We start from the raw sequence: 72,089 nt of genomic DNA, 5'->3' as shown, positions 1-72,089 counted from the left end.
ATTATTTATATTCTCCTCACAACTTGCTTTCCTACTTTTCTTTGTATCATCACCAAATTTGGCTACAATACAGTTGGCTCCTTTATCCATGTCATTAATAGAGATCATAAATAGTTGAGTCCCCAAGACGGATCACTGCGACACTCCACTAGTTACACTTTGACAAGTTGGAGGTACTTCACCTATCTCAACTCTATTTCTGGTTGGTTAGCCAATCCTCTATCCTCGCTAGATGGCACCTACAAATCATGAGCTCTTGTCATATTTTATAAGGCACCTTATTAAATGCCATTGGTTAATCCAAATACACTATATCTACTAGTTTGCCTTTATGTATCCTGCTTGTTACATCCTTAAATAATACTAATGAATTTGTCAAACATAATTTCAATTTCACAAAACCCTGTTGACTCTGCCTAATTGCAATATGATCTTTTATATGTCCTGCTGCTACTTGCTTAATAATGGATTCCAGCAATTTCCCAAGGACAGATATTAGAAACATAGAAACTAGAAGCAGGAGTAGGCCATTCGGCCCCTCAAGCCCATTCTGCAATCCAACATTTAAAAAAAATCTTTTTATTGGCATTTCCCATATTTATAAACAGTTGTATATATATATATATACACATTACATTTTTCTTGCCCGCACACATTTCCTTTATTATACAGAGAGGTTTTGTTTGTCCTTCATTTAACTGACCCTGTGTGCATTTTGTTGCCCTCTGGATCGGTCTATGGTTGCTCCCCCTTCCCCGTTGTCCGCCCCCCCCCCCCCCCCCCCCCCGGCTTCGGCTGTGCTTTTCTTTTCTTTTCCGGAGAGAATGGAAAAAAACAAAAAAGGCCCCCCTCCCCCTCATCTCTCGTGGTTTCCCCACCCTCCTTCCGCATCCCCACGCCCCACCCCCCGAGTTGTGCAGTCTTTTGGTACCTCATCTATCTTGGTGTTTTAAAAAAATTCTTATTAGGTTACTCCTCGTTGCTGGCCTCAAACAGGTTTTGGAACAGACCAACAAACTGCCCCCAAGTATCCAGGAAGCCTTTCTCTGACCCTCGGGTGGCATACTTAATCTCCTCCAGGTGAAGAAATTCCGAAAGGTCAGCGAGCCAGTCTGCAGCTTTGGGCGGTACTGCCGATCGCCAGCCGAGCAGGATTCTCCGGCGTGCAATTAGGGAAGCGAAAGCAAGGGCGTAACTCTGGCTGCTCTCATACCCCGAAGATTGCCACTATTAGGCATGGCATCACCGTCGTCCCCACAACTCTAGACATTGCCTCGGAGAAGGCTGTCCAGAACCCAGCAAGCTTGGGGCAAGCCCAGAACATGTGGGTATGGTTGGCTGGGCCCCTCTGGCACCGTTCACATTTGTCCTCCACCTCTGGGAAGAACCTGTTCATTCGGGTTCTGGTCAGGTGCGCTCTGTGCACCACTTTGAGCTGCATTAGGTTCAGCCTTGCGAAGGAGGAGGTGGAGTTCACTCTGCTCAGTGCTTCGCTCCAGAGTCCCCATCCCACCTCTGTCCCCAGTTCGTCCTCCCATTTTTGTCTGGTCTCATCCAGTGGAGTCCGGGCTCTGTCCAGTGGCTGTCCATATATTTTTCCACATAGCCCCCCCCCTTCTCGTTGCTTGTGCCTATTAGGTCCTCTAGTAGTGTGGTTTCTGGGGCCCTGGGTACCCTACTGTCTCTTTGCAGAGTAAGAAGTCTTACAACACCAGGTTAAAGTCCAACAGGTTTGATTCAAACACGAGCTTTCGGAGCGCAGCTCCTTCCTCAGGTGAATGCAGAGTGAATGCCTCTTTGCAGAGGAAGTGTTTTATTTGGAGGTGTCTCATTTCCTGTCCTTTTGCTAGCCTCCACTCCCTCGTCAGTTCGTCTAATGTCGCTAGTCTGTGCCCTATGTAGAAGTCCCCGACCATCAATGTGCCCCCATCCCGCCTTCATCTTTTGAAGGTGGTAAACAGCATGGCTGGGAGGAATCTGCGATTGCCACATATGGGAGCCATCGGGAAATTTTGGCTAATCAAAAGTATTGTCTCAGCTGGGTCCACATTCTCAGCATGGCCGCTACCACTGGGCTCGTTGTGTATTTTGTTGAGGAGGATGGGAGTGCTGCTGAGGCCAGGGCCGGGAGGGTCGTTCCTTTACAGGATGCTTCCTCCATTTGTACCCTATCTTTGTCGGGTTCTTGTACCCATCCCCTCACTCTTTCTGCCATTTCTGCCCAGTGGTAGTATTGTAGGTTTGGTAAGGCCAAGCCCCCTTAGACCAAACCGTAATTTGATTTTCCTTCTTTGTGTCTGTTTGGGAATTCTCGGGTTCTTACCCCCCCTCACACAAACGCCATGATTAGACTGTCTACATTTTTGAAAGGGCCTTGGGGATGAAGATCGGAATGGATCTCAACAGGAAGAGGAACTTTGACAGTACGTTCATCGTGATCGTCTGCACTCTCCCCGCCTGGGAGAGTGGGAGTGAGCCCCACCAATGAAGGTCTCTTATTACTTCCTCCACCAGGCTGGTCAGGTTCCACTTGTGGATCTGTGTCCATTCTCTGGCTATCTGGATCCCCAGGTAGTGGAATCTGTTCTGGGCTGTTTTAAACGGGAGCCCCGACAGCTCTCTCCCTCCCCCGTTTGGGTTCACTGGGAATGCCTTGCTTTTGCCCAGGTTAAGTTTGTAGCCCGAGAAAGTTCCAAACTCTTTCAGTATTTGCGGCATTGCCTTCAGTCTCTCCTGTGGCTTCGAGACATAGAGGAGCAGGTCATCTGCATAGAGTGAGACTATGCGCTCTCTGTCTCTTCTCCGGATTCCCTTCCAGCTTTTCGCGTCCCGCAGAGCTATCGCCAGGGGTTCGATTGCTAGCGCAAACAAGAGTGGGGACAGGGGGCAGCCCTGACTTGTTCCTCTCTGCAGCTGGAAGTATTCAGTGCTGGTGGTGTTAGTTCGGACTCTCGTTTTGGGACCGTTGTACAGGAGTCTTACACAGGCGGTGAACTCCGCTCCTAGCCCAAACCATTCCAGTACCTAGAGGAGGTATTTCCATTCGACTCTGTCGAAGGCCTATTCTGCGTCCAGGGAGACAATCACTTCTGGTGTTTGTTTTGTTATGCTCTTGACGTAGCATAAGCTGCTTCCTTGATGTGCACTTTGACAAAGGAAGGTTCAGACTTGGAGATAGCTTTAACACATTTATTAAACTGTTAACGATTCTCCTACTTGGATTCGACTCTCCTGTTAATCCTGCTATAGCTACTCAGACTGACAAACCAGTCTGCTACAATCCACGTGGTAGGTGTGATGTGTTTCAAAGCAACCCTGTGTACTCACTGAGTGTCTCCACTGGAAAGAAGAAGATCATGTGTGCTGTGTCCTTATATACGGGGTGGTGTAATGCCCTCCTGTGGTAGTGTCACCTCTGTGTGTGTCGTGAATGCCCATTGGTCGAGTCCTATCTTACTGACCTATTGGTTGACTGTCTGTGTGTCATATCTCTGGTGCTCCCTCTAGTGTCTAGCTAGTCTACGTGCATTTATATTAACCCCTTGTGTATTTACAGTGATGCATATCACCGCATCCCCCTTTTTGCGTGTTACATATTTTCTGTACAGTGTTAGAGAAAATTGAACAAAAACAGATAGATAGGTGGTGCTATGTACAAGTTATGATAACAGTGATCATTAAACAATAAGTCCAAATCATATGCATGAGTCCAAAATCCATTAATTATTATGGTTGAGTGTCTTTCTTGTTTAGTTGGTGAGTTGGTGATGCTGATGGTGGCATGTCCTCGTGAACGCCATCAGTGTCCCTCCGCGTAAGGAACCAAAAAGTGGTCACATCACTTTGTTGTCTGATTTGGAGTCTTTTTTTCTTTCGATGCTTGTGGTAGCGATGTGTGCAATCTGCGTCGTCCTGCCATGGTATGTCATTGTACTGAGCTGAGCAGTAACAGTGTCCCGCATTGGCAGAGTTGCACCATGTCGTATCAGTCGTAGTTCCAGTGGCGTTGTGTTTGTCGTGCTTGTTGTCGACGCTGTTGCCTTTGGTACACTTCTTGTTATTGTCTATGATGTTGTTGTTGTGTATATTGGTTTTGCTGTCATGTTTGCTGCGCTCAAGGACCACACTCTGTGGATAATACGAGTCCTTCACATAGTTACTCGTGCCAGCGTGCTTTGTGGCATCTGCTGTTTCCTTGAGCGTGCTGTCACTGAGTTTGCGGCACTCCCCGTCTGGAGTCATGTCTGGCTTACTTGAATCAGCTTCGGCTTGACGATGCTCCCCGTCTGGAGTCATGTCTGGTTTACTTGAATCAGCTTCGGCTTGACGATGCTCCCCGTCTGGAGCCCGTTCTGGTTCACCTGAATCAGCTTTGGTTTCTTGCCGCTCCCCGTCCGGAGTCATTGCAGGTTCACTTGAGTCAGCTGAGGTTTCTTGATGCTCCACGTCCGGAGTCAAAACATTCAGGAATGCATTTGCTTGTGGAGAGGCTCGAGCGAATGAGGTTTGAAGTAACGTGGCATCACCGGAGTCACCAGTAGTCTCACTGTGATTGTTGAGTGCCTCTGTACACACTATCTGAGGTCTGTCACGTTGCACATCTTATATGGGAAGTTTGATACCGTCGTCATTTGTCTCACTTACAGTGGGTAGAGCCTCAGTGTCTTCTTGTCGTTCACTTGAGCTGGGTAGACTGTCAGAGTCTTCCTCTTGTTCACTGGAGCATGGTAGACTGTCATAGTCTTCTTGCTGTGCACTTGAGCATCGCAGACTGTCATAGTCTTTCTGTTGTTCACATGAGCGTGGCAGACTTGCATCGTCTGCTGCTAGTTGCTCAGAGCAGGTTGCTAGACCCTCATGGTCTTGTTCCTGCAAGGACTGCACGTTGGAGTCTTGCGTTGCTTCTATCATGGAAGCTGTCCACGAGCTCACTGTGGAGTCTTTCATTGCTTTCTGTGTGGAGGCTGGGACCCTTCGTGGTGTGTGAATCACTCTCTGTGTGGAGTCGGGGACTCTTTGCGGTGCGTGGACCACTCTCTGTGTGGCAGCAAGCCGCTCTCTGTGGGCTTGTACCGCTCTCTGTCTCTCGGTATCAGGCCGCAGCATAATCCTGCACTCACGAGTCGGGATGTCATATGCTGGGCTGAAGATTCCTCAATCCGAAGAACTCGTTGTCGGGGTCGTCAATGTACAACACGTCTAGTTGCGGTTCGGATTTGGTACTGGGGTAGCCACCTCCCAAGGCGAAATCTTCATCTGAGTCATAATCTTGTAGCACCATACCATCACGTTTTGTGTCGGAGCTGACATTGGACTCGCGATGTGGTGGTGGTGCTAACTGCTTATTGCAGTGTTCTGCAGAGGTTACTTTCAGCCACTGGTCGAATTTCAGGCATTATTCTGTCGTTCCAGGTGAAAGAATCTGGTTTTGAGGCTTTAATTTTTTTTGTGTGTTTTGGGACATTTCCCCTTTAAGTGGGCGTGGTCCGGGGCCTCTGATGTCATGAAGCATGTGACGTAGGTCGTAGGAAGCGATTGCGCATGCGTATTTCGCTGTTCATTTACTGGGGCCTTTTTCGCACTTGCGCATGCGCAATCGCTTCCTACGACCTACGTCACATGCTTCATGACGTGTTCTGTGTGCACTTTGCGTAACTGCGCATGTGCGGCACCTTTTCCAAGATGGCCGCCAATCAAAACTGCAGATTTCTTCACTGTAAAGCCTACCTTGGCCTCGTGGTGAGTTTTGGCGCCTCTTTTACTGTTTTTTCTTGTATGTGACTCGCAGAATTCTTGAAATTTGTCCAGGACTGCCTGGAAGTCGCTCTTGTTTCGCCCCTTTGAGTATTTGAAGGTCTGGAAGATTTCAGCTGCTTCTGGACCCACGATGGGAAGTAGATGCTTTGTTTTCTCTGCATCTGCCACGCCATCTCGGTCGGACGCTACCAGGTAGATCTCAAATCTCTGCCTGAATGCACGCCAGTTTTCACTGAGATTGCCTTGGTACCTGAGCTGCTGTGGAACCGGAATCTTGAACATCATCTTGCCTGGGTGCCGTCGCTGGTTGTCACTGTTTGCTGAGTTGTAACTATATGGATTTAAACAGGTCAATCCTGGATACCATGTTTTGTTATGCTCTTGACATAGCATAAGCTGCATCCTAGATGTGCACTCTGAAAAAGGAAGGTTCAGACTTGGAGATAGCTTTAAAACATTAATTAAACTGTTAACGATTCTCCCACTTGGATTCGACTCTCCTGTTAATCCTGCTATAGCTACTCAGACTGACAAACCAGTCTGCTACAATCCACGTGGTGGGTGTGATGTGTCTCCACTGGAAAGAGGAAGATCATGTGTGCTGTGTCCTTTTATATGGGTTGGTGTAATGCCCTCCTGTGGTAGTGTCACCTCTGTGTGTGTCGTGAATGCCCATTGGTCGTGTCCTATCTTACTGACCTATTGGTTGACTGTCTGTGTGTCATGTCTCTGGTGCTCCCTCTAGTGTCTAGCTAGTCTACGTGTATTTACATTAACCCCTTGTGTATTTACAGTGATGCATATCACCACAGTGTTCTCTCCCCGGAGGGGGTCATTATTACGTTCAGCAGCCGCCTGATGTTTGCTGTGAGCTGCTTACCCTTGACGAAGCCCGTTTGGTCCTCTGTGACCACCTCTGTTCATAGCCCTCCAGCCTTTTGGCCAGGATCTTTGCGAGTATTTTTGCATCCACATTCAGCAGTGAAATGGGTCTGTATGATCCACATTCCGTCAGATCTTTATCTTTTTTGGGTGTCAGTGAAATTGTGGCCTGCGCTAGTGTGGAGGGCAGGGTGCCCCTTGCCAGTGAGTCCGTGAACATGTACCTTAAGTGTGGGGCCAGGACTGGTGCAAATTTTTTTTAGAAGTCCGCCAGGAACCCATCGGGTCCTGGTGCCTTCCCCGCCTGCATGGAGCTGATGCTCTCCATGATTTCTCCCAGGTCTATTGGCTCTTCCAGCTCCCCCCGTCTGTCTTCCCCCACAACTGGTAGTTCCAGTCCGTCTAGGAACTGTTTCATCTCCGCGCCCCCGTTGGGGGGCTTGGAGGCGTAGAGTCCCCGGTAGAAGGTCTCAAATGCCCGATTGACCTCCTTTGGTTCTGTTACCAGTCTGCCTCTGCTATCCTTCACCTGTGCTATTTCCATTGTGGCTGCCTACTTTCTCAGCTGGTGAGCCAATAGGCAGCCAGCCTTGTCTCTGTGATCGTAGAAGGTCCCCCATGTCTGGCGGAGTTGGTACACTGCTTTCCTAGTGGATAGCAGGTTAAATTTCTGGGGGGGTTTGGAAATTTCTCCCACCCCACTAGTTTGCCCAGCATTTGGGTGATGTAGCCTGTTGGGTCTCTGCCCTCCATCCCCTCTGGCAGACCCACTATTTTAACATTCTGCCGTCTGGACCTATTTTCCTGGTCCTCCACTTTCCCTCTTAGGCTCCCCTGGGTCATTGCCAGCCTTTTCACCTCGATTTCCTTAGTTACCATCCTGTCGCTCTGGTCCGAGGTGGCCCTCTCCAAAACCTGAATCATTTTCTCCTGCGCCTCCAACTTCCTTTCCAGGCCATCGATGGTTCACTGCATTTTATCCATTGTCACCGCCAACATCTCCTTCATTATTGTGTGGAGTGCCGTCCTGAGTGCCTCCCTCATGGTGTTTGTCTCCGTTTTTATCTCCTCCTTTATGGCGTTTATTTCCGTTTTCAGCACTCCATTCCTCCCCCTGTGCGGGGGGTGGGGGGGGAGGAGGGAGTGGAGGGGTGGGGGGGGGGGATGGTCGCCACATCCTGTTCCTGCTCCGCTGCTCGGCTCACCAGCTTTTCCTCCTCCTGGTTCGCCTGAACCTCCGCCTCGCCCCGTGGGGTCGTCTGCCTGCACGGCCGCAGCTTTTGCTTTTTTCCTTCGTCTTCGTTGCTGCTCCTTCTTACATCTCGCCGTCCCCCCGATTTATTATTATTTGCAGTCATATTTCTGTCCTGTGCCTTTCTTTTTTCCCCCCCCCCCAAAGAAAAAAAACCCAAAAAATCGTTTTTAAAAGGAGAAAAAACCCCAAGGGTTTTTTTAAAAAGGAATTTTTTTTTAGAAAGTTTTTTTTTGAAAAAAAGTTTTAAAAATTTTCAGGAGAGGAGAGGAAAAAAAAGTTGAATAAAAAAATGATACTTTTTTTGTCTTATCCTCTCCATGCTCTGACTTTCAGGCGTTCCTCGCTCCTCCTCCACGTGCAGCTGCTCCGCTGACCAGGACCAGTCTCCTTCTGCCATCCAACATGATCATGGCTGATCCTCTATCTCAATGTCATATTTCCACTAACTGGCCTGCAGTTTTCTGCTTTTTTATCCCTCCCTTCTTGAATGCAGGTGTTATATTTGCAAGTTTTCAACGTACTGGGACCTATCAGCATCTAGGAAATTTACCACCAACGCATTCTCTGCCACCACTACTTTAAGTCCCGAGGATGCATGCTTTGAAGTCCAATTAGTTTTCATTGTACCTTTTCTCTGGTTATTGTGATTGTTTTAAGTTCTTCCCTCTCTTTTGCCTCTTGATTTTCTACTATACTTGGGATGGTTTTTGTGAATTCTTCTGTGAAGGCAGATGCAAAATACTTATTCAAAGCCTGTCACTTTCTTGTTTCCCATTATTAATTCCCCAGTCTTATCCTGTCAGGGACTGATGCCTACCTTAGCTATTCCTTTTTATGTATTATTGTTTGTTGTTAAATTTATTGCTAGTTTTCTCTCATGTTCTTATTTTTTCCTCTTTTCTTTAGTCATCCTTTGCTGGTATCTAAAAACTTTCCAATCTTCTGGCTTGCCATTAATCTTCTCAACATCGTAAGCTTTATCTTTCAATTTGATACCATTGTAAACTTCTTTAGTTAGCCACAGATGGCACATAATTCTCATTGAATCTTTCTTTTTTATGAAATATATATTTGTTAAAAATTATGAATGACCTCTTTAAATGTCTACCACTGCTTTTCTATCTTTTAACTTATTTTCCCAATCCACTTTAGCCAGCTGTATCTTCATACCCTTGTAATTGCCTTTATTTAAGTTTAAGATACGAGTTTTAGACCCACAGGGGTAGCATGGGAGCACAGTGGTTCGCACTATTGCTTCATATCACCAGGGACCCAGGCTCAATTCACGGCTTGGGTCACTGTCTATGAGGAGTCTGCACGTCTCCCCGTGTCTGCGTGAATTTCCTCTGGGTGCTCTGGTTTCCCCCCACAAGTCCCGAAAGACGTGCTTGTTAGGTGAATTGGACATTCTGAATTCTCCCTAAGTGCACCCGAACAGGTGCCGGAGTGTGGTAACTAGGGGATTTTTTACAATAACTTCATTGCCATGTCAATGTAAGCCTACTTGTGACACCAATAAAGATTACTATTATTTCTAACCCTCAAACTCAAAGTTAAATTCTTATATGTAATGATCGCTGTTGCCTCGAGGATCCTTTCCTATGAGGTCATCAATTAATCCTGTCATATTACATATTATCGTGTCCAAAATAACCCCCTTCCTTGTTGATTCCAAAGTGCATTGTTCTCAGAAACTGTCTTAAATATATTTTATGAACTAATCTTCCAGGCTATATTTACCAATTTAGTTTACCAATCCATATGAAGATTAAAATTGCACATGATTATTGAGATGTGGGCGGCACGGTAGCACAGTGATTAGCACTGTTGCTTCACAGCACCAGGGTCCCAGGTTCGATTTCCGGCTTGTGTCACTGTCTGCACGTTCTCCCCGTGTCTGCGTGGGTTTCCTCCGGATGCTCCGGTTTCTTCCCACAAATACCAAAAGACGTGATGTTAGGTGAATTAAGTGAAATTTCCCTCAGTGTACTCGAATAGGCACCAGAATGTGGTGGCCAGGGGCTTTTCACAGTAACTTCATTGCAGTGTTAATGTAAGCCTGCTTGTGTCAATAAAGATTATTTAAAAAAAAATTTTAAAAAAATTTTATTAAATATCTTTCTTAACTAGTCCTATTATTTCTTAATTTATACTCAGTCCTCAAGTGTAGCTACTGTTCTGGGGTCTATAAATTACTCTCACCAGTGACTTCATTCCTTTGCTATTTGTTATCTCCAGCCAAACCGATCTTGCATTTTCATCTTTCAAACCAGGATCATTTCTCACGACTGTGTTGATCTCATCCTTTAGTAATATAGCTACCCCACCTTCTTCACGTTTTTTTCTGTTCTACCGAAATGTCAAATGTCCTTGAATATTCAGGCCCCAGCGTTGGTCATTATGTAACCACTTCTCTTTAATGACAAATAGATCATACTGATGTGTTTCTTTTTGTGCTATCAATTGATCATTTTCTCCAGCATTCAGATAAAAACTTCTAATTCCGTCTTTTTACCATTTTTCCTTCCTTTGACCTTATTTGCTGGTGCACTTTTATGTTTGTACGCTCTGTGCCTTCCTGTCACACTTTGGTTGTCATTAGCCGTATTGCTACCTTGCCCTATTGCCTTGGTTTTTCTCTTTAACGTTCCAAATCCCCCCTCACACAGGCTGTCCTGCCTCTTCCTACCCGCCTATTTAATATAAAGCTCTCAATTTAGGGACTGCTGCAAAGTTTAGCAGGCCAATGGGTGGCACTCCAGCACTCACACATCAGCAACCTGATCAACTGAGGTGGGAGCTGCCAATCTGAAGATGGAGAGAAACACAAGAAATCTAAGAACGGCCACTTGATTGCATTAATTTGATTTAAATTGACCTCCCACTGCTTGTGGGCAGGGAGTCATTTGTGACCCAACCTGGCCTGGGGGGGTCAGGATCATGGCAGCACACTGACACTGAAAGGGCTTGGCGCTGCACCAACTGGTGCCGAAGGGTCTTCACCGGCCGGCGTGAGTTGGCGCATGCCCGGGAGCGCCAGCGTGTTCTGGCATCATCCCAGCGCATGCGCAGGGGGGTTGTTCTCCGCACCGGCTGCTGTGAACCTTCGCCATGGGAAAGAGAACCCCCATGGCACAGGTCCGCCTGCGGATCGGTGGGTCCCGATCACGGGCCAGGCCACCATGGGGGCACCCCCTTGGGGCCAGATGCCCCTGCGCCCTCCCAGGACCCCGGAGGCCGCCTGCAGAGCCAGGTCCCGCCAGTAAGTAACAGGTCTAATTTACGCCGGCGGGACCGGCCTAAAACGGGCCAGAGAATCACCGGGGGTGGGGGGGGGGGCCGCCAATCGGCGTGGCGCAATTCCCGCCCCTGGCAAAACCCCAGCGCCGGAGAACTCAGCAGCCGGCGAGGGTGGGATTCATGCCGCCCCCCAGCGATTCTCCGGCCCGGCAGGGGGGGTTGGAGAATCCCGCCCCCACGGGTGGGATTCTCCATTTGAGAGACTACGTGATGATGCGGGGACTGAACGGTGGGTGTCTCACAGCTCCAATGGCGGTGCTGAAACTGGAGCAATTCAGGACATGCTAATGGGACAGCACTCGCGCCACGTGGAACGAGTGCAAGTCCAATTCACGCTGGCATCAGATTCACGGTGGTTGAGATCCTGACAAACTGCAGCTTCATATAAGCACTCCACTCCCCATGCACTCTTATTCCAGCCAAGAAGATGCCACCCTAAAGGGTGGCCGCAAGATTCACAGTTGAGAGCTGGGGATATTGCTGGGTGCTGTGGGGGAGAGGTGGGACACCCTGTTCCCTGGGACGGGATGTAGGCTGCCACCTGCCGACATCAACCGGGCCTGGGCACGGGGAGAGAGGCCATGAGCGACGTGGGTCCCACCACAAGGAACAGGCAGCAGTAGTAGAAAAAGCTGCACAACCTCCTCAGGGCGACCTTGGTGAGTCACCACCTCCATGCCCCTGGCATCACGCCCATCCCATACACACCTGAATGAGGGTTGTGGTGGTGGGGGGCGGGGGGGGGGGGGGGTTAGTATTTGTGGTAGGCCGGTGATGTAGGGTGCGGGTGTTGGAGGGTGGCATGGGCCAGGGCCCCCAAAGCAGTTGGGGCTACTCCCATTGGCTGCCCTCGGAGGTGGCAGGGGCCAGGGCCAGAGATGCGGGGGCGCCATAGAACACAGAACAGTACAGCACAGAACAGGCCCTTCGGCCCTCGATGTTGTGCCATGTGGTAAGGCCTACCCAGCGCATGACCGATCATCACTTGCCAGCTATCCCTCCTCCCGCCCGGACTCCATCCGCCGCCCCCCTTTCCCCCAACTCCTAAGAAGACATGTGGGTCTGTGTGATGGAATGGCTAGCATGCATGCAGGGATCACCCGGTCAGACAGTGGTATGTGACACCGGGATGGGAGCCAGAAGTTCTCAGACATTGCGGAGCACCAGAGTGGATCATGGAGCGGGTCATCATCATCCTCCGCCCCATGGACCAGACCCGCTGATGCTACCGACACTGGGCCAACACACTGTTGTAAAGCTGGAGGGAAGCTCAGAGTGTGGGGGTAGGGTGGGGAGGGGGTGCGGAAGGGGGGGAATGTTGGGGTGGGGGGGGCTGCTGGGGTGGGGTGGTGCAGAGAGGGGTGCCTGTGGGGGGGTTGCAGTATGTAGGGGTGGGACGGGAAGGTTGAGCTGCCGGTGAAAAGGCCGCTTGTTGACGAACCTGAAGGTGATCATGTTGTCTCATGTGCGGCGATCCTGGCACACATGCCATGCAACCTCTTCTCCATGTCCTGTACATTCTGGCTATCCTCCTCATTGGACAAGGTATGCCATTCTTCCATCTCCTCCTCCAGCATGTTGCCCCTCTGAAGTGTGATGTTGTGGAGTATGCAGCAGGCCACCATGATGTAGGAGACCCTCCCACGTGCTGTATTGGAGGGCCCCTCCAGAGCAGTGCAGGAACCTGAACCGCACCTTCAGCACACCGATGCACCATTCAATGACGCCCCTGGTCGCTGCATGAGCATCGTTATAGCGGTTTTCCACTTCGGTCTGAGGTCACCGTATCAGCGCCATCAGCCTCGACCACAGCCTGTCACCCAGGAGCCAAACCCTCACTCGGGGCAGCACCTCGAAGGTGTCAGGCACCGTTGAGTGTGCCAGGACAAAGATGGCGTGCATGCTTCCTGGATAGCGAGCGCAGACATGCACGATGTGCAGCCAGTGGTCAGACACCAGCTGCACACTGAGGGAGTAGAATCCCTTCCAATTGAAGAAGGGCATCCCTCATCCGACAGTGTTCGTAGGGGGACATGCATTCCATCAATCACCGCCTGGACATAGGGCATGCCAATCATTGCGGCGAATCCTGTTGCCCGGGCAACTTTATGAGCTTGGTCACGCCAAAGGCAATGTATTGTTCCACCCAGGCCTAAAGGGGATCCATTATAGCTCGGATGCACCTGTGCACAGTGGTCTGGGAGATCACAGACTGCTCCCCGCTTGGCATCTGCAAGAACTCCATCACATAGATGTTCAGGGCAACCGTCACTTTGATGGCCACCGGGAGCGGGTGCCCTCCCCCCCCTATACCCATGGTTCCAGATGCCAGGACAAAGATGGCGTGCATGCTTCCTGGATAGCGAGCGCAGACATGCACGATGTGCAGCCAGTGGTCAGACACCAGCTGCACACTGAGGGAGTAGAATCCCTTCCAATTGAAGAAGGGCATCCCTCATCCGACAGTGTTCGTAGGGGGACATGCATTCCATCAATCACCGCCTGGACATAGGGCATGCCAATCATTGCGGCGAATCCTGTTGCCCGGGCAACTTTATGAGCTTGGTCACGCCAAAGGCAATGTATTGTTCCACCCAGGCCTAAAGGGGATCCATTATAGCTCGGATGCACCTGTGCACAGTGGTCTGGGAGATCACAGACTGCTCCCCGCTTGGCATCTGCAAGAACTCCATCACATAGATGTTCAGGGCAACCGTCACTTTGATGGCCACCGGGAGCGGGTGCCCTCCCCCCCCTATACCCATGGTTCCAGATGCTCCATGATCTGGCACAGATGTTGCATGGTCTCTCTGCTCAGCCACAGTCATTGGCAGCACGTCGAGTCTGGCAGGTACTGGTATAGATGAGGCCTGAGGCGACACCTCCTTCCCACCTCCTCCTAGGCCTGCTGGACGGCTGGCTCTGCATTGTTACCGGCTGGCTCCTGCTGCTCTGGGACAGGCTCCTGTTCTGCAGGGTCCTCCCTGAGCATCTCTTGCTCATGCAGCCTTGGTACATCCGCCAGGACTGTGGCAGCCAGACAGATGCCAACCACACCAGGCTGTACGCCCTAATCCATTTTTTGCAAGGGCTAAAGGGCAGAACATTTAGCATGGTGCATAATCCCGTGCCTAACCAGGTTTAATGGTCCTGGCCTGCACTGCAGCCCTTGCTCACACATGTCCCCCTCCCCCCTCCCGATCCTAGCACCACCCCCTCCAGACATTTCCTCCGACACCCTTCCCACCGAACTGAGCCCTTTGCCCACGCTAGTGCTGTCACCAAGGGGCCTCCTGCCCCACCACCCGTCCTTGCCAGCATTACGCTCTGCAGCCTCTGTCCCGCAGGTGTTCATGCCTATGTGGGTTTAAAACCGACTTAGGCACATGAGGCTTTGTATTGCCCATTGTGGGCGGGATCCTGCTCGCAACACCTCACAAGGTCTGGATAGATCTTGTGAGGTGTACTGGCTGCTGGGAAGCATCTACTGATCAGGCGTGACGCAGCCGGTAGATCACGCCCCCTATTCTATCTTTCTGCAGAAGAAGGAAACTAATGATTTGCAGTGTTTTCACGTTCCTATTTTAGGGTTGGTGCAAAGCAATAGCATGCATGCCTAACGAAAGAATTAGCAAAAGGTGATCCGCAGGTTACAAAAAGCCACTGCAATCCAAAAGCTGCAAACTCAAAATCTATAGCACATTGGTCTATATCATATCATTACACTGAATATAATTGGACTTGTCATTACTTCGGGAGCAAGTTTATCCAATATTTCATTGCTTGTCGAGTATGAAATTGTGACAAAAGTTATTCTTTATTTTGTGCAGAGGAATTGTGCATTAGCATTGGCGCTTTTTGTTAAATCTGACTCGTTTCCATAGGAGTACCAGAGAATCGGTGGCACTGGGCGAGGAGGCGGTAGGATCTGTAACCATAGAGATGGCAGCAGCAGCGAGAGCACAAGATGTCTGAATTAGCTAATAACTTCACAATAAAAGCCTTGAGTATCATATACAGGACCCCCATTCCCAGATCTCACATCTCTCAGGTTGCTGCCTGCTCTGGGTTTCCAGATTCTCCTGCAGCTTCTTACACAACGACTTCTGTCAGTTACAGATGTATTCAGACTAGTGTTTTCAATAAGAATATACCAATATTTACAGATGGAAGCCTCCTTTCTCTAGCTTACAGAGGCACTCAACGTCTCATCATATTTCAGTCATGTGGTGTGCAAAAACACACTGTATAATTTAAACAAATGTAATGTGCATAACCACCAACAGAATGGTTCTTCATATCATGGAAACAGGAGCTACTGATTCATCGGGAGAGTCAGAAGGAGCATACAAGGAATTAGCACTGGGGAAAAAAATTATACAGGAAAGCCAAGAGGAATGGGAGAGGAAGTGGCAGAGTGTGCAATTAAATGTGACCAGGAGGGTGAGAGACAACAGTCTGAGAGTGAAAGAGGCATTGGGAACAACAGCAGGAGAGGCAGCAGTATGATTTGTGACATAGAACCAGCGGCAACAAGAGCACAAGGCATTTGGATTGACTGATGACTTCACGTTGAAGTCTTGCACACCTCCCTCATTCCCGATTTCTCATCCTTTGTGCTGCTGGCAACTCCTAAATTGCAAATTCTGTTACTGCTAATTCTGTCACTTCTGCACCATGATATGGATTTTATTGAGTAATTGAGTTCTGTCTGTACCAATGTCTACAGCAGCTAAACATGAATGTATATACTTACCTCTAAGATCTTGAAAGAAAAATGCCTTGCATTTTTATAGCACCTTTCACAATCTCAGAGCATCCCAAAGTTCTTTCAGTCAATTAAGTACTTTTGAAGCATAGTCACTGTTGTCGGAGCAAGAGTGCTTTAAATCCTACGTTTAATGAATGCAGACAGCATTCCCCAAATGATTGCAACCGTTCTGTAACCCCAGTTCCATATGCCCCTAATCAGACCTCTGATCTTCCTCCCCTAGTTGTTTGCCTTCTCATTCCAAGGGCTGCGGGTGGGCTTTTCGCCGACTTGGTGAAAATGAGACCCAAGGCCACATATTGCAGGCATTTCAGTTTTCACATTCAGAAAGGTGGATTGATCCCTGAATCCCTATGCACCTGAATTTCTACGCCTGACTGTCAGTGTAAAAAGTGGGTTTGGTGTGCATGCAATAAATTTGTGGCAGAAAATAAGAGTTACGGTCTGGCCTGACAGCAATAAATGGATGAAACTCCCTGGTGAAGGAGTTTTATAAGGTTTCTTTTTGACCTTATATGGAGTCCAGTGTCAAAAGAGTAGAAAACTACCATAGCATTCCATGGATATGCTGGTAACCCCTTGAAATTAATTTCAATGTTGAGATACTCTGCATGCTTCAGCTCACATTGACTACACATTTAAAATGTAACGACTGATAGAGAAACTGCACAAAAAGGTAAGCACACTTGTACAAAGCTTTCTCCTGTGTGACATAATTCACGTTTCAACGAAGCAATGTAAACAAGATGCTGTATGGCTATAACGTAGACTGCAGCTGCCAGCCTCTTACTGTTGTGTAAAAGCGCTCTTGAAGGCAGGTACATTCCAACCCAGGAGGAACCCCTTTTGCTGCTATTTGTGTGTGCAATGCACATAAATTTAAATATTCGGAACTCGAAACTTGCTCTCCTTATTTAAATAATGCATCAATATTTACTCTTCCCACATATTCTTTACGCTTTTAAGAGAAAGCACCAACAATAAACTTCTTGATTTTCAAATAAAATCACTGTGAGCAGTAGCGCCAACGAATACATCAGGCTGATTTGCTTTGAGGTGCTGTGCTATTGATGGTTGCCAGGGAAATGAGCAGGGGCTTTGTAAGCCTTTGGTATCATTACCATGTTGCTGTCACTCACAAAGAAGTCTGACTTCCGTTATATCCAAAGCACAACAGGATTTGCTGAGCTTGTGACTTGCCAAAAGAAAAACACTTGAAGGCAACTAATTTCAGCATCAGGTGATTCCACTTTGGATGATGTACTTGTACTATTGATAAAAGTCATCAAATGTTACAAATGGTCTAATCCCAAAATAATAGATGTATTAAGGTAGAAATTTCAATCAGTGAAAGGCGTGGGCAAACTCTTGATGTGCTTAACTCTGTTCCTGTGCATGTTACTTTTGCTCGTAATAATGTGTTTAAAATAAGTGTCTTGGTGCCAGTTTAAAAATCATGAACACAGGAACATGGTTTTATCACGCTTTGCATTTGCCTGTAAATTTTGTCGATTGAAAATTCTGCTTTACTTAGTTGAATTTTTCAGAGTGACATTCCTGCGAATGTAAACTTCACATCTCCACTACATAGGTATTTATGGGACTCAGTGAAGAAATCATAGAAATCATCCCTACAGTGCTGCAGGAGGCCATTCAGCCCATCGGGTTTGCACCGGCCACCTGCTCCAATAGAACACCTTACCTCGACCCAATCCCCTGCCCCAATCCCCGTAACCCCACCTAACCTTTGGGCTATATTTTCATAGCCAATTCACCTGACCTACACATCTTTGGACAGCGTGAGGAAACCGGAGAACCTGGAGGAAATCCACGCGGACACAGGGAGAACGTGCAAACTCCACAAGTACAGTCACCCAAGGTCAGAATCAAACTCGGGTCCTTGGTGCTATAAGGCAGCAGTGTTAACCACTGTGCCACAATGCCGCCGAGAAGTGGATGAGAATACTGTACATTCACTTTGAATGTGTGTTTGAATCCAACCCAGTTTTATGGACTAAAAATATCTCTGAAAGGATCCTATCTGAAATTACTTTTGGTTGCTTCAATCAGTTCTTTATGGGCTTGGGTCTGCAGAAAAACATTGTTACTATCTTAACAACCAGAGGCTGGCATATAAGCAGAACAGAAAGACCCATAATGGTGTGAAGAAGGCATATTTTTGTGATAGAGTGGAGGACTATTTGCTCTGCAGATGGAGTTTTCCTAGTTGCTATGACAGTTCATTTGGACTCTCCGTATCAATGACATAGTTTACCTTGAAAAGCATAAAATTCACCCAAAAATAAAGCATATGTTATGGATTTTGTGCATGTTTTGACTGGTATCAAATGCCCTCTTTCTCTAATACAGTATTCTGATGAAGAGGAAGGTGTAAAAGAATGGTTCTGAGGCAGTTTGATCACAATGGATACAGAATGCCCATACCATCTTTATGTACATAGCCATCTCTATTTCTTCTATTTCTTCTTAAGGGAGAAAAAATATGAAAAACAACCTGGTGTCTGTAAGAATGGCCATGGAGCTGCTGTAGGTTGTAAAAATTCAACAGGAATTGCTTGAGGCCACGACCATTTTTCTTTTAAGAGAAAAATGAAATAAATATTTGAAAGAGATGGCACAGATATAACAGGGTAAATAACACCCTTAAGAGTCTGTGATACCATGGTCTTACTCTTCAGTTGCCCTAAAACTAGGCCCTGCCAGGTTACACTTGCCTTCTTCGGCCGGGGCATTGAGTATAAAAATTGGCATGTCATGTTGCAGCTGTATAGAACCATAATTAGGCCACACTTGGAATACAGTGTTCAATTCTGGTCGCTACACTACCAGAAGGATGTGGAGGCTTTGGAGTGGGTACAGAAGAGGTTTACCAGGATGTTGTCTGGCATGAAGGGCATTAGCTATGTGGTGAGGTTGGATAAACTTGGTTTGTTCTCTCTGGGATGACGGAGGTTGAGTGGCGACCTGATAGAAGTCTAAAAATTATGAGGGGCATGGACAGAGTGGGTAGTCAGAAGCTTTTTCCCAGGGTGGAAGAATCAATTATAGGGCACATAGGTTTAAGGTGCAAGCAGCAAAGTTTAGAGGAGATGTGCGAGGGAAGCTTTTCACATAGAGGATAGTGGGTGCCTGGAACTCGCTGCCGGAGGTGGTGGTGGAAGCAGGTGCGATAGTGACGTTTAAGGGCGTCTCGATAAATACATGAATAGGATGGGAATAGAGGGATACGGACTCTGGATATGCAGAAGGTTTTAGGTTAGATGGGCTGCATGGTCGGCAGAGGCTTGGAAGGCCGAAGGCCCTGTTCCAATGCTGTAATTTTCTTTGTTATTTGTTTTTTGTATATAGCTTTGCATTGGTACCAATATGGTGACGTTTCCTTGTTGTTTAATGGTTAGTGTGATATGTGGAATGTTACGTAGTTAATTTTCAAAACTTTGTTACTGCTGACCATTTAATAAACAAAATGTTCTCAGGGATTAAATGCTACCGTTGCACCGTTGTGCATCCATGTGAGTTTTAAAAAAAATGCCTAGCAGACAATGTTCAAGGCTTCATTTTACTAGCGGGGCAATGAATTTGGATGTCATGGTGTTACTGACCTTCACAAAAGCAACATAATTTCATAGTCGCCACGGTCCTGACCCTCTTTGCCTCCCACCAGAGACATTATCAATGTCAGTCAATCCATGTACCCTGTACAAATCTGCATCACATCGGTTGATGATGTGTCTTTTCCTCGAACAAACAACTCCTTTGGAGAGCCAGGTGCAAAATCAGTGGATGCTGCTAAGTATTTGCATGACATGTCCTCAAAGTTTCATGATGTTCTTGTTGGAATCCATATGCAATAAGTGCTCCTGCACATTGGCTTTGTGGATCATGATGGGTCCCACTCCTTCAACGTGACCACAAAGTCAGAGAACAACAATATAAAACCTTGCAAGTCAATGGGCGGGATTCTCCATTGGCCAATGCCGAAATCGGGAAAGATGATTGGCGGAGAATTGGTTCCAAAGCCAAAAATTAGGCAGGGGTCAATTTGATGCTAAATTGCAATTCTCCATCACCTTGACAATGGTCTCAATGCGTACCAGAATGCATGTACAGTAGACACCATTTGCATATCATTAGCGGGCTTGACACTGTGTTCTCCGAGGCCTCAGTGATTCGCCTCCTCCAATGGGCCGAGTTCCTGACAGCGTGGTTCACTTGTGCTGTTAAAAATCATGAAACCAGCGTTGTGGCTGCTGAGTGAAAGAAAGAGGAGGCAGGACCCGGATGTTAGCCGTTTAGATGCTGTTGAGTCAAAAGTTCTGTTCCTTCTCACAAACACCTTTATTTTCCTTTAACACAACTCTGTGCAAAATCTCTATCATCACATCACATGCCCCAAAGGCCACCTGAAGCTTCTTTACATATCAGTGTCAATTATTGGATACTTAACATAAATGAGACATTTAATTGGAATGTCTCTTAACCCATTCCTTAACAGTCTCCCCTTTCTTGGAAAAAAAAATAATTTGTGAAAACAAAATTACAAGAAACTCAAAAACACACGCAATTGCCCCTCCTTTTTTTTCAGTTCTCGAAGAAAAAAAAACAAAGTCACAGAAACAGGCGCCCTTCATTAACAATATCCAAACGTTTCTGTGAACTAGCCCCTTTTTTTGTAAAACAGTCAGACAATTGATAGTCGACCCATTTAATTTTTGCTTTCCCCCCTCTGTCCAACATCCGCTTCAAACTTGCGATGTCTATCCTTAACCTTTTCTCATTGATACTTTCTGTAGAGTGCACATTTTCCCACAGGGATGTTTGTCAATGTGACACTCAATGGGTACGTTATCCAAATCTCCTAATCCCAAAATTTCTGTCAACATCTGAGATATATAAAATGCCATATCGACCGCTCTACAAGGCTTAACGTCTCAGCAGCCAATGTACTTCGACCACCCTCCTTTTTTACTTTGTTTCCCATACAAGAGGGCAACATTTACCATTGTTCCCCAAAAGGAAAATTATAAAACCTCCTGCACTTGAAACTCCATCACATAAATTTGTATAGGACGCATCATTATAAACTAGGAGTTTCATTTGCCTAAGGTCACCTAAAACCGGGAACCTCAAAACACACTCCTGCATTTTTAGTTTGACCAACACTTTATTTGCTCTTATTATGTTTTCTACTTTGGGATCATTCATATTTGTACTCAACTCTAAGACATCAAAATGAACATCTGGTCTAGTCTTTCTACCTAACCAATTCAATTGCCCAATTAAACTTCGCAGTTGTTCTTTTTCCATCTTTGAAACCACCGCGTATTTTTGTGAAACCCGACTATGAATAATTGCTATTGGGCTGATGCTCTCCAAATAAGATTGCTGATGTAAAGTTGCCCCTAACTTAGTCTGTCCGATTTTCCCGTACCAGCCTCCCCGAACAGGCACCGGAATGTGGCGACTTGGGGCTTTTCACAGTAACTTCATTTGAAGCTTACTTGTTACAATAAGCGATTTTCATTTCATTTCATTTCATTTCAGTCCAAGATATTTTAATGCACCAGAAGCCTGATTTCCAACCCTGAATTCTTTCCTCAAACCAGAGATTACAATAGCTTTAAAATCACTAGTCCCACCCCACAAAAAATTAAAGATTTAAAATTAAAAATAAAGATGCCAGAAAGATTTCCTTTATAGTGCCAGAAAAACATTGCCAGATCTGCTTTCAACTGGCAACAGCCTAACTTTAGCAAAACTGACCTTACCGAAAAATACCAGACTCTAGATGCATCATATAATCCATATACACATTTGTTCAACTTCCAGAGTACCTGTTCTGTGTTAGCTGCCTCTTTAGGGGGACGGATAAAAATGTCTCTCTGAACTGATGCCATTACAAAAAGGCAGCTTTTATATCTGTAGATTTGCATTCCCATGCCTTTGTGGCTAATAGAGCCAAGATCTTTAAAATAACCTTTACTGCCGGAGGTGAATCTTCCCTTAAATCCTGATGTTCTACGTTTTCTTCAAACCCCTTGCCACAAGCCTGGCCTTTGCCTTATAAGTTCCACGCGGAAGAACCTTTTCCGTGCAAATCCATCTGTGCGATAGTGCTGTTTGTCCCCTATCCGGTGCTTCCGTGTATACTCCAAATTCACTCTAACTATGCAGTTCTTGCTGTTTGGCATCTTTTATAACTTTTTCATCTAATTTATTGGAAGTCACTCCTATGTAATGCATTTCAATGCTCAGCAAAGGCAGAGCTAATTGTAGTCCTTTCCCAAGCTGGAAGGGACATCCAAAATGGACGGAAGTTTAGGATTTCTACCAAACACTAATTGATAGGGACTATAGCCCCCAACCATCTGCAATGAATTCTTTGCATGTACCGCCCATGCTAAAGCTGAATTTAACTTGAAGTTTGGTCTATCTGCCAAAATTTTCTGGAGCATGTCATCTATTAAGACATGGTCCCTTTCACACACACCAATACTAAATGGGCTTTCTGCAGCTGTATTCATAACTGTGATATTCATGTTTTCATGCATATCCCTAAACTCATCATTAGCAAATTCTCCCACATTGTCCGTAAGGAATTTTGCCCATTCCTTTCTCTTTCCATTTTTCCGCAATTTGATCCAGAATTACTCTCTTTTCTTTACTTTGTACAATAGTTGATTGACTAAATCTGGTTGCTAAATCTACAAAATGCGAAATAAATATATTGTTAGCTTTACCCCAGATCTTAAGGTCCATGGCCACAATGTCATTAAAATCCCTGGCCAAAGGTAGGGTTACTATCGGTCTTGATGGTGTCCTTCTGTACTTCCTACAAACTTCACAGTGATCACTAACCTGTTCTATCAACTTAGTATAGTCTTCATCCCTTAGCCTTGCACCCTTTAATACATTTTTCAGCCTCCGAGGAGGCGGATGCGCAAATTGCCTATGCAGTTTTAATACAACAAGCTTTTTATCAGCTGAAGTCCCATTTCAAACTGCAATTAACACATCCTTAACAACTGCACCTGAAATATTATTTGTCAGTAATGGAATACAATAGTGTTCCGACTTTGTAAATTGTAAGTCCACCATCTTTCCAAAAACTGTTTCCTTATCCTGTTCCATATCCAGTTTCATGTGTGCTTTCTTCATCGACAGTCTGCTCAGAAGCAAAGGTGATACTTGATACAACATCCGTGCTGATGAAATGATTCACTCTAGCAATTTTGAAAGGGGTCACCACTCTTTTCCAGCGACTTCAGAGTATTATCATCCCCAAACCTGGAACTTTCAAATTTATTAACCTTGTTATGATTTTCAGTATTCAAAGAGTTCAGGTAACATTTTAACAAGTCAATTCCACACACAGTAGATGTGCAGCCATTGTCCAATACAGCACAATTGAACGATTCTGCAACCAACACCCTCATTACCGGAGTAAAACTGCTTGTTAATAGGACAATGACTTCTTTCTGGTCACTATCTCTTTCCTCTTCTGATTCTTCCGTGTCATGTGTTGCTTCAAACACTATTATAACGTGTTGGACAGTTGAAAGCATAATGGTATCGAGAGTCACACCGAGAACATTGATTTATCATACCTCGGGCATTTCTGGGGTTCATCTTCCTATTTCCATTCTCCATGTCCCTCCTGCTATTATAGGTTTTAAATTTGTTTCTGTCCTCATAATTTCCAGGTTCTGATCTCCTTCCTTACTCCTGTAACCCGTTCGTAGCCGTACGATTTCGCTATCCTGTCAGTAGTGTATCTTCCATATTCTGCTTTATTGCTGACTGACCCATTTGGGACATCAGAGCCATAGGAATTGAATGTTTCCCCAGAAACTTAAGGCCTCTGTCACCTGATCCAATAAGGTATCATTATCCGCAAACTTAACTCCTGTCAAAACCAGGAGCCTATCCATGTTGCTCACTCTAGCATAGTCCAGCAATTTAAATGGCAACGCAGATTGTGGAAATTCCAGGCGGTTTTTGTGTAGCCTTTTATATTGTCTGCTAAATTCCATTACCTCGTCCTCAATGGAGATATCCTCTGTTTTCCGCAATCTTTCAAAATCTGACCAGGCTTCATACACACTTAACAAGTCATCCTTTTGATAAATCTTATCCATATAACATAATAGAGTCTCCAGACCTTCTTCTGAGTCTAATTCTTCCAATTCCAGCTCAGAAAACACTTTGCTTCGGATTTTACTCTCATAAAGGTAGAGAAAGAGCCAATGCCATACCTTGTTTCCTCTTTCCCAAGGCAGTTACCTTAATCCACATAACAACCGCACTTCTCCATTGGTCATACGATCCCCTTCCAGAAAATAAGGGGGGATAGTCATATCTGGCCAGCTTTATCCTAGTTCAGCCATTATATACTTTTTTTTCATTCAGTCCTTGGTTGTGTCTGGAAAAGTTGTATCTTTCAACCCTTCACATTTGCACAGCAACTGTTCGCTGTTACCACTGTTAGCCGTTTAGCTGCTGTTGTATAAAGAGTCAAACGTTTTGCTCCTTCTCACAAACACCTTTATTTTCCTCTAACACACTCTGTACAAAAGCTCTATCATCCCATCACGTACCACAAAGGCCACCTGAAGCTTCTTTGCATATCAATTATTGGATGCTTAACATAAATGGGACATTTAATTGGAATGTCTCTTAACCCATTCCTTAACACCGGAGAGGAGCGACTGTGGGCTACCAGCCTGGACACTGGCCGGGACTGGGACAGTGTCCAGTCCTGGACTGCTATTACAGCGGCCATCTTCCTGCGCATTCACTGACCAGCCACCTTGGCCATTGGTTCTGCAGAGTGACACCGGCCGTATGGGTGCCCCCACTCCCCTTCCCCACCCATGCACTCCACCCCCTTGCCACAACACCCCCTGCACCCCCCTCCCTCCCCTCCCTCCCACCTGTCCACCACCCACCTGCAGCCCACCCAAGGCAACACTCACAGTAGCTCCTGGTGGGGGCAGCAGCAAACAATGGTACCCCTGGCATCAGGGACAGGTGTCAGGGCCAGAGGCCACCATGGTGCCAGCCATCGTCGGGGGAAGGACATGCAGGGGTGGAGCCCGCAGTGCCAACCTGGCCACCATGTAGCCCAGTAGATCTGGTTAGTCACGGGGCTACGCACCATGCTAACATGTTGGCCTTTCACCATTGCAGACAACGGATATTGGAATACAACCAGCAATGGTGGCCTTCCTGCTGGTCGCTGCAGTCCTGGAGGATGCCCTGCGGCTGTACGAGCTGGAGCTCCTCGAGGAGGGGGAAGTTGCAGCAGCGGAGCGCGCAGAAGAGGGGCAGGTGGCAGCCACCCAGGTTGGAGAGCGGGCCTCCCAAAATGCCGAGGATAAGGAAGTGCCAAACAAACGCTGCATGAGGCCTCGTGTGTACCAGCACCACCTGTCATTCGAGGACCTGCCGGAGCGGCATGCCATCGAAGACTCCAGCTGAGCAGGGAGACAGTGCAACATATCTGCGCAGATCTGGCACCGCGGAGGTAAGAGGAGGACACCCACCCTCAGTGGCCATCAAGGTGACGGTTGCCCTGAACCTTTACCTGACGCAGTCCTTCCAGGCGTCGAGTGGTGACTGGCATAGGATCTCATAGATCTCGGTGCACAGGTGCCGTGCCATCATGGAGGCCCTATATGCCCAGGTGAATCTATACATCCATTTCAATGTGGACTGAGCCCACCAGGATGCCCAGGCAGCAGGGTTTGCCGCCATTGATGGGATGTCCCCGGTACAGGGGGTGATCGATGGGATGCATGTCATTCAACGAGCACCTGCAGATAATACGCCGCTGTACACAAACCGAAAGGCGTTTCACTCAATGAATGTGCAGCTGATATGTGACTATCAGCTGCGCATCATGCACGTCTGCACCCGATACCCGGGCATTATGCACGACTCCTTCATCTTGGCACACTCGACGATTCCTAGCATGTTCGAGACGCCCCCCCCCCCCCCCGGTTGGGGGATTGGCTCCTGGATTGTGTGTGTCATACGTCAACGCTATGACCAAGAAAGCACAACAGGGCCAATACTTCTTCTGGAAATTGAGGAAATTCAGCACGTCCACATTGGCTCTTACCAAAATTTACAGATGCACCATAGAATACGTCCTATCTAGCTGCATCACAATGTGGTATGGCAACTGTTCGGCTCAAGACTGTAAGATACTACAGAGAGTCGTGAACACAACTCAGTCTATCACGCGAACCCGCCTCCCATCCATTGATTCTGCCTCTATTTTCTGTTGCTTTGGGAAAGTGTGCAGCATAATCAAAGGCCCCTCCCACCGGGTTATTTTCTCTTCCAACCTCTTCCATCCGGCTGGAAGTACAAATGTCTGAGAACACACACCAACAGATTCAAAAATAGCTTCTTGCCCTCTGTTATCATACTCCTGAATGACCTTCTTATGGACTGAACTGATCTCTCCATGCATCTTCTCTATTGAGTAGTACTACACTCTGTATTCTTCACCCAATGTCTATGTCTATGTATCTACATTGTGTATCTATCGTATGTCCTATGTTTTTCATGTATGGAATAATCTGGACTGTATGTAGAACACTACTTTTCACTGCACCTCGCTACACGTGACAATAAATCCAAATGCATCAAACTGGCTCGACCACTTTTCACCCTCCTCCTGTCACACACCAACATTCCTCCATTACTGTCACCTTCACCATCCCTTCGATAACCATTGAGCCTTCCCCCATTATCCTGCAACCTATAGTCAACCTGAAAATGCATTCCTTCACTGTTGACCTCACACCAGTCACCGTGCCGATGCCCAGCCTGATTCTCCCACTCTCATAATTTACCCACCATCCTTGTCCCCTCAGTGACCTGCTGGATGAAAACTATGCCTGCCATTCCCAAAACCCACTTAACCATCCTCTGTATCCCTTTTCCTCCTCTCAGAGTCACTATCCCCTCCTATCATCAGCACCCTCAATTTCCCCCCAAGGATTCCAATATTGACTCAACCAATACTCTGGCCCAAACCAACATCATGTCAAACCTTGCCACTCATGTCTTTCTTCCCCCTCTTAATCCCCTAACTCATCCCCTGCAGACCTCCCCCTCAACTTTGTATCTTCACGTGCAGCATACCCATGGTCTGCTCCAGTAGTCCAGCCAACTTTGACTGCAAGGTAAGTGTTCAAAATTTCTCCCTATACAGGTGCATGTCACGTATGTGCAATCGGGTAAAGGAACAATATAGCTTCCCACTGGCAGGATGGAGAAGTAATAGGGGTGCTTGATTCAGGTCTGTTGGGTTTTAATGAGCATGCATGAATTGCAATATGGGTTCCCACCGATGTTCAGTGGGAAAGTTGAACCAACATCAGCCCACCATGAACATCAGGAGAGAAAGATCCTAGCATAATTTCCGGACATCGGGAAATCAATATTTTGCATCCTGCCATTTATTATTATAGCATCTCCCACTCACCAATAATCCTGCTGATGGTATGAGAGGACAATTCCGCTCAAAGTATTTGTTTAGTTTCTCTGCCATTTCCTGATTTCCCATTAAAAATTCTCCTGTCTCCCTGCAGTGAGCCCACTGTCTCCTCTGTAGTGAGTCTTTACTAATCTCTTCCTTTGGATACAGGTGGCATAGTGGTTAGCACAGCTGCCTCACAGTGCCAGGGTCCCGGGGTCAATTCTGACCGTGGGCGACGGTCTGGGTAGAGTTTGCACTTTCTTCCTGTGTCTGCATGGGTTTCCTCCGGGTGCCGCAGTTTCCTTCCACAGTCCAAAGAGATGAGGTGAATTGGCAATGTTAAAAATTGCCCCTTAGTGTGCGGATTAGGTAGGGTTATAGGGATAGGGTGGGGGAGTTGGCCTAGGTTGGGTGCTCTTTAGCAGACTCACGAGGATGAATAGCTTCCTTCTGCACTGTAAGGATTCTATTATTCTATGACACACCTATCAAAGCTTTGCAGTCCATTTTAAAGTTTATCCCTAGTTTTTCTCTATATTCTATTTTCTCTTTCTTTATCAATTTCTTGGTCCTTCTTTGCCGAATTCAATAATGGTTCCAATCGTCAGGCTTAATACTTTTGTGGCAACTTTCTAAGCCTCTTCCTTTGATCTAATACAATCATTAACTTCTCTGTTTCATGTAAAGAATCCCGCTGATGTTAAATGTGAGCGTCCCTAAAACCCAGAAGCATTATTTGGAACACAGGTTCTTAGTGGTGTGTATTTTCAGTTTGATATACTGAGAAAAATATGCAAACCAGGGAGAAATAGTCCAGCCATCTTGTGAACAGTTAATAAAGGATATTTATTCTCTTTAAAAAATGACAAGAAGGTTTATTTTACAGTACTTAATTACATTGATAGCTATAAAAATACAGTATTACATGAATTTGAGCTGCCTGTCCTCCAGAATGAAATTCCAGAAACATGGCAGTGAGTTCTCATACTCGGCTGGGAACCTCTTCACCATTTCACTGGAAACACAAGGCTCAGCAGGGCTCATCGCTGGTTTCCCCTTGTCCTCGTTTGCACCCCTCAGTGTAGATGGTAGGCCATGCAGCAGAACTTCAATCGTGTGGAGGCAGTCTTCCACAAAGGGCAACGCTCTCTCTGTTGCAAGCATCTCTTCATGCGCTGCCACTTCCTACATGAAGGCACCTCGCAACTCCCGCATCACAGGGCCAAACCACTCAGAAAGATTACCTTCACCATTAACAGCCATCATCCGCCGGAGAACACCGTACCGTCAGGGCAGGAATCCACCCAGAAAAGCAGCTGCGCCACCAAAGACAGGGCCCCACCCTAACCTCTTCCAGCCGCCATGCATCAATGAGGAATAAACCTTTCATCTTGACTCAATAAAGCTGAAACACAAGACGAGCAAGTCCTGGGACATTGCACTAAATATGCAGACCAAGAAAAGACAAAAAAAAGATGTGCACAAGGATAAAAATAAATATTGAAAGATGAGCAGAGCCGGAGCTCATGAAAACACAACCGTTCCTCTGCTCACATCATATGAAATGTCTATTTATGAAATTTGAGCTTTAATAAATTTTGCCAAATTCAATGCTAGATTATCTTCTTTTAAGCATTCAAACAGTTCTTTTAAATGTTGCAGATATTCTTCCCAACTTCGACTAAACACGTCTAAATTGTTAATGTACACCACACAGTGACTCAGTTCCTGACTAACTGCATTCTTGCTCTCTGAAATGTTGCAGGTGCGTTCTTCATCTTGAATGGTATAACTTTAAATTGATAAAGTCCATTTGGTGCCCTGAATGTTGAGATTTCCTTTGTCCTATCCGACAAAGGTACTTGCCAATAACCCTTCAGCAAGTCTAGTTTTGTGATATATTTAGACTGTACAACTCTTTTAATGCAATCCTCCAACCGTGGTATAGGAAACAAATCCCTCTTTATAATTACATTCACTTTCCTGTATTTCACACAAAGTCGTGTTCCATTCGGCTTCTGAATCATTTTGATAGGTGAACTCCAATCACTAGAACTCAATTAAATAATGTCTTGTTGGAGCATATATTCAATTTCCTTCTGTATTTGTGATAACTTTTCTGGATTTAAACTGTATGGATGTTGCTTTATGGGAATTATTTCCCCCACATCTACATCATGCACCATTATCTCTGTTCTACTTAATTTATTCACACAAATACATTTATAAGACTGCGGCAACTCTTTCAAATCACCTCAGCATTTATCTGGAAGATAACTTAACCAGTTGTTGAAATCCTCGTTACCCAAATGAATTAGAGGGAAGTCACTCTCAGAATTTAGCTACCACGTTACTTTCATTACTACCAAGACCTTATGCATGTCCCCATCTTTTCTATCCCAATAACTTTTAAGCATGTTAATATGACATATTCTGTGAGATTTACTTCTATCCTGCGTGCATACCATATAATTTATTTCACTCAGGTTTCTTTCAATTTGAATAGTGTCCACTAAATCTAGCTTTCAACGGATTGCCCGACACAGGTAATAACAGTAGCACTTTCACCCCTGCTACAAAACTACGAGTCTGCGTTTTGACAGAGCAAGAGAGCAAGAGAGTGAGGCAGATAGTGCAGGAATCTCCTGTGGCCATTCCCCTGCAGAACAGATATACCATATTTGATACTGTTGAGGGGAATTGCCTCTCAGGGGAAAACAGCAACAGCCAAACTTGTGGTCCCACGGTTGGCTCTGCTGCAGAGGGGAGGAGTAATAAGTGTGACAGTGCAATAGTTATAGGGGATTCAATTGTCAGGGGAATAGACAGGCATTTCTGTCGCCGCAAACGAGACTCCAGGATGGTATGTTGCCTCCCTGGTGCTAGGGTTAAGGATGTCTCGGAGTGGATACAGGTCATTCTGGAGGGGGAGGATGAACAGCCAGTGGTCGTGGTACACAACAGTACAAACGACATAGGTAAAAAAAGGGATGAGGTCCTAAAAGCAGAATACAGGGAGCTAGGAAGGAAGTTAGAAATCGGACCTCAAAGGTAGTGGTCTCAGGATTACCACCGGTGCCACGTGCTAGTCAGAGTAGAAATGACAGGATATATAGGATGAATATGTGGCTGAAGAGATGGTGTCAGGGGGAGGGTTTCAGATTCCTGGGGCATTGGGACCGGTTCTGGGGGAGGTGGGACCTGTACAAACTGGACGGGTTACACCTGGGCAGGACTGGAACTGATGTCCTAGGGGGCTATTTGCTGGAGCAGTTGGGGAGTGTTTAAACTAGTATGGCAGGGGGATGGGAACCTAGGCAAGGAGTCAGATAAAGAGGGAGCAAGGACAAAAGCAAAAGGTAGAAAAGTGAATCAGAAAAGTGAGAGGTGGAGAAACTAAAGACAAAATTCAAACAGTTTAGTAGAGAAAAATAATGGGAGCAAGACAAGCATTGTGAAAAAGACAAACTTAGAGGTTCTGTGCCTTAATGCATGGGGCATTTGCAATAAAATGGATGAACTAATCGCGCAGATAGATATAAATAGGTATGATATAATTGGGATTATGGAGACATGGCTGCAGGGTGAGCAGGGATGGGAACTGCATGTCCCAGGGCTCTCAGTATTTAGGAAGGACAGGCATAAAAGAAAAGGTGGCGGCGTGGCACTGCTGGTGAAAGAGGAAATTAACACAATAGTGAGAAAGGATATTAGCTCTGACAATGTGGAATCTGTATGGGTAGAGTTGAGAACTACCAAGGGACAAAAACATTAGTAGGTGTCATATATAGACCCCCCAAACTGCACTGGTGAGGTTGGGAATGGCATTAAACAAGAAATTTGAGATGCATGTGATAAGGGAATATCAACCATGGGTGATTGGGCAAATCAAATTAGCCACAATGCCATAGAGGAGGAATTCCTGGAGTGTATACGGAATGGTTTTCTTGACCAACATGTGGAGGAACCAACCAGAGAGCAGGCCATCCTAGACTGGGTACTGTGTAATGAGAAGGGAATCATTGCCAATCTGGCTGTACAAGACCCCGTGGGGATGAGCGACCTTAACATGATAACATTTTTATCAAGATGGAGAGTGAAGTAGTTGATTTGGAGACTTGGGTGCTGAATCTTAATAAAGGGAACTATGAGCATATGAGACGTGAGTTTGCCTTGAAGGGATGACAGTGGATAGACAATGGCAAACATTCAAGGAATGCATGGAGGAATTACAGCAACTGTTTATTCCTGTCTGGCACAAAAGCAAAGGGGGTAAGAGGGCCAATCCATGGCTTACAAAGAAAATTAGAAATAGTATCCGATACAAAGAAGAAGCATACAGATTGGCCAAGAAAAATAATAGGTCTGAAGATTTGGAGCAGTTTAGAATTCAGCAAAGAAGGACAAAGGGATTAATTAAGGGGAAAGTACAGTACGAAAGGAAGGTTGCAGGGAACATAACGACTGACACTAAGCATTTCTACAGATATGTGACGAGAAAGAGATGGGTAAAGAGAAATGTAGGCCACCTACAGACAGAAACAGGGGAATGCATAATAAGGGACAAAGAAATGGCTGAGCAATTGAATATATACTTTGGTTCCGTCTTCACAAATGAGGACACAAATCAGATCCCAGAAATGTTGGAGAATGAAAGGTGTAGTGACAGGGAAAAACTGAGGGCGATCAACATTAGTAGAGAAATGGTGCTGGGAAAACTGATGGGATTGAAGGCAGTTAAATCCCCAGGGCCTGAGAATCTGCATCCCAGAGTGCTTAAGGAAGTGGCTCTGGAAATAGTGGATGCCTTGGTGGTCATCTTCCGGGATTCTATAGACTCTGGAACTGTCCCTGCAGATTGGAGGGTAGCTCCGTCACTCCAATATTCAAAAAGGGAGGTACAGAGAAAACAGGGAATTTTAGACCAGTAAGCCTAATATCGGTAGTGGGGAAAATGCTTGAATGCATTATCAAGGGCTTTATAGCGGAACATTTAGAAAGCAGTGGCAGGATCAGTCAGAGGCAGCATGGATTTATGAAGGGAAAATCATGCTTGATAAATCTGTTGGAATTCTTTGAAGAGGTAACCAGTACAGTCGACAAGGGGGAGCCAGTCAATGTGGTATATTTGGACTTTCAGAAGGCGTTTGACAAAATCCCGCATAAGAGATTATTGTGCAAAATTAAAGCGCATGGGATTGGGGAAAAGTAATGAGGTGGATAGAAAACTGGTTGGCAGAGAGGAAACAAAGAGTAGGGATTAATTGGTCCTTTTGAAATTGGCAGGCAGTAACCAGTGGGGTACCACAGGGATCAGTGCTGGGACCCAAGCTATTCACAATATATATTAATGATTTGGATTGAGGGAACAAAATGTAACATCTCAAGTTTGCAGATAATACCAAATTAGGTGGGAGGGTGAATTGTGACGAGGATGCAGGGATCCTGCAGCAAGATCTGGCCAGGTTGGGCGAGTGGGCAAACCAATGGCAGATGCTGTATAATTTAGATAAGTGTGAGGTTATTCATTTCGGAAGCAAAACAGGAAGGCAGATTACTACCTGAATGGTTGTAAATTGAGGGAGGGGAGTGTGAAGTGGGACCTGGGTGTCCTTGTGCAACATTTGCTGAAGGTAAGCATGCAGGTGCAGCAGGCGGTAAAACAGGCTAATGGTATGTTGGCCTTCATTGCAACAGGTTTCGAATATAGAAGTGGGGATGTGTTGCTGTAATTGTACAGGGCCTTGGTGAGGCCACACAGAGTATTGTGTGCAATTTTGGCCTCCTTCTCTGTGCAAGGATGTTCTTGCTCTCGAGGGAGTGCAGCAAAGGTTTACCAGACTGATTCCGAGGATGGCGGATTGTCATATGAGGAAAGATTGACTAGGTTGGGACTGTTCTCGCTGGAGTTCAGAATATTGAGGGGGGATCTCATAGAGACTTATAAGAACATAAGAAAAAGGAGCAGGAGTAGGCCATCTGGCCCCTTGAGCCTGCTCCTCCATTCAATTAGATCATGGCTGATCTTTTGTGGACTCAGCTCCACTTTCCGGCCCAAAATTCTAATAGGACTAGACAGGGTAGATGCATGGAAGATGTTACCAATGATGGGTGTGTCCAGAACCAGGGGTCACAGCCTGAGGATTCAGGGTAAACCATTTCGGACAGAGATAAGGAGCCATTTCTTCACACAACGAGTGGTGAGTCTGTGGAATTCATTACCACAGGAAGTAGTTGATGTATATTCAAGAGGCGGCTGGATATAGCACTTGGGGAGAATGGGATCAAAGGCTATGGGGAGAAAACAGGATTAGGCTATTGAGTTGTATGATCAGCCATGATTGTGATGAATGGCGGAGCAGGCTCGAAGGGCCAAAAGGCCTCCTCCTGCTCCTATCTTCTATGTATCTATGTATATGCTATCAGCCATTGCTTTCATTCCCTGCTGTTTTATCTTTAAATGCTTCCTTGTCACCTCACAAGCTCCATTCAGTTTTTCTCTGAAATTTTATACTTGTCCAAATGTGTGGACTCTGATTGCTTACTTAACTATTTTTATTGGATTAATTTCAGTGGTCCTCTAAACTCATATAAACTCAGGGCAGCACAGGAGCACTTGCTTCACAGCTCCAGGGTCCCAGGTTCGATTCCCGGCTTGGGTCACTGTCTGTGCGGAGTCTGCACGTTCTCCCCGTGTGTGCATGGGTTTCCTCCTGGTGCTCTGGTTTCCTCCCACAGTCCAGAGATGTGCAGGTTAGGTGGATTGGCCATGCTAAAATTGTCCTTAGTTTCCAAAATTGCTCTCAGTGTTGGATGGGGTTACTGGGTTGTGGGGATGGGGTGGAGGTGTGGACCTTGGGTTGGGTACTCTTTCCAGGAGCTGGTGCAGACACGATGGGCCGAATGGCCTCTTTCCGCACTGTAAATTCTACGATCGATATCCAAAAACTAATTCAAAAGGTACTAAATCTTGTAGAATAATTTGGTGCACCGTGTTGAAATGAAATGAAATAAAAATCGCTTATTGTCACAAGTAGGATTCAAATGAAGTTACTGTGAAAATCCCCCTTGTTACAACACCCTGGGCTAGTGTTCAGTCAATTCCAGCCTCCCGTGCCCTGTAGTCACAACACAAGTGGATTAACCAATACTTTTTATAAAAATACCCTTGTCCCGCGGACATACTTTTGTTCACTACTGTTGCAGGTAGGGCATTCCACGGCCTCACCACTCTTTGCGTAAAAAACCCACCTCTGACCTCTGTCCTATATCTATTACCCCTCAATTTAAGGCTATGTCCCCTCGTGCTAGCCACCTCCATCCGCGGGAGAAGGCTCTCGCTGTCCACCCTATCTAACCCTCTGATCATTTTATATGACTCTATTAAGTCACCTCTTAACCTTCTTCTCTCTAACGAAAACAACCTCAAGTCCATCAGCCTTTCCTCATAAGATTTTCCCTCCATACCAGGCAACATCCTGGTAAATCTCCTCTGCACCCGTTCCAAAGCTTCCACGTCCTTCCTGTAATGAGGCGACCAGAACTGTACGCAATACTCCAAATGCGGCCGTACTAGAGTTTTGTACAACTGCAACATGACCTCATGGCTCCGGAACTCAATCCCTCTACCAATAAAGGCCAACACCCCATAGGCCTTCTTCACAACCCTATCAACCTGGGTGGCAACTTTCAGGGATCTATGTACATGGACACCGAGATCCCTCTGCTCATCCACACTACCAAGAATTTTACCATTAGCCAAATATTCCGCATTCCTGTTATTCTTTCCAAAGTGAATCACCTCACACTTCTCCACATTAAACTCCATTTGCCACCTCTCAGCCCAGCTCTGCAGCTTATCTATGTCCCTCTGTAACCTGCAACATCCTTCCGCACTGTCTACAACTCCACCGACTTTAGTGTCGTCTGCAAATTTACTCACCCATCCTTCTGCGCCCTCCTCTAGGTCATTTATAAAAATGACAAACAGCAACGGCCCCAGAACAGATCCTTGTGGTACGCCACTCGTAACTGAACTCCATTCTGAACATTTCCCATCAACTACCACTCTCTGTCTTCTTTCAACTAGCCAATTTCTGATCCACATCTCTAAATCACCCTCAATCCCCAGCCTCCGTATTTTCTGCAATAGCCGACCGTGGGGAACCTTATCAAACGCTTTACTGAAATCCATATACACCACATCAACTGCTCTACCCTCGTCTACCTGTTCAGTCACCTTCTCAAAGAACTCAATAAGGTTTGTGAGGCATGACCTACCCTTCACAAAACCATGCTGGCTATCCCTAATCATATTATTCCTATCTAGATGATTATAAATTGTATCTTTTATAATCCTCTCCCACCACAGACGTTAGGCTCACCTGCCTATAGTTACCGGGGTTATCTCTACTCCCCTTCTTGAACAAAGGGACCACATTTGCTATCCTCCAGTCCTCTGGCACTATTCCTGTAGCCAATGATGACCTAAAAATCAAAGCCAAAGGCTCAGCAATCTCTTCCCTGGCTTCCCAGAGAATCCTAGGATAAATCCCATCAGGCCCCGGGGACTTATCTATTTTCACCTTGTCCAGAATTGCCAACACTTCTTCCCTACGCACCTCAATGCCATCTATTCTAATAGCCTGGGTCTCAGCATTCTCCTCAAAAATATTATCTTTTTCTTGAGTGAATACTGACGAAAAGTATTCATTTAGTATCTCACTTATCTCCTCAGCCTCCACACACAACTTCCCACCACTGTCCTTGACTGGCCCTACTCTTACCCTAGTCATTCTTTTATTCCTGACATACCTATAGAAAGCTTTTGGCTTTTCCTTGATCCTACCTGCCAAAGACTTCTCATGTCCCCTCCTTGCTCGTCTCAGCTCTCTCTTTAGATCCTTCCTCGGTTCCTTGTAACTATCAAGCGCCCCAACTGAAACTTCACGCCTCATCTTCACATAAGCCTCCTTCTTCCTCTTAACAAGAGATTCCACTTCTTTGGTAAACCACGGTTCCCTCGCTCGACCCCTTCCTCCCTGCCTGACTGGCACGTACTTATCAAGAACATGCAATAGCTGTTCCTTGAACAAGCTCCACATATTCAGTGTGCCCAACCCTTGCAGCCTACTTCTCCAACCTACACATCCTAAGTCATGTCTAATGGCATCATAATTGCCCTTCCCCCAGCTATAACTCTTGCCCTGCGGGGTATACTTATCCCTTTCCATCACTAACGTAAAGGTCACCGAATTGTGGTCACTGTTTCCAAAGTGCTCACCTACCTCCAGATCTAACACCTGGCCTGGTTCATTACCCAAAACCAAATCCAATGTGGCCTCGCTTCTTGTTGGCCTGTCAACATATTGTGTCAGGAAACCCTCCTGCACACATTGTACAAAGAACGACCCATCTAATGTACTCGAACTATATCTTTTCCAGTCAATATTTGGAAAGTTAAAGTCTCCCATAACAACTACCCTGTTACTTTCGCTCTTTTCCAGAATCATCTTCGCCATCCTTTCTTCTACATCCCTAGAACTATTAGGTGGCCTATAGAAAACTCCCAACAGGGTGACCTCTCCTTTCCTGTTTCTAACCTCAGCCCATACTACCTCGGAAGAAGAGTCCCCATCTAGCATCCTTTCCGCCACCGTAATACTGTCCTTGACTAGCAGCGCCACACCTCCCCCTCTTTTGCCCCCTTCTCTGTTCTTACAGAAACATCTAAATCCTGGAACCTGCAACAACCATTCCTGTCCCTGCTCTACCCATGTCTCCGAAATCGCCACAACATCGAGATCCCAGGTACCAACCCATGCTGCAAGCTCACCCACCTTATTCCGGATGCTCCTGGCGTTGAAGTAGACACACTTCAAACCAGCGTCCTGCTTGCCGGTGCCCTCTTTCGAACTTTTAACCCTATCCCTGACCTCACTACTCTCAACATCCTGTACACTGGGACTACAATTTAGGTTCCCATCCCCCTGCTGAATTAGTTTAAACCCCCCCCGAAGAGCACTAGCAAATCTCCCCCCCAGGATATTGGTACCCCTCAGGTTCAGGTGAAGACCATCCTGTTTGTAGAGGTCCCACCTACCCCAGAATGAGCCCCAATTATCCAGGAAACCAAAACCCTCCCTCCTGCACCATCCCTGTAGCCACGTGTTCAACTCCTCTCTCTCCTTATTTCTCACTTCGCTAGCACGTGGCACAGGTAACAACCCAGAGATAACAACTCTGTTTGTTCTAGCTCTCAGCTTCCACCCTAGCTCCCTGAATTTCTGTCTCAAATCCCCATCTCTCTTCCTACCTATGTCGTTGGTACCTATGTGGACCACGACTTGGGGCTGCTCCCCCTCCCCCTTAAGGATCCCAAAAACACAATCAGAGACATCACGAACCCTGGCACCTGGGAGGCAACACAACAACCGTGAGTCTCTTTCGTTCCCACAGAACCTCCTGTCTGTTCCTCTAACTATGGAGTCCCCAATGACAAGTGCTCTGTTCCTCTTCTCCCTTCCCTTCTGAGCAACAGTGACAGACTCTGTGCCAGAGACCTGTGCCCTATTGCTTACCCCTGGTAAGTCGTCCCCCGCAACAGTATCCAAAACGGTATACTTGTTATAGAGGGGAACGACCACAGGGGATCCCTGCACTGCCTGCCGGTTCCCTCTCCCTCCCCTGACGGTAACCCATCTACCTTCTTCTTTTACCTGAGGTGTGACTGCCTCCCTATAACTCCTCTCAATAACCTCCTCCGCCTCCCGAATGATCCGAAGTTCATCCAGCTCCAGCTGCAGGTCCCTAACGCGGCTCTCGAGGAGCTGGAGTTGGGTGCACTTCCCGCAGATGTAGTCAGAAGGGACACTAGAGGTGACCCTTTCCTCCCACATTCTGCAGGAGGAACATTCAACTGCCCTAGCCTCCATTCCCACTGAACTAACTTCCCAACTACTGAAAAATAAAAATAAAAAACTTGTTAGTTTAGCAATCCATCGGACAGAACTTTTTTTTTGGTTAGAGGAGGAGGATGGGTGGGAGACACTACGTAAGTAGTGTTTCGGGTAAAGCTGTCACTCAAGAACAGCCCCTTCACAAACCACCTTCAACTTACGCTGACCGCACTGCGCGTATGCAAATCTCCCCGGAACAGCCAATCAGAAGCTCTGCTCTGCTGCCCCCTGCTGGATGCTTGACTTCTGTCGAACTCCTCGGGTCACTGATGCAGGTGCACCTTCAACTTACGCTGACCGCACTGCACGTATGCAAATCTCCCCGGAACAGCCAATCAGAAGCTCTGCTCTGCTGCCCCCTGCTGGAACCAACCTACTGGGATAAGATCCAATCACCACTCTTTACCAGGCAAAGCACAACCTTTTCGGCCAATTCATTTGCCCCCAGTCAATCAATCAAACCAAGTTCCAGCCCTTCTCTTTCACTGGTGCTTAAAAGTCTGCAGCTCCAGTTTAAACCATCAAAAGTGATCTCTCTTTAAACTTCTGGAATCTCCTGCTTGAATTAAAGGCTGCTTGCCTTAAAGAGCCATGCCCATTAATCATCCATGGATCAAAATAAGAATGGCAAAATAAAAGAAAGGGGAAATAAGGGGAATAAATAGGAAGGATTCATACAATCCATAATGGTAAATATTAAAAATGGAATCACTTTCTCTCAGTCATGTGGGTAATCTTGATTAGATGCTCTCATCATTGGTTTCAAAGTTTGATGCCACCTCTCTAATGTTCCGTGTGACTCTGGGTGATAGGCCTGCCGATGATTTATACTGTTTATTTCCAGCCTATTTATAACCTCTTTAAATAATCCTGACATGAAACTTTACCTTTTATCTGATTGTATCACTTTTGGTAAGCCATATCTAGTAAATAACTTAATTAATTCCTTGGTTAATTCTTCTATAACTCTCTTGGCTGTAATGTCGCTTAATGGTATGGCTTCAGGAAATCTAGTGGATATATCTTTAATAGTTAACAAGTATTGATTTCCACTTCGTGCTCTTGAAAGTGGCCCGACGTAGTCGACTAAAACTCTTGTAAAAGGTTCTTTGAAAGCTAGAATAAGGATCAAAGGTGCTTGCTTTATTGCAGCTGATGGTTTTCCTATTAATTGACATGTCTGATATGTTTGACAATATTTAACTACATCTTTATGTAGTCCCAGCCAGTAAAATGCTTTCTGTATCTTTGCTTGTGTTTTCTTTCCTTAGAATGTCTTTCCTACACTCTGGAGGAATTACAATTTGATCTATTTCTGCTCATTTATCACAGAGTCATAGAATTCCTACAGCGGGGAAAGAGGCTATTCAGCCCATCGAGTCTGCACTGACCCCTCGAATGAGCCAAGTTGATATCCAAACTCCAAATCCGAGGACTTGGTTCCTCACTCTGCTACTGGATCCTCAACTTCCTGACCCATAGTTTGTCCACAATCAGTACGGATAAACACCAACACCTCCTCTACAATAGTCTTCAATACCGGGGCCCCACAAGGCTGCGTACTTAGCCCCCTGCTACACTCCCTACACACACACACACACGACTGTGTGGCAAAATTTGGCTCCAACTCTTATCTACAAGTTTGCTGATGACATGACAGTAGTGGGTTGGATCGCGAACAATGATGAGTCAGAGTACAGGGTGGAGACAGAGAACTTAGTGGCATTGTGCAATGACAACAATCTCTCCCTCAATGTCAGCAAAACTAAGAAGCTGTTCATTGACTTCAGGAACTGAACTGTCGTACACACCCCTGTCTGCATCAATGGTGCCAAGGTGGAGATGGTTGACAGCTTCAAATTCCTAGGTGGGCACAACACCAACAGTCTATCCTGGTCCACACATGTCGATGCTACAACCAAGAAAGCAAAACAGCACCTATACTTCCTCGGGAAACTAAGGAAATTCGGCATTTCCACTTTGACTCTTACCAATTTTTGCAGATGCACCGTAGAAAGCATCCTATCTGGCTGCATCACAGCCTGGTATGGCAACTGCTCAGCGCAAGACCATAAGAAAATACAGAGAATCGTGAACACAGCCCAGTCCATCACATGAAACCGCCTCCCATCTATTGACTCTGTCTACACCTTCCGCTGTCTTGGGAAAGGGCAACATAATCAAAGACCCCCACCCATCCGGGTTATTTTCTCTTCCTACCTCTTCCATCAAGGAGAAGATACAAAAGGCTGAGAACAGGCACCCATCGATTCAAAAACAACTTCTTCCTCACTGTTCCTCCAGACTCCTAAATGACCCTCTTAATAATAATAATAATAATAATCGCTTATTGTCACAGGTAGGCTTCAATTAAGTTACTGTGAAAAGCTCCTATATGGACTAAACTGATCTCTCTACGCATCTTCTCTACCTTATAGTACTGTGCCTATGTATATACATTGTGCATCTATCGTATGTCCTATGTTTTTCATGAATGGAATGATCTACCTGAACTGTAAGCAGAACAATACATTCACTGTACCTGGGTACATGTGACAGTTAATTTAAATCTCACTGACCTCAGTTTTTCAAACTCCTTAATTACTGCTTTAGCAGACATACTGCCTGTGCATATTTTAAACCAGGGTTTTAAAGAACATTACTGCCAAAAATATGAAACATAATATATAACAAGTTCTACGTTCATCATCCTCCTGAACAGACTGTTCTCTACAACTACTATATTCCTATTAACTCTCTGCGCTTGAATAGCTTTGTGTACCATGGTACCATGGTCAGTTCTCTCATCCACAGTGTAGCGCTTGCTTCCATCCATACAGGCTTGAAGAACCTAAAAACTGTTGGAATTTGCAAAGTCTGAGGCACCTCCACTTTCTATCTCTGAAACCCCATAACTGACACATTCACAGCCAGACCCTCCTCCTCATGGACCAAACTGGACGGGCAACCCTATCCTAAGGGGTGTGACTGCCTCTTGAAAACAACTGTCCAGAAAACTTTGCCCCTCCCCGGTGTGTCACAGTGTCTGCAGCTCGGCACCCAGTTGAACATAGAACATAGAAGAACATAGAACGATACAGCGCAGTACAGGCCCTTCGGCCCTCGATGTTGCACCGACATGGAAAAAAACTAAAGGCCATCTAACCTACACTATGCCCTTATCATCCATATGCTTATCCAATAAACTTTTAAATGCCCTTAATGTTGGCGAGTTCACTACTGTTGCAGGTAGGGCATTCCACGGCCTCACCACTCTTTGCGTAAAAAACCCACCTCTGACCTCTGTCCTATATCTATTACCCCTCAATTTAAGGCTATGTCCCCTCGTGCTAGCCACCTCCATCCGCGGGAGAAGGCTCTCGCTGTCCACCCTATCTAACCCTCTGATCATTTTGTATGCCTCTATTAAGTCACCTCTTAACCTTCTTCTCTCTAACGAAAACAACCTCAAGTCCATCAGCCTTTCCTCATAAGATTTTCCCTCCATACCAGGCAACATCCTGGTAAATCTCCTCTGCACCCGTTCCAAAGCTTCCACGTCCTTCCTATAATGAGGCGACCAGAACTGTACGCAATACTCCAAATGCGGCCGTACTAGAGTTTTGTACAACTGCAACATGACCTCATGGCTCCGGAACTCAATCCCTCTACCAATAAAGGCCAACACACCATAGGCCTTCTTCACAACCCTATCAACCTGGGTGGCAACTTTCAGGGATCTATGTACATGGACACCGAGATCCCTCTGCTCATCCACACTACCAAGAATTTTACCATTAGCCAAATATTCCGCATTTCTGTTATTCTTTCCAAAGTGAATCACCTCACACTTCTCCACATTAAACTCCATTTGCCACCTCTCAGCCCAGCTCTGCAGCTTATCTATGTCCCTCTGTAACCTGCAACATCCTTCCGCACTGTCTACAACTCCACCGACTTTAGTGTCGTCTGCAAATTTACTCACCCATCCTTCTGCGCCCTCCTCTAGGTCATTTATAAAAATGACAAACAGCAACGGCCCCAGAACAGATCCTTGTGGTACGCCACTCGTAACTGAACTCCATTCTGAACATTTCCCATCAACTACCACTCTCTGTCTTCTTTCAACTAGCCAATTTCTGATCCACATCTCTAAATCACCCTCAATCCCCAGCCTCCGTATTTTCTGCAATAGACGACCGTGGGGAACCTTATCAAACGCTTTACTGAAATCCATATACACCACATCAACTGCTCTACCCTCGTCTACCTGTTCAGTCACCTTCTCAAAGAACTCGATAAGGTTTGTGAGGCATGACCTACCCTTCACAAAACCATGCTGACTGTCCCTAATCATATTATTCCTATCTAGATGATTATAAATCGTATCTTTTATAATCCTCTCCAAGACTTAACCCACCACAGACGTTAGGCTCACCGGCCTATAGTTACCGGGGTTATCTCTACTCCCCTTCTTGAACAAAGGGACCACATTTGCTATCCTCCAGTCCTCTGGCACTATTCCTGTAGCCAATGATGACCTAAAAATCAAAGCCAAAGGCTCAGCAATCTCTTCCCTGGCTTCCCAGAGAATCCTAGGATAAATCCCATCCGGCCCCGGGGACTTATCTATTTTCACCTTGTCCAGAATTGCCAACACTTCTTCCCTACGCACCTCAATGCCATCTATTCTAATAGCCTGGGTCTCAGCATTCTCCTCCACAATATTATCTTTTTCTTGAGTGAATACTGACGAAAAGTATTCATTTAGTATCTCGCTTATCTCCTCAGCCTCCACACACAACTTCCCACCACTGTCCTTGACTGGCCCTACTCTTACCCTAGTCATTCTTTTATTCCTGACATACCTACAGAAAGCTTTTGGGTTTTCCTTGATCCTACCTGCCAAAGACTTCTCATGTCCCCTCCTTGCTCGTCTCAGCTCTCTCTTTAGATCCTTCCTCGCTTCCTTGTAAATATCAAGCGCCCCAACTGAAACTTCACGCCTCATCTTCACATAGGCCTCCTTCTTCCTCTTAACAAGAGATTCCACTTCTTTGGTAAACCACGGTTCCCTCGCTCGACCCCTTCCTCCCTGCCTGACTGGTACGTACTTATCAAGAACATGCAATAGCTGTTCCTTGAACAAGCTCCACATATCCAGTGTGCCCAACCCTTGCAGCCTACTTCTCCAACCAACACATCCTAAGTCATGTCTAATGGCATCATAATTGCCCTTCCCCCAGCTATAACTCTTGCCCTGCGGGGTATACTTATCCCTTTCCATCACTAACGTAAAGGTCACCGAATTGTGGTCACTGTTTCCAAAGTGCTCACCTACCTCCAGATCTAACACCTGGCCTGGTTCATTACCCAAAACCAAATCCAATGTGGCCTCGCCTCTTGTTGGCCTGTCAACATATTGTGTCAGGAAACCCTCCTGCACACATTGTACAAAGAATGACCCATCTAATGTACTCGAACTATATCTTTTCCAGTCAATATTTGGAAAGTTAAAGTCTCCCATAACAACTACCCTGTTACTTTCGCTCTTTTCCAGAATCATCTTCGCCATCCTTTCCTCTACATCCCTAGAACTATTTGGTGGCCTATAGAAAACTCCCAACAGGGTGACCTCTCCTTTCCTGTTTCTAACCTCAGCCCATACTACCTCGGAAGAAGAGTCCCCATCTAGCATCCTTTCCGTCACCGTAATACTGTCCTTGACTAGCAGCGCCACACCTCCCCCTCTTTTGCCCCCTTCTCTGAGCTTACTAAAACACCTAAACCCCGGAACCTGCAACAACCATTCCTGTCCCTGCTCTATCCATGTCTCTGAAATGGCCACAACATCGAAGTCCCAGGTACCAACCCATGCTGCCAGTTCCCCTACCTTATTTCGTATACTCCTGGCATTGAAGTAGACACACTTCAAACCACCTACCTGAACACTGGCACCCTCCTGCGAAGTCAAATCTGTGCTCCTGACCTCTATACTCTCAATCTCCCGTACCCTAAAACTACAATCCAGGTTCCCATGCCCCTGCTGAATTAGTTTAAACCCCCCCAAAGAGCACTAACAAATCTCCCCCCCAGGATATTGGTGCCCCTCAGGTTCAGATGTAGACCATCCTGTCTATAGAGGTCCCACCTTCCCCAGAAAGAGCCCCAGTTATCCAGAAATCTGAATCCCTCCCGCCTGCACCATCCCTGTAGCCACGTGTTTAATTGCTCTCTCTCCCTATTCCTCATCTCACTATCACGTGGCACGGGCAACAACCCAGAGATAACAACTCTGTTTGTTCTCGCTCTGAGCTTCCATCCTAGCTCCCTAAAGGCCTGCCTGACATCCTTGTCCCCTTTCCTACCTATGTCGTTAGTGCCAATGTGGACTACGACTTGGGGCTGCTCCCCCTCCCCCTTAAGGACCCGGAAAACACGATCCGAGACATCACGTACCCTTGCACCTGGGAGGCAACATACCAAACGTGAGTCTCTCTCGCTCCCACAAAATCTCCTATCTGTGCCCCTGACTATTGAGTCCCCAATTACTAATGTTCTACTCCTTTCCCCCCTTCCCTTCTGAGCAACAGGGACAGACTCCGTGCCAGAGGCCCGTACCCCATGGCTTACCCCTGGTAAGTCGTCCCCCCCACAAGTATCCAAAACGGTATACTTGTTACTCAGGGGAACGACCGCAGGGGGTCCCTGCACTGACTGCTTCTTCCCAGTCCCTCTTACAGTTACCCATCTATCTCCAGTCTTTGGTGTAACTATTTCCCTGAAGCTCCTATCTATGACCCCCTCTGCCTCCCGAATGATCCGAAGTTCATCCAGCTCAAGCTCCAGGTCCCTAACACGGTTTTTGAGGAGCTGGAGTTGGGTGCACTTCCCACAGATGAAATCAGCAGGAACACTGACGGCGTCCCTCACCTCAAACATTCTGCAGGAGGAGCATTGTACTGCCTTCCCTGACATCACCTCTAGATTTAAAAAAAAACAAGAAAAAGAAAAAGAAAGGAAGAGCTTACCTGATATTACCTCAAACCCTGCTCCCGCTCAAAGGTAAGCAAATTTAAAGGCACTCACTCACCTTCACGACAGGCCCCTGCTCCCGCTTCCCAACCACCGTGGGGTGGGGGGGTTGGTTAGAGGAGGAGGTAGGGTGGGAAACACTCACAAAGTGTTTCGGGTTTAACTGTCACTTGCCAACAGCCTCTCCACAAACCACCTTCAACTTAGGCTGACCGCACTGCACGTATGCAAATTTCCCCAGAACAGCTGATCAGTAGCTCTGCTCTGCTGCCCTCTGCTGGATGATTGCCTTCACTCAAACTCCTCGGGTCCCCTTCGCAGATTCACCTTCAACTTAGGCTGACCGCACTGCACGTATGCAAATTTCCCCAGAACAGCTGATCAGTAGCTCTGCTCTGCTGCCCTCTGCTGGATGATTGCCTTCACTCAATCTGATCAGACTTTATCACAGCAGCAGAAACATACTACAGACATGTTTGCAATGGATCTCACAAGATTCCGCATTCTGCACCTGCCACATACCACCTGCCCTGCCATCATTATAGTGTTTAATTAATTGGTTAGTTTACTGATTCAGTTTCAATTAACGTCTATAGTTCTGTCTTTGCTTATATTCTTATTAATTCATTCAATTGCCTACTTGCCCCAATTGAAATCCCCCGGTAAGATAAATAGGAAATACAGAACTCCCAAGCTAATCAAATATATATTCGTAAACTTTGCTAACGCTAATACAACCTTAGAATTACAAACATTTGTTGAGTTTTGAAAGAAAAATGAGATAAATACTCAATAAACAATCAACAACCTCATTTCCTGTGAGGTCTCAATTTGAATATTCTCAGAACACCGTTGGTCTGCTCTGAAGCCACAAAATGGAGTGGATTGGACTGGACAGCTCGATAAGATGCTGTTGTCTGTTACTGTGTCCCCCTCCTTCCCGATCCCCTTCTTTCCCACTCTATAAGATGCTGCTGTCTGTCACTGGGTCCTCCTCTCTCTCGCTCTATAAGATGCTGCTGTCTGTCACCGTGTTCCCCTCTCTCCCGCTCTATAAGATGCTGTTGTCTGTCACTGAGTCCTCCTCTCTCTCGCTCTATAAGATGCTGCTGTCTGTCACTGAGTCCACCTCTCTCCTGCTCCATAAGATGCTGCTGTCTGTCACTGAGTCCCCCTCTCTCCCGCTCTATAAGATGCTGTTGTCTGTCACTGAGTCCTCCTCTCTCTCGCTCTATAAGATGCTGCTGTCTGTCACTGAGTCCACCTCTCTCCTGCTCCATAAGATGCTGCTGTCTGTCACTGAGTCCCCCTCTCTCCCGCTCTATAAGATGCTGCTGTCTGTCACTGGGTCCTCCTCTCTCCCGCTCTATACGATGCTACTGTCTGACACCGAGTCCTCCTCTCTTCCGTTCAACACGATCCTGCTCTCTGTCACTAGTTCCTCCTCTCTCCCACTATTTAAGATGTTGCTGTCTGTCACTGTGTCCTTCTCTCTCCCGCTCTATCTGATGCTGCTGTCTGTCACTGAGTCCTCCTCTCTCCCGCTCTATAAGATGCTGCTGTGTGTAACTGAGTCCTCCTCTCTCTCGCTCTATAAGATGCTCCTGTTTTGTACTGAGTCCTCCACTCTCCCGCTCTATAAGATGCTGCTGTGTGTAACTGAGTCCTCCTCTCTCTCGCTCTATAAGATGCTCCTGTTTTGTACTGAGTCCTCCTCTCTCTTGCTCTATAAGATGCTGCTGTCCGTCACTGAGTCCCCCTCTCTCTTGCTCTATAAGATGCTGCTGTCTGTCACTGTGTCCCCTCTCTCCCGCTCTATAAGATGCTGCTGTCTGTCACTGAGTCCTCCTCTCTCTCGCTCTATAAGATGCTGCTGTCTGTCACTGAGTCCTCCTCTCTCCCGCTCTATAAGATGCTGCTGTCTGTCACTGTGTCCCCCTCTCTCCCGCTCTATAAGATCCTGCTGTCTGTCACTGAGTCCTCCTCTCTCCCGCTCTATAAGATGCTGCTGTCTGTCACTGTGACCCCTCTCTCCCGCTCTATAAGATGCTGCTGTCTGTCACTGTGTCCCCCTCTCTCCCGCTCTATAAGATGCTGCTGTCTGTCACTGAGTCCCCCTCTCTCCCGCTCTATAAGATGCTGCTGTCTGTCACTGTGTCCCCCTCTCTCCCGCTCTATAAGATGCTGCTGTCTGTCATTACGTCCTCCTCTCTCCCTTCCTTTTAGTTTCTGCTGTCTGTCACTGGGTCCTCCTCTCTCCCGCTCTTTTAGTTGCTGCTGTCTGTCACTGCGTCCTTCTTGTAACGTTCTTGTCGGATGGCCTGATTTACTATCAGAACACATGTAGCTAAAGCTCTGAACAATTTATTGACATTAACTGTGGGTAAACTATATAGAAGACAACAGATGAATAACAATAAAATCATGCACAGGCAGCCTCTCTCTTGAACTTCCTTCAGCCAGTCCCTTCAGCCAGTCTGAGGTCTACTGACTTATCATTCACTGATATACAAGTGAGACTCCTAGTGGTCAGTTGGTTAATTACAACATAACTATGATATCACTACATCCCCTTTCCTTTGAAAGAATATATTAATACATTATCATCAGTATATTTACATGTGATATCATGAGCCTATGAGTCTGACAGTGTTATTTAAAAGTTTTCAATACACAAGAACAACAAGCATGTACAAACAGCCCAAATCTCAAATTGAGTTGATCAGGTTTTCTTCTGACTCTGTTTGATCTTCTCAAAGTTTGACCTTGCTGTTCAGAACTTGTAGATTTGATGTACTCTATGACATTCTCATGTTCAGGAACTGCTGAACTGTCTGACACTGCAGCTTGGGTTGATTCTGTCGTAGATTCGTCATCCATTACGTTGTTGTGAAAGTCTTCTCTGGTTTTCAAGAGTGCGCAATGATTTCTTCTTAAAACCAACCCATCCGCCGTCTGTACATTGTCGGAATGAGGTGCTACTTCTTCAAGTAAAATGGCTTTTCTCGACCAATTGCCTGAATCTTCTATTCTCACAATGTCAATTCAAGATGTTGTAAAGTTCTTGACACTCTATCATATAAATGCTTTTGTTTTGCTTTAATGTTTTGCATTTCCTGCAGAACCACTGCATTCTCCTCCTGCTTTGCAAAGTATGGAAGTGTGGTATGCAACCTTCTGTTCATGAGTAACTCTGCTGGCGATCTACCATGTGACAATGGTGGCACTCTGTAACTCGATAGTGCGAGATATGGATCAGATTGGCTGTCCATTGTTTTCTTCAACAATTAGTTAACAATATGTACACCTTTTTCGGCTTTTCCATTGGCTTGAGGGTACAACGGACTCAATGTGACGTGATTGAAATCATACGTGACTTCGAAGCGTTGCTATTCTTTACAGCTAAAACAATGACTGTTGTCACATTTACAATGACTTGCGGAATTCTGTGTCTAGAAAAAATTGACCTGGTATGCAGTATTACATTGCTTGTCGCAATGCTTGACAGGAGAGCCATTCCGGGATAGTTTGAAAAATAGTCATGATCAGTAAATAATCTTTCCCTCGTGGATGAAAGAGATCACTATCTACTTTCAGCCATGGTGCCGTAGGTAAATCAGATGGTTGCATAGTTTCTCTTGTTTGCTTGCAACAATGCTTGTGACATGTGTCACAACAACTGGCCATCCTGTCGATATCCTGGTTTATATGTGGCCAGTAAACAGATTCATGAGTTCTCCTTTTACATTTTTCAATTCCAAGATGTCCTTCATGTATCCTCTTTAATACCTTTCGAAGAAATTGTGGTATGACTATAGTGTTCAAACGAAGTATCACTCCATTAAGAGGTCATATATTACATTATAGAACTCCATACATTGACCTCTGGGCCAGGGTAAGTTGAAGTTCCTCATTACCTCTTGAAGAGTTTGATCCTTCCGGTCTCTTCTTGGATCTCACGTAGTTTCGCATCTGATACTGGTAATAGTGTGGAAATAAGATTGACATGCAGATCGATATCCTCAGCAATCTCTTTGAGATTTGGTATTCTTGCAATTCTTCCCTGTTGAGTGTAAGATGAAAAACTTCAACAGCACATCTCTTTTTCCAGCAGTACAAATCTTCAGTACTGATATTATTAATTAGGTTTTGTGGATTGAATTAGAAGGCTGGATTTCCCACCAGTTTACTGCTGCTGCCACTTGTTGAGTGTATTCAAATACCAGGCTAATGGTGGGAAGCCATGGGTCATCAATTTTGGAAGAAATGTGACAAACCTTCTGTGGTGAACACCACTAGTGGTATATTATATGTATTACGGCACTGCCCCTATATTAGAGGTACAATGGTAAATCCCTGCTGGCGTATAAAAGTGTGTGCTGTCCTGTGCTGCAGCCATCCTGGTTCCAGCTATAGGAGGCGCAACATCTTGTTCAATAAAGCCTTGATTGTTCCACCATTCTCGTCTTGTGGTAATCGCCGGTGCATCACCTTCCTTTCTCTTCAGCAGCCTGGGGCCTCCAGCACCCTGGTCTGCACAGCTTCCAGCATGGCACAGGAGGAGTGCAACCCCACCCCCTTATGACGTGGTCAGCTTCGAAATGCTCATTGAGGGCAGGCATTTAAACAGAGAGAAATCAACAGGTACCTATTGTAACAGATGTTTGAAGGTATGTAGATGTTTCTTTAACAGTTTTTACTTTGCTCTTTCTTTTAAATAGGCATCACTATTGTTGTTGATTCTTTTAAAGTAATTTGTTTTTTAATGATCAAAGATGATTATTTATCAGTGAACATAGCTTTTTATTATAAGTGAACATATTTGTTTCAAATGTGAAACCATTTAAATCTGCACTATAGTATCATATAATTTTACATGTGGCATGCTTAAAATGTTTGAATTTTAAAAAAATCTTTTAATTGAGATTATGTCATAGGACTTTAAAAGTGCCCCAGGGCTTTTTGCTGTCACTGTCCTTGTGACATCCCAGGCCCTGTCCTATTCCCATAACACCACCTAATCTTTGGACACTAAGGGGAAATTCAGCAAGGCTAATTCACCTAACCTGCACATCTTTGGACTGTGGGAGGAAACCAAAGCACCTGGAAGAAATGGTGACGGCACGGTGGCACAATGGTTAGCATCACAGCACCCGGGACTTGGGTTCAAATCCGGCCTTGGGTGACTTACTGTGCGTATTTTGTACGTTCTCCCCATGTCTGCGTGGGTTTCCTCCAGGTGCTCTGGTTTCCTCCCACAGTCCAAAGATGTCCAGGTTAGATGAATTGGCCATGCTAAGTTGCCCTTTAGTGTCTAGGGATGTATAGGTTAGGTTCTGGGGATAGGGTGGGGGCGTGGACCTAGGTAGGGTACTCTTTCAGAGGCTCGGTGAGCCATGTTTTGATTTAACCCATGCAGACATGGGGAGAATGTACAAAGACCACACAGTTGCCCAAGGTTCGAATTGAACACGGATCCCTGTTACCCGTGTTAAATATGTTTCTGTCTTGTTTACTTCAATTATCTTATTCATTTATAATTATCTCATAATTAAATGTTGTGTTCTCGTGTTTCAGTAAGACATTTGTAGAAGCTCGTAAAGTTTAATGTAAAACATTTTTGAACAAAAGTAATTTTATAAATACAAAACTTTGAAATCAGTTAACATTTAACTGAGCGTTTAACTTTATCAGCTGTCAAAAATCAGATGTCACAAGGACAGTGACAGCAAAAAGCCCTGGGGCACTTTTAAAGTCCTATGACATAATCTCAATTAAAAGATTTTTTTTAAATTCAAACATTTTAAGCATGCCACATGTAAAATTATATGATACTATAGTGCAACGACATAAAACTACCTCAACGTTTAAAAATTTCTTGCAATAAAATATATTTTCTCACTATTTGTAAAAGGAAGGAAGGAAAGAGAGGAGGGAGGAAAGGGGGGAAGTGGAGGGAGTGGAGGGAGGGAAGGGGAAGCTGAGGGAGGGAAGGAAGAGAAAGGAGGGAGGGAGGGAAGGAAGAGAAGGTAGGGAGGGTTTTGACATATCAATTGTTAATTGACAAGTTCAACATCCGAACGCAGCAGCTGCTAAAGCACAGTGTCCTGGCAGACATCTCCTCTGACACATTCCGGGATGTCCTTTGGCAGTACACTCTTAGGGGTGGGTGATTGATTTGCTGCAATACCTGTCCACACAATATAGTGTGCAATATAGTCGACACTAGCTTTGAGGGAGCTTGCATATAATCAACAGAGGCATTAAACTTTGTGAAAGCATTTGAAGTAATCACCAAGGCTTCTAAGGATGAATGTTACATCAGGGAGAAATGTAAACAACTCAGCTTAAAATACATTGCAAAATCCAAATGTACTTGAGCTCTCAATCAGCAGGGAGACAGGCATGCTAATGTTTGTGTCCTTGAAGGAGTCAATAGCACCAGTGTTGAGGCCATGATCATCCAATACCAACTCTGCTGGACCGCCCATATACTTCGGATGTCAGAGTCACAACTGCCAAAGCAAAGCTTATTCACCCAGCTCAAGGAAGGATCCCAAATAAGAGGACAATGGAAGCTCTTCAAAGACACCTTGAAGGCTTATCTTAAGAAATGGAATATAGACGTCAATGCCTGGGAGACCTTTTCTCAGAAGAGTCCTATTTGGAGGAACTTGCTGATTGAAGGGTCACAATTCTTCGAGAACACCCAATGGCAAGAAGAGGCCCAGTAAAGGGGCCTGAGAAAGGAATACCAGTGACCTAGCATCCAAGGACCAATCCCACCATTTGGAAACTCCTGCCAAATGAGTGATTGAAGATGCAGTTCTAGGACCAGGCTCAATAGACATGCAAGGACCCAAAGAACCCATGGCCTGTATCTTAGGTGGACAATCATACCAATTAGCGAGTAATCACGGCATTCTATCCTTATAGTTCCTTTAATGGAATTAACAGCCTCAAGACAAACCAAAGTTTAAAAAAAAATCTTCCTTTAATTTTGTTTGCATTTTAAACATTTATAAACGCTAAACACTAATACTATAAAATCTTAACCGACCAAAAAAAAATCTCCCGATGTCTCCTGCCTCTGCTCAACCAAACAATTTCTGTGTAAGTAAAAAGATGTAAAAACTCACCAAAAATCCATTAAAAAGTTAATGCTGTAGCTGAATTTTTGATTCAGATGCTCATGGGCAATGCAGTGCTTCAAGCTGTCAAAAAAAACCAGCTGCGAGTTTGAACGACACGCGCTTCCAGCGCATGCCTATACGCCCGCACTTCCGGGTCCTCATGCTGTGTATGTGCGGCACACCAGCGACTTAAGTCACGAATCCTGCATGAAGTTACAGGCCTATTTCCAACATGAATGTCTTCGTGGTGATGATATATCAAAGGAGAATGCCTATTTGTAGCTGGAGCCCACCCTTTTCAAAAAGCACAGCTTAAAGCTACATGAGAGGTTGCCAATTAAGTTGATTTAGAGGGAGATAGTGGTTGAATGGTAATGTCACTGGATGAGTAAACCAGTAATCCGTGCCCAGGCCAATGTTTTGGGGCACAGGTGGAAATCCTGACTCGGCAGCTGGTGGGCAGCAGTTTGGCACAGTGGTTAGTACTGCTGCCTCTCAGTGCCAGGGAACCAGGTTCAAAACCGCCTTGGGTTACCGTCTGTGTTGAGTTTTCACGTTCTCCACGTGTCTGAGTGGGTTTCCTCCGGGTGTTCTGGTGTCCTCCCACAGTCCAAAGATGTGCAGGTTAGGTGCATTGGCCATGCTAAATTGTCCCTAAGTGTCCAAAGATGTGTAAGTTAGCTGGGGTTATGGGGATAGGGTAGAGGAGTGCGAGGTAGGGTGCTCTTTCAAGGGGTCAGGGCAGACTCGATGGAGCGAATGGCCTCATTCTGCACTGTAGGAATCCTGCTTGGCTAAACAAAAGTGCTTTGAAGTTGTGGGAAAACGGGGAGTTCGAGTTGTAAGGAGTAGGTAGTAATTAAACTTAATTTTTGGGCAAATTTGAAGCTAAATTAGCTATTTAATCTAGTCACTAAAGCTGCTCTTTTTGTTTTGGTGTAATTTGTTTTGGTGTAGTTCAGTTGCATTTCTGAAACAGAGGTCAGCTGAATCACTCTCAGCTGAAGCTGGTTAACTGAACAACTGGCTTAATCCTGTTTCAAGATCATTGTTTTTTGGGGACCATAAAAAAGGAGACATCCTCAGCATCGTTTTGCTTGACTAAACAAGAGTACAGTGGAGTTTGGGGAAAAGTGGGAGATGGTAAATCTAAAAAGTCTGAGTGCAGAATTCAGTCTCAGTCCAGGCAGGAGCAGAGCCCGCTGAGCTTCATAAACTCCAAGACAGCACAGGAGAACTGATTGGTGAGTAGGGGTAAAGGTTGAGTAATTATTACTAGATGCTCGCTTGGAGTTGGTATGATCACAATTTGGAAAATAATGGAACTCCTGAGGGAGTTCAGAGCCTTCTCGGGTTACAGGTTTAACCTGAGCAAGAGCAAATTCTTCCTGGTAACCCCCCAGCAGGGAGAAGCAGAGCTGGAAACATTGCCGTTCAAACTGGCCCAGACCAAGTTCTGATACCTGGGAATTCAGAAAGCCCACTGTAGCCACCTGGGGTGACCACTGCCCAACACAAAATGGAAGATTGCAAGGAATGCAGGGAAAATGGACATGTTGCAAAAGCAAGCAGCTTGCAAAGCGCTTGTGTATTCTGGCTACTGCAGAAACCAGTTCTGAATGCTGCAGAAACCAGACAGCACTGTGAAAGAAAACAAGCTAGCATACTAATGAGGCGATACCGGGCGATCCCCAGGTATGCTGGAAACAAGTTAACACAAATCGATACATTAAATGGAAGGCCAGACTTTTCGGTGCCAAAGGAAGTCCAAAACAAGAAGTCCCAAGAACCACCCAGGGATCGAGGAACTGCCCCCTTATTGGGGAATTCAAATCAATCGATTTAGAAGAGACCCAATCGATTGCGAGTGAATAGAGGGTCCGCCCAGACCCTGAGAGAGGTATAAAACAAAGACCCCGACCCCAGATCTCTCTCTCTGCCAGCCCCTCCTTGACCAGCCAGCCCTCCCAGCAGAACACCGTTGCAGCAGAAGAACCTTGAGGAGGAGAGGCCTGGACAGCAGCCGCCAACAAGTAAGTGTCACAACGCACGCTACGAGAGTAGACACTCCTGACCCCCTTTAGTCCATAACTACTGGAAGCCTGCGGACCCAGGACAAAGCTAGAGGTCGTTGTTCCCTGATCCGGCAGTCCCCTTATCCAGATAAGTATTTGGTCTATTAGTGGTCGGATTAGCCTAGTCTTATAGTTTATATGCATGATTAGTAGATTATTGTAATATAATAAACGTGTCTTGTCTGAACTTACTAATTGGTGTATGGATTTATTGCTTTGAACTTGAACTTTAAACTTGTGGCGGTATCTTAACGATACCTGGCGACTCCAAAGCTAAGGAACGAAATAGAGCCAAATTGAGTGTTAAGCACACTCACCCAGAACGAGCAACACCACAACTGGACATGGCTCCATAAATAGAATCTGTCCAGCCTAGTGGAGGAGGTATTGAGGAAACTACAGAGGTGGGACTTGCTCCCGCTCTCCCTGGCGGGAAGAGTGCAGATCAAAAAATGATATGTGCTGCCAAGGTTCATCTTCCTATTCAGATCCCTCCTGATCTTCATCCCAAGGCCTTCTTCACCAAGATAGATAAGTTAATCATGGTGTTTGTGTGGGCTGCAAAAGACCCCACGATATGCAAAAGCACCTACAAAAAAGACGGAGCATGGAGGGCTTGGATCTACCGAACTCCTGTTCTACCACTGGACAGCAAAAATAGATAGGGTGCGGGGGTGGTTGGGAGAGCCGGAGGCAGAATAGTGCAGATGGAGGATACCTTTTCAATTGGAACATCTCTCCGAACACTGGCCATGCCCCACAACTATTCCCCAGCCAAGTATTCGAGAAGCCCAGTGGTGGTGATGGGCCTGGAACCAGCTCAGACACTATTTCAAACTCGGTGACATGTCTACCATGGCCCCTATGGGCAGAAAACATAGATTTATCCCAGCAAAAATAGACATTACATACAAAATGTGGAGAAAGAACAAAGGGGTGCTGACAGCAAGGGACCTATACGCGGACTGTAAAATAGTGACCTTGGGGGAACTAATAGAGAAGCTCAAGCTGCCAAAAGGGAAGCAATACCAATACCTACAATTGCAGGACTTCCTCTGCAAGGAGACCGCAACATTCCTCCGGTTATCCGGACGGCACTACTAGTGGTGGATGAATTGGGGGACAGTAAATGCGCTGACATGTATGGCTGAATATTACAAAGATACACAGAAGATAGGAGCAGGAGGAGGCCTTTAGGCCCTTCGAATCTGCTCCGCCATTCATCACGATCATGGCTGATCATACTCAATAGCCTAATCCTGCTTTCTCCCCATGACAGAAGAGGTAAGGGCCCCCTGGATGACCCATGAGAATGATGGGATGAAGAACTGAGCATGGTGATAGGGGGAGTTCTCTGGATCGAGGTACTACTACAAAGGGTGAATAGGGCTGAGCCTAGCACAACTAAAGTTGGTGCACAGGGCACACCTGACCAGGACACACAAGCTCATTCTTCTGGAGGTGGTGGATAAATGTGAGTGGTGTCAGGGAGGTCTGGCCAACCACACCCTCATGTTCATAGAATCATAGAATTTACAGTGCAGAAGGAAGCCATTCAGCCCATCGAGTCTGCACCGGCCTTTGGAAAGATCACCCCACTTAAGCCCACACCTCCATCCTGTTCCCCTGAACTCAGTAACCCCACCTAACCTTTTTGGACATTAAGGGCAATTTAGCATGGCCAATTCATCTAACCTGCACGTCTTTTAACTGTGGGAGAAAACCGGAGCATCCGGAGGAAACACGTGCAGACTCCGCACAGACAGTGACCCAAGCTGGAAATCGAACCAGGGGCCCTGGAGCTGTGAACTGTGCAACCGTACCACCCATGGTTCTGCCTAAAACGTGTTGGCTACTGGACCACCTTATTCGAGGCCATGTCCAGAGGTTGTGGGTGTGGAGCCATCTCCTTTAGTGGCGGTCTTTGCAGTGCCGGAACAGACTGATCTCCTTCTGGGGAAAGAGGCCAATGCCTGACCTTTGCCTCCCTGATTGCACGATGGTGACTCCTGATCAGATGGAGAATGGCAGCGCTACTGAAGGTTGGGGTCTGACCTCGTGGAATTCCTGAAACTGGAGAAAATAAAATTTGCCATTCTGGGCCTGAGGAAGGCTTCCACCACACATGGAGGCAATTCACCAGCCTCTTCGAAGACCTGTTTGTGACCAGCAACTAGGGATGGAGGGGAACAGGGAAGCGGGGAGGAAGGGACAGGAATGGGGGGAGAGCGAACTAGAAGGGAGAAAATGAAGGGGGGGGGGTGAGAAACTGAGGGGGAGTGTGGGAGGAGGAGGCTGCACCCAAAACACGGGAAATATATACAACAACAGGGGTACCATCATTGATGCTCCTGGACACAGGGACTCGATCAAGAATATGGGGTGGGATTCTCTTTTTCTGAGAATTTGTGGACTTTCACGACAGAAAAATTGGCGGCACCTGGACCAATTCCACTACTCCTAAGGGTCCAGCACCTGTGCCACGTGGAACACAATTAATTCTAATGAATGGCGGTTTTGCGACTGACATTCAAGAGGCTGACGAGCTGCAGCCACATACACATACTTCACCTCCCACACACACCATCCAAGCAAACAAGATGACAGCGAGTTGACCAGCCCCGAGGTTTACAGATGCCGAGTTGGAGAACCTCTTGGATGCAATGGAGGAGCGGAGGAGGACCCTGTGCCTGGCCCGGGAAGAAGGCTGCCAGCTGCCGCCGTTCACCGGGCCTGGGCGTAGGTGGCAGGGACCATGAGTGCCGTGGGCAACACAGTCCGGATGTGCTGGCAGTGCTGCAAAAAACTGCACAACCTCAGGGCGGCTAGGATAAGCAGGCAGCACTGTGCCCTGGCAGTATCCCGAGTCCCACCACCCGTAACCCTACTCCCCCACCAGGAGGACGGCCAATCCCCTACCTTGCCTCACATGCCAGTGATCCATACCGACTGCTTTGGCCCGGTGCCCTGGCCACTGAGGCCACCAGCTACCCACCTCCTGGGCTGCATGAATCGGACAGTCTAACACTGTCATCTTTTGTTCCCCGCCCCACCCAGGAGAAGGCCGCGCACAATCGCTCAGAGGGGGACTGCCAGATCTGCGGCCCCACATTGTAGCCGAGCAGAGGGCTCTGGTAGTGGTCGTGGTGTGGTGATCCACTGTGTAATTGTGTGTGTGCCTGTATTAGGGGATGTACAGTAGTACCTATACTACAGGTTCGCCGGTAGCCCCTGCTGGCTAGCTCCGCCAACAAGGAGACATATAAATATGCATGAGTTTTCCTGAGCAGCCATTCTACCAGCTGCAGTTGGAGGACAAACATCTAACTGTAATAAAGCCTCTTTTGTACCCATTCGAGTCTTTAGTACAATTGATAGCGCATCACGTGGTCAGCAGCCTGGAGGAACAGGAGATCGCCGAGGTGGACCTTGGCCGCCAGGAAATGAGATCCCACTTAGTTAAGGTTCCCCCTGATGTGTGTCAAACCCCCCTCCCCACCCCAACCAGCGCGGCCAGTGTCCGACCTAGCAGCCCGCAGTTGTTTCTCCCTGTGTCCCACCTCCTCTCTCTCTCCTTCATATGCTGCTGGGAACTCGGCCCATGGAAGGAGGAGAATCGCGGAGGCCCCAGAGAATACCGGGTTGGGTCTGCCAATGATATGCAAAAGATGTCTACTGTATGGGCTTTCTGGAATGCATTGACGCTGCTATTGAGGTGCTGGAGAATTTTGATTTGGCTTCGAATCGCGCCTGCCGCACTTTTGGCATCAGAACCGATTCTCCGCGCAATCGATTTTCCCGTTTTGGCGTCGGCTAACGGAGAATCCCACCCATGATTACTGGAACATCACAGGCTGACTGTGCTTTGTTGATTGCTGCTGGTGTGGATGGGTTTGAAGCTGGTATATCACAGAATGGACAAAGTACAGAGCATGCTCTGCTGACCTACACGCAGGGTGTGAAGCAACTCACTATTGGCATCAACAAGATGGGCACTGCTGAGACAGCACACAGCGCAAAACAATATGAGGAAATTACAAAGGAAGTAACCACATAGATCAAGAAGATAGACTACAATCCAGCGACTGTAACTTTTGTCCCCATCTCTGGTTGGAATGGCGACAATATGCTGGAAACCAGTTCAAATATGTCCTGGTTCAAAGGTTGGGAAATTAATAAGAAAGAAGACCAGATCATAGGGCATATTCTTTTGGAGGCCCTGGACAGCATTCAACGTCCGGAATGCCTTGTAAACAAACCACTTTGTCTCCGCTTGCAAGATTGGTATTGGTACAGTACCAGAGGGCCATGTTGAGACCGGTGTTATGAAACCTGGTATGGTGATGCAATTTGCTCTTGCTAATATTATCACTGATGTGAAATCTGTGGAAATGCATCACAAAGCCCTTCAGAAAGCCTTAACTGGTGATAAGGTTGGTTTCAATGTAAAGCGCGTTTCCGTTAAAGATACCCATCGAGGTAATGTTACTGGTGGCAACAAAGTAGATCCACCAATGGAAGTGTCTGCCTTTGTTGCAGAGATGATTATCCTGAAGCATCCTGCACAATATTTTGCTGGCTATACCCCAGTACCTGATTGCCATCGTGGCCACATTTCCTGCAAGTTTAGGGAGTTAAAGGAGATAATTGATCATCATTCTGGCAAGAAGTTGGAAGATTGTTCAAAATTCGTTAAGTCTGATGATGCAGCCATTGTAGAGCCCATATATGTGGAGAGCTTCTCTGAATGCCCACCTCTTGGTTGTTTTGCTGTCCGTGACATGGCACAGACTGGCTGTAGGTGTGATCAAGGGTGTTACTAAGAAGGAATCTGCTGTCAAAATGCCCAAGGCTGTAAGTACAATATTAAAGAAGTGCATTCTCCCCGTGTATGCGTGGGTTTCGCCCCCACAACCCAAAGATGTGCAAGGTAGGTGGATTGAACACGCTAAATTGCCCCTTAATTGGAAAAAATTAATTGGGTACTCTAAATTTAAAAAAAAAAGAAGTGAATATCACCATTGGCACTCTATTTCAGCAAGCCCAGTTGAGACTGACACCACCAAAACATCTGTTACCAACCAAATATGTGACAACAGACTGGATACTGATTAAAATGCATTGGAAGAAATTCAGAAGGAAAGGACGAGGAATGGTAGAATCTTGTTATTTGTAAAAGCCCTTTTCACTTTAGGTGATAACTGTTTTGGTTGTGTAACAACTTCAACCCATAAATATACAAAACCTGTTGACTGATTAAAAAAAAACATTCCTGTATTGTTTTGTTTTCTCTGGGCAGATATAATTATATAGAACATAGAACAGTACAGCACAGAACAGGCCCTTCGGCCCTCGATGTTGTGCCGAGCCATGATCACCCTACTCAAACCCACGTATCCACCCTATGCCCCCAACAACCCTCCCCCCTTAACCTTACTTTTTTTAGGACACTATGGGGCAGCTTAGCATGGCCAATCCACCTAACCCGCACATCTTTGGACTGTGGGAGGAAACCGGAGCACCCGGAGGAAACCCACGCACACACGGGGAGGACGTGCAGACTCCGCACAGACAGTGACCCAGCCGGGAATCGAACCTGGGACCCAGGAGCTGTGAAGCATTTATGCTAACCACCATGCTACCGTGCTGCCCTTGTATATATGTCTGTCATCTAATTGTATATATGTCTGTCATCAAATGAAAATCTTTCAATAAAAAACATTTTTAAAAAGATCACAATTGGGAGACGATCTGTGAGGAAACAATGAGGTGGAGCAGAACACTCCAGAACAAAAACAGTGAGGTGGAGCAGAACACTCCAGAACAAAAACAGTGAGGTGGAGCAGAACACTCCAGAACAAAGCAGTGAGGTAGAGCAGAACAAAAACAGCAAGGTAGAGCAGAGCACTCCAGAATAAAATAGTGAGATGGAGCAGAGCACAAAGGTGTGGTGACAGGTGCATGGAATGCCTATGTATAACTGTACATAGTTGCACCAAGATATATATATATCTTGGTACAACTATGTACAGTTATACAAAGATATACATAGACATCTTTATATACCGGGCTACGGATGAGATCAAGGCACTTGGTGGTAGGATGGACAACGGGACAGTCATCTCTCTCTTGTGTTTCACAGTAATGTAGACAGAATTGTGTGTACACCGAAATGCATGGTTACCATCCTCCATGTCAAGAATAAATACTTAGAGCAATCATATGTCCATGTTCTATGTGTGCCTTTGTTATCAGGAAAGCCAGTGAACACAACAAAAGTGACATTACTGTTCAGATAATGACGCATGACAGCTGATTGGTGTGTAAGAATCAGGCGGGATTTCTTCCATTCTTCAATGCTTTAAGGGACTCTAGTTTTGGAGTAGCTTGTGTTTAAAGTAGAAGAAGGTCCCTTGCGTAATCAGTACTCTGATAAATAAAGAGCTAAACTAAGCTAAGAGCTAAGCTAAATAATGGGATAAACTAAGAGCTTAGTTCAAGGGCATAGCAGCCTCATGGAATGCGCCTCCTGCAATATGTGAGAAATCAGTCACATCCATTGTCTCTGGTGACCATGCATGCAGGAGGTGTGCCCAGCTGCAGCTCTTGAATGACTGCATTGCACAAATGGAGCTGTGGATAGACTCATTATAGAGCATCTGTGATGCTGAGGACACCATGAATATCACATTTAGCCAGCTGGTCACACTGCAAGCAATTAATGGGCAAAAAGCATTGGATGACCACCAGGAAGAGCAGTAGGCATAGGCAGGTAGTGTGGGAGGCCCTCTGGTTATCTTCGTCTCAAACAGATATTTCACGTTGGATACTGTAGGGGGTTTGGCCACTCGTGGGGAGGGGGGGGGGGGGGGGAAAAGCAGCAACAACCATCTTTGTGGCATCATAGTTAGCTCTGCTGCATAGCAAGGGAGGAACAAGATTGGGAGAGCTTTAGTGATCGGGGCCTCAATTGTAAGGGGAGCTAACAGGCGAGACTCTCAAATGGTATGTTGCCACCCTGGTGCCAGGTTCAGAGATGTCTTAGAGTAACTGCAGAGCATTCTGAAGGGAGAGGGTGGGAAGCATCATGGGTCAAAACAGGGATGAGGTCCTGCAACAGGAATTTAGGGAGTTAGTAATAGATTAAAGAGCAGAATTTCTAAGGTTGTAACCTCTGGAATACCTCTGGCGCCAGGCGCTACTGAGTAGAGGAATAGGAAGATAGGTCAAATGAATGCATGGCTAAAGGGATGGTGTAGGAGGGTGGGCTTTCAATTTTTGGATCATTGGGACAGTGTCTGGTGTAGGAGGGACCTGTAGAAGCTGGACGGGTTGCACCTGAACCAGAATGGGCCCAATATCCTTGCTGGGCGGTTTGCTCGTACTGTTGGAGAGATTTTAAACTATTCTGATCGGGAGATGGGATGCAGTAGCAGGAAATAAGGTTCATTGCTATGGGTGGCCATGGAGGAGATTGCTGGGGCCCTGGCGGAGATAGTTAAATCCTCACTGGCCACAGATGAAGTGCCAGATGACTGGAGGATAGCTAATATGGTACCTTTTGTTCAAGAAGAGCAGCAGGGATAAGTCAGGTAATTACAAGTCAGTTAGCTTAACGTCAGTGGTAGGGAAATTATTGGAAAAAGTTCTAAGGAACAAGATTAACCAACACTTGGAAAGGCAGGAATTGATTAGGAATAGTCATCACTGATTTGTTGGTGGGAGATCCTGCCTAACTAATTCAATTGAGTTTTTTGAAAAGGTAATTAAATATATTGATTAGGGTAGCACAGTTGGTGTAGTTTGCATGGACTTCAGTCAGGCCTTTGACAAGGTCCCACATGGAAGGCTGGTCCAAATAGTTGGAGCTCATGGGATCCAAGGCAAATTGGATCCAAAATTGGCTTGTTAATGGTGGAGGGTTGCTTTTGTGATTGGAAGCATGTGATCAGCAGTCATAGAGTCACAGAGTCATAGAGGTCTACAGCACAGAAAGGGCCCTTCGGCCCACGCATCTGCGGTGGTTAAAACAGTCACTAAACTGGTCTAATCCCATTTTCCAGCACTTAGCCCATCACAAGTGCACATACATCTAAAATATGCTTTAAGTGTTAGGAGGATATCTGCCTCCACCACTCTTTCACACAGCGAGTTCCAGACCCCCACCACCCTCTGGGTGAAAAGGGATTTTCCTCACACCCCCTCTAAACCTCCCAACACTTCACTTCAATTTCTGCCCCCTGGTCACTGATCCCTCCACCAAAGGGAAAAGTTTCTTCCTGTCTACTCGTTGGCTAACAGGGTTAAGGAAAATCCCAAAGCCTTTTATTCGTATATCAGGAGCAAGAGGGGTAACTAGAGAAAGGATTGGCCCACTCAAAGACAAAAGAGGGAATTTATGCGTGGACTCAGAGGAAATGGGTGAGATTCTTAATGAGTACTTTGCATCGGTATTCACCAAGGAGAGGGACATGACGGATGTTGAGTTTAAGGATAGATGTTTGATTACTCTCGGTCAAGTCGGCATAAGGAAGGGGGAGGTTTTGGGTATTCTAAAAGGCATTAAGGTGGACAAGTCCCCAGGTCCGGATGGGATCTATCCCAGGTTACTGAGGGAAGCGAGGGACGAAATAGCTGGGGCCTTAACAGATATCTTTGCAGCATCCTTGAGCACGGGTGTGGTCCCGGAGGACTGGAGAATTGCGAATGTTGTCCCTTTGTTTAAGAAGGGTAGCAGGGATAATCCAGGGAATTATAGACCTGTGAGCTTGACGTCAGTGGTAGGCAAACTGTTGGAGAAGATACTGAGGGATAGGATTTATTCACATTTGGAAGAAAATAGACTTATCAGTGATAGGCAGCATGGTTTTGTGCAGGGATGGTCATGTCTTACAAACTAATAAAATTCTTTGAGGAAGTGACAAAGTTAATTGATGAGGGAAGGGCTGTAGATGTCATATACATGGACTTCAGTAAGGTATTTGATAAAGTTCCCCATAGCAGGTTGATGGAAAAAGTGAAGCTGTATGGGGTTCAGGGTGTACTAGCTAGATGGATAAAAAACTGGCTGGGCAATAGGAGACAGAGAGTAGTGGTGGAAGGGAGTGTCTCAAAATGGAGAAAGGTGACTAGTGGTGTTCCACAGGGATCCATGCTCGGACCACTGTTGTTTGTGATATACATAAATGATCTGGATGAAGGTATAGGTGGTCTGATTAGCAAGTTTGCAGATGATACTAAGATTGGTGGAGTTGCAGATAGCGAGGGGGACTGTCAGAGAATACAGCAAAATATAGATAGATTGGAGAGTTGGGCGGAGAAATGGCAGATGGAGTTCAATCCAGGCAAATGCGAGGTGATACATTTTGTAAGATCCAATTCAAGAGAAGACTATACGGTCAATGGAAAAGTCCTGGGGAAAATTGATGTATAGAGAGATCTGGGTGTTCAGGTCCATGGTACCCTGAAGGTGGAAACGCAGGTCGATAGTGGTCAAGAAGGTATACAGCATGCTTGCCTTCATTGGATGGGGTATTGAGTACAAGAGTCGGCAGGTCATGTTACAGTTGCATAGGACTTTGGTTAGGCCACATTTGGAATACTACGTGCAGTTCTGGTCGCCACATTACCAGAAGGATGTGGATGCTTTAGAGAGGGTGCAGAGGAGGTTCACCAGGATGTTGCCTGGTATGGAGGGTGCTAGCTATGAAGAAAGGTTGAGTAGATTAGGATTGTTTTCGTTGGAAAGACTGAGATTGAGTGGGGACCTGATTGAGGTCTACAAAATTGAGAGGTATGGACAGGGTGGATAGCAACAAGCTTTTTCCAAGAGTTGGGGTGTCAATTATGAGGGGTCACGATTTTGAGGTGAGAAGGGGAAAGTTTAAGGGAGATGTGCATGGATAGTTTTTTACGCAGAGGGTGGTGTGTGCCTGGAATGCTTTGCCAGCGGAGGTGGTAGAGGCGGGCACGATAGCATCATTTAAGATGCATCTAGACAGATATATGAACAGGTGGGGAACAGAGGGAAGTAGATCCTTGGAAAATAGGCGACAGGTTTAGATAAAGGATCTGGATCGGCGCAGGCTGGGAGGGCCAAAGGGCCTGTTCCTGTGCTGTAATTTTCTTTGTTCTTTATTCTTATCAATACCCCCTTAAAATCTTATACATCTCAATCATGTCCCCCTCAGTTTCCTCTGCTCCAAGGAAAACAACCACAGTCTAGCCAATCTCTCTTCACAGCAAAACATCTTCAGCCCAGGCAACAGCCTGGTAAATCTCCTCAGCACACTTTCAAGTCAAATGCTGTCTTGTAGGAGTTGGTCATTGCCTGCCACTTGTGTGGCATGAATGTAACTTGCCACTTGTCAGCTTGGATATTGCTCAAGTCTTGCTGCATTTGAACACTGACTACTTCATTATCTGAGGAGTCGCGAATGCTGCTGAAAATTGTGCAGTCATCCACAAACATACCCACTTCGGAACTTGTGATAGAAGGCAGGTCATTGATGAAGCTGTTTGCCTCATTAGCCAGGGCATCGATTATAGGAGCAGTGTGGTCTTGGTATAACTTTATAAAACATTGGTTCGGTGTTATGAGTTTCTGGGCTACTACACGGTAAATTCCAGCCCTCTTGACCCGGAGACACAACATAAGTGAATTAACCAATAATTCTTAGAAAAGTACCTGAAGTCTTTGACCATTGGCTATCCAATAATTACAGTCAGCAGGTTTGTAAATTTAAACACAATTACTGTTTATTTAGAACTATAATTAATTCTGCAGCAAATACAACTGGTTAACTATTATCTAATTCCTAATCACCCATTTTTACTTGCCTCCCTCACACCCTCTGTACATCCACATAAGACAGTCAGACACAAGAGGGGAAGAAAGGGTGAAAAAAAAAAACATGAGTAAAAGAGAAAAGGAGTCTTTGGTTAAGAAGGGTTTTTCCAGAAGCTTGGTCCACTTCAAACCTTGATTTCACTTTGAGGTATGTACTGTAGATTCAGCCAGGCCTCAATAGTTTCGGAAATACAGCACTCACACCCTTATTGTGTGAGCAGCGGGTGATGACAGAGGCATGGCACACCATTCACACAGCCATTTTGTTGCGCATCTCACTGACCACCCTCCATAGCTGTGGTTGTGCAGAGTGATACCAGCTGGATGGGTCCACATATCCCACCATCCCATAGAGTGGAGGGCAGAGTGCCAGGAGAATGGCCAGGTGGGGGATAGGTGTCGGGAGGTCAACATGCGAGGGCAGGGTCTGCAGTGCCGACGGGGGCCACCGTGTACTGGAGTATGCACCATGATATTGTGTTTACCTTTCGTACCCTGCAGACAATGGACTTCAGAATCCAACCAGGAATGGTGGCCTTCATGCTTGTCGCTGCAGCCCTGGGGGATGCACTGAGGCTGTACGAGCAGGAGCTGCTCTGGGAGGATCCTGCAGCAACGCAGCCTGCCACAGACAAACAGGAGGCAGCCGCTGAAGATGGAGAGACAACAGACCGAGCAGGAGTGGGGGAAGGAGGCACTGCATCAGGCCATGTGTGTACTGGCAGCACCTGTCATTAGAGGACCTGCCGGACTGTGCATGCCGTCGAAAGCAGGGGGACAGTGCGCCATATCTGCCAGATGTACCCATAGGGGTATGGGGAGGATACCTTCCCGGTGTCTCAAGGTGACATAAGAACATAAGAACATAAGAACTAGGAGCAGGAGTAGGCCATCTGGCCCCTCGAGCCTGCTCCGCCATTCAATTAGATCATGGCTGATCTTTTGTGGACTCAGCTCCACTTTCCGGCCTGAACACCATAACCCTTAATCCCTTTATTCTTCAAAAAACTATCTATCTTTACCTTAAAAACATGTAATGAAGGAGCCTCAAATGCTTCACTGGGCAAGGAATTCCATAGATTCACAACCCTTTGGGTGAAGAAGTTCCTCCTCAACTCAGTCCTAAATCTACTTCCCCTTATTTTGAGGCTATGCCCCCTAGTTCTGCTGTCACCCGCCAGTGGAAACAACCTGCCCGCATCTATCCTATCTATTCCCTTCATAATTTTAAATGTTTCTATAAGATCCCCCCTCATCCTTCTAAATTCCAACGAGTACAGTCCCAGTTTACTCAACCTCTCCCCATAATCCAACCCCTTCAGCTCTGGGATTAACCTAGTGAATCTCCTCTGCCCACCCTCCAGCGCCAGTACGTCCTTTCTCAAGTAAGGAGACCAAAACTGAACACAATACTCCAGGTGTGGCCGCACTAACACCTTATACAATTGCAACATAACCTCCCTAGTCTTAAACTCCATCCCTCTAGCAATGAAGGACAAAATTCCATTTGCCTTCTTAATCACCTGTTGCACTTGTAAACCACCTTCTGTGACTCATGCACTAGCACACCCAAGTCTCTCTGAACAGCGGCATGCTTTAATATTTTATCGTTTAAATAATAATCCCGTTTGCTGTTATTCCTACCAAAATGGATAACCTCACATTTGTCAACATTGTATTCCATCTGCCAGACCCGAGCCCATTCACTAACCTATCCAAATCCCTCTGCAGACTTCCAGTATCCTCTGCACTTTTCGCTTTACCACTCATCTTAGTGTCATCTGCAAACTTGGACACATTGCCCTTGGTCCCCAACTCCAAATCATCAATGTAAATTGTGAACAATTGTGGGCCCAACACGGATCCCTGAGGGACACCACTAGCTACTGATTGCCAACCAGAGAAACACCCATTTATCCCAACTCTTTGCTTTCTATTAATTAACCATTCCTCTATCCATGCTACTACTTTACCCTTAATGCCATGCATCTTTATCTTATGCAGCAACCTTTTGTGTGGCACCTTGTCAAAGGCTTTCTGGAAATCCAGATATACCACATCCATCGGCTCCCCATTATCTACTGCACTGGTAATGTCCTCAAAAAATTCCACTAAATTAGTTAGGCATGACCTGCCTTTTACGAACCTGTGTCTGCCCAATGGGACAATTTCTATCCAGATGCCTCGCAATTTCTTCCTTGATGATAGATTCCAGCATCTTCCCTATTACCGAAGTTAAACTCACTGGCCTATAATTTCCTGCTTTCTGCCTACCTCCTTTTTTAAACAGTGGCGTCACGTTTGCTAATTCCAATCCACCGGGACCACCCCAGAGTCTAGTGAATTTCGGTAAATTATCACTAGTGCATCTGCAATTTCCCTAGCCATCTCTTTTAGCACTCTGGGATGCATTCCATCAGGGCCAGGAGACTTGTCTACCTTTAGCCCCATTAGCTTGCCCATCACTCCCTCCTTAGTGATAACAATCCTCTCAAGGTCCTCACCTGTCATAGCCTCATTTCTATCAGTCGCTGGCATGTTATTTGTGTCTTCACAGTGGAAGACCGACCCAAAAAACCTGTTCAGTTCCTCAGCCATTTCCTCATTTCCCATTATTAAAACTCCCTTCTCATCCTCTAAAGGACCAATATTTACCTTATCCACTCTTTTTTGTCTTATATATTTGTAAAAGCTTTAACTGTCTGTTTTTATATTCTGAGCAAGTTTACTCTCATACTCTATCTTACTCTTCTTTATAGCTTTTTTTAGTAGCTTTCTGTTGCCCCTAAAGATTTCCCAGTCCTCTAATCTCCCAGCAATCTTTGCCACTTTATAGCTTTTTCCTTCAATTTGATACTCCTCCCTTATTTCCTTAGATATCCACGGTCGATTTTCCCTCTTCTTCCGTCCTTCCTTTTTGTGGTATAAACCTTTGCTGAGCACTGTGAAAAATCGCTTGGAAGGTTCTCCACTGTTCCTCAACTGTTCCACCATAAAGTCTTAGCTCCCAGTCTACCTTAGCTAGTTCTTCTCCCTATCCCATTGTAATCTCTTTGTTTAAACACAAAACACTAGTATTTGATTTACTTTCTCACCCTCCATCTGTATTTTAAATTCCACATATTGTGATCGCTCCTTCCGAGAGGATCCCTAACTATGAGATCATGAATCAATCCTGTCTCATTACACAGGACAAGATCTAGGACCGCTTGTTCCCTCGTAGGTTCCATTACATACTGTTCTAGGAAACTATCGCGGATACATTCTATAAACTCCTCCTCACGGTTGCCTTGACCGACCTGGTTAAACCAATCGACAGTAGATTAAAATCTCCATGATAACTGCTGTACCATTTCTACATGCATCAGTTATTTCTTTGTTTATTGCCTGCCCCACCATCTCGTTACTATTTGGTGGCCGATAGACTACTCCTATCAGTGACTTTTTCGCCTTACTATTGCTGATTTCCACCCAAATGGATTCAACCTTATCCTCCATAGCACCGATGTCATCCCTTACTATTGCCCGGATGTCATCCTTAAATAACAGAGCAACACCACCTCCCTTACCATCCACTCTGTCCTTCCGAATAGTTTGATACCCTCGGATATTTAACTCCCAGTCGTGACCATCCTTTAACCATGTTTCAGTAATGGCCACTAATCATAGTCATTTACGATGATTTGTGCCCACCAACTCATTTACTTTATTCCGAATACTACGAGCATTCAGGTAAGTTCACTTATGTTGGTTTTTTTACCTCTGTTTTGAATCTTAACATCTCCAGTTTTATTCCTTTTGTTATTACTGGGCCTATTCACTGTGCTCCCCTCAGTCACTGTACCTTGTACTGTCGCCCTTATGGATTTCTGACTATGTCTTCTCTGCCTTGCACTTTTCCCCTTACTTCCTTTTGTTTCTGTCCCTGTTTTACTACCTTCCAACTTCCAGCATTGGTTCCCATCCCCCTGCCACATTAGTTTAAACCCTCCCCAACAGCTCTAGAAAACACCCCCCCCCCCCGGACATCGGTTCCAGTCCTACCCAAGTGCAGACCGTCCGGTTTGTACTGGTCCAACCTCCCCCAGAACCGGTCCCAATGCCCCAGGAATTTGAATCCCTCCCTCTTGCACCATCTCTCAAGCCACGCATTCATCCTATCTATCCTGACATTCCTAATCTGACTAGCGCGTGGCACTGGTAGCAATCCTGAGATTACTACCTTTGAGGTCCTACTTTTTAGTTTAACTCCTAACTCCCTGAATTCCGCTTGTAGGACCTCATCCCGTTTTTTACCTATATCGTTGGTGCCTATGTGCACCACGACAGCTGGCTGTTCACCCTCCCCCCCCCAGAACGTCCTGCAGCCGCTCCGAGACATCCTTGACCCTTGCACCAGGGAGGCAACATACCATCCTGGAGTCTCGATTGCGTCCACAGAACCGCCTGTCTATTCCCCTTACGATCGAGTCCCCTATCACTATAGCCCTGCCATTTTTCTTCCTGCCCTGCTGTGCAGCAGAGCCAGCCACGGTGCCATGAACCTGGCTGCTGCTGCCTTCCCTGGTGAGCCATCTCCTCAACAGTATCCAAAGCGGTATATCTGTTTTGCAGGGAGATGACCGCAGGGGACACCTGCACTGCCTTCCTACTCTGCTCTTTCTTTGGTCACCCATTTTCTATCTCCCTCAGTAACCTTCACCTGCGTGTGTGACCAACTCGCTAAACGTGCTATCCACGACCTCCTCAGCATCGCGGATGCTCCAAAGTGAGTCCATCCGCAGCTCCAGAGCCGTCAAGCGGTCTAACAAGAGCTGCAACTGAACACACTTCTTGCACGTGAAGGAGCCAGGGACAGTGGACGTGTCCCTGAGCTCCCACATCGCACACGAGGAGCATGACACGGGTCTGGGATCTCCTGCCATGTCTTAAACCCTGGTAAACTTAAACAACTAGAATTTCAAAATAAAATAAATAAATTAGACAATGAAAAGAAAAAGAGAGACTACTACCAGTCACTACCAGGTTAAAAAGCACCTCCTCACACTCTGCACCGAATTACCTCACTGCACCAAATTACCAGTTTTCAATCTCCCACTCTGTATGAGTCTCACTCCGGATGAGTCTCCTGGAAAAGTGCTTGTGACGGTTGCCCTGAACCTTTGCATCATGGGTCCCTTCCAGGCGCTGGTGGGGACCTGTCCGGGATCTCACATACTTCGGTGCACAGATGCATCCACACTGCCACGGAGGTCCTGTATGCCTGATCAGCCACAATACATCAAAATTCAATGGGACTAAGCCCACCAATATGCCCAGGCAAGGGGGTTTGCCGCCATCGCTTTGATGCCCTGGGTTCGTGGGTGATCAATGGGATGCATGTTGCCCTACAAGCACTGGCTCATGTTGGCCGGTCTTCCCAAACTGAAGGGATTTCCACTCCACTCCATGTAGCTGGTGTGTGACCATGAGCTGCACATCATTCACGTCTGCGCCCAATACCCAGGCAGTGTGCACAACACCTTCATCCTGGCGCAATCTTCGAGGTGCACCCTGGCTGCGGGGCTGGCTCCTGGGCAACAGGGATTATCTGTTGCAGTCATGGCTGATGACTCTTATCCAGAGGCTACAGACCTACATGGAGATCCGCTACAACAACACCCATGGCACGACCAGAGGCATGATCAAGCGATACTTCAGCATCCTGAAGATGCAGTTCAGATGCCTGGACCACTCTAGAGATGCACTCAAGTATCACGCTGAGAGGGTCGCCCACATTGTGGTGGCCTGCTGCGTCCTCCACAACATCGTATAGGCGAGGGGCGATGTGGTAGAGGGGGAGGATGGAACACCAGTCCTTGTCCAACGTGGAGGATGTGGGGGAGTGTAAGGATGGGCATGACATGGGACCCCAGCAGGCACAGGAGGCCGCACAGCATGTGTGCCAGGCCCGGCGTGCATAGGGCGCTCTATTTGCCTCCGGGTTCACCAACTAGGGGGCCTGGCAAGCGGCATGGACACCCGGCACCTCCACTGCGGGAGTCACCGGCACAGGCCCCATCACTTCCTCCTGCCTTGGGGTGCCTGATGGCCCCTGGGCTACTCCATGGGATGGGGGTGCGAAGGGAGGTATCCCCTGAGGCCCACCACCCCCCGCCATCTGATGCTGTGAGTCCTGGAGGGCCAGCTCTGGTCTCAACCAGGGTCTGAATGTTCACGGCCATGAAGCACAGGGAGTGGACCATCGCTGTTTGGGACTGCGCCAAATCATGCTGTGACTGTGCTACCCCCTTCTGGGTCTGTGCCGCATCACCCAGTGACTGTGCCACCTCGCTCTGTGCCTGGCTCAGGTCAGCCAGAACCTAGGCAACGTCACAGACACCCTCAGCCATGACCCGCTGTGACTGGGCCATTCTCTGGTGAGCTGCTGCAATGTCCAGGTGACCCTAGTCCATGGCTGCATGTGACAGGGCTGCCCTGTCCTGTGCCTCAGCCAATGTCTGCACTGAGTGACTCAGGCCTTGGGCATCTGACCATGGCTGATAACATCGCCCCCAAG

At 46.4% G+C, this 72,089-nt stretch overlaps 1 pseudogene; it reads left to right on the top strand.

The window, feature by feature from the left end:
• The first annotated feature begins 51,973 nt into the window (after window positions 1-51,973).
• Window positions 51,974-59,857, top strand: LOC119969924 (annotated as a pseudogene).
• The last annotated feature ends 12,232 nt before the right edge of the window (window positions 59,858-72,089 follow it).

Source organism: Scyliorhinus canicula, chromosome 8 (genome assembly GCF_902713615.1).
Source record: "Scyliorhinus canicula chromosome 8, sScyCan1.1, whole genome shotgun sequence".
Taxonomy (NCBI): Eukaryota; Metazoa; Chordata; class Chondrichthyes; order Carcharhiniformes; family Scyliorhinidae; genus Scyliorhinus; species Scyliorhinus canicula.
This window is presented reverse-complemented; position numbering and strand designations above follow the sequence as displayed.